Source organism: Benincasa hispida, chromosome 2 (assembly GCF_009727055.1).
Source record: "Benincasa hispida cultivar B227 chromosome 2, ASM972705v1, whole genome shotgun sequence".
Taxonomy (NCBI): domain Eukaryota; kingdom Viridiplantae; phylum Streptophyta; class Magnoliopsida; order Cucurbitales; family Cucurbitaceae; genus Benincasa; species Benincasa hispida.
In genome coordinates, this window is record NC_052350.1 from 2,982,215 (window position 1) to 3,032,775 (window position 50,561).

General features: G+C 34.2%; 3 protein-coding genes across 6 annotated transcripts; 2 read left to right on the forward strand and 1 right to left on the reverse strand.

Moving 5' to 3' along the window:
• Window positions 1-8,678: 8,678 nt before the first annotated feature.
• LOC120072335 lies at window positions 8,679-14,631 on the forward strand. The gene is made up of 6 exons (XM_039024805.1): window positions 8,679-8,982; window positions 9,114-9,245; window positions 11,228-11,382; window positions 12,765-12,854; window positions 13,191-13,349; window positions 14,224-14,631. The coding sequence occupies exons 2-6, from the start codon at window positions 9,116-9,118 to the stop codon at window positions 14,320-14,322; spliced, it is 633 nt and encodes a 210-aa protein (XP_038880733.1). The 5' UTR covers window positions 8,679-8,982; window positions 9,114-9,115; the 3' UTR covers window positions 14,323-14,631.
• Window positions 14,632-16,895: 2,264 nt separating this feature from the next.
• On the forward strand, window positions 16,896-27,335 carry LOC120071716. Of its 4 annotated transcripts, none has more exons than XM_039024096.1 (11): window positions 16,902-17,732; window positions 17,856-18,140; window positions 19,298-19,540; window positions 19,738-19,887; window positions 21,038-22,413; window positions 23,113-23,186; window positions 23,317-23,398; window positions 23,479-23,604; window positions 23,826-23,932; window positions 25,471-25,628; window positions 26,741-27,335. In XM_039024096.1, exons 1-11 carry the CDS (start codon window positions 17,292-17,294, stop codon window positions 26,987-26,989), a joined length of 3,291 nt encoding a protein of 1,096 aa, XP_038880024.1. In that variant the 5' UTR covers window positions 16,902-17,291; the 3' UTR covers window positions 26,990-27,335. The 4 variants fall into 4 exon arrangements, 3 of the variants coding, with proteins under 3 accessions (XP_038880024.1, XP_038880025.1, XP_038880026.1); XM_039024097.1 differs by having other exon boundaries at window positions 17,856-18,113; XM_039024098.1 differs by having other exon boundaries at window positions 17,592-17,732; window positions 17,835-18,140.
• Window positions 27,336-35,351: 8,016 nt separating this feature from the next.
• On the reverse strand, window positions 35,352-35,801 carry LOC120071168. The gene has a single exon (XM_039023275.1). The coding sequence runs from the start codon at window positions 35,799-35,801 to the stop codon at window positions 35,352-35,354; it is 450 nt and encodes a 149-aa protein (XP_038879203.1).
• Between the last annotated feature and the right edge of the window lie 14,760 nt (window positions 35,802-50,561).

Genomic DNA, 50,561 nt, shown 5'->3' on the forward strand with positions numbered 1-50,561 from the left:
GGTGCCAAAAACTTGATGCGTGCAATTATCATGCGTTATGATGTGAGTTTGTGGTGATGTGTGTTATGCAGTGATCATGTAAGTTTTCCTAACAAGACCCAAGTATAAGCCTTCTTAGGTTTTCTAGTAGGTCCAGGGTCGAACATAGGGACTACTAAGTAAATATGCGTCAGACTCTTCAATCTATTGCAGTGGTAAATAAATGAAGTGGGTAGTGTTTGAGTAAGATTTTTCCTATGCAACAGAGTTGAACTAGAGTTAATGAAAAGCGTAGAGTTACAATGAGTATGCGATGAAGGGGTTGAGAAGAAGTTTAGCTAACATTTCCTAAGATTGTGCACAAGTTATGCAATCATGCTACACACAAATAACAACACGTCATTTCTCAATGCAGAATGCCATAATTCCCATTTCTAGGACACATACAATGTGTATGCTAAACAGTCGATAGGACTTATGTCTAAGCCTCTACTTTTGTCTATGCGATGATGAATGATGCACACATAAAACAAGGTGACCGCATACAATCATTCCTATTTCTAGGGCGCATGTGATGTGTAAATAGCAATAGAACTTATGTCTAAGTTTCTATTTCTTGCTTATACGATTCTAATTTGACCTTCTCAAGCCTAGATTCTAATCTGACTCTTTCAAGCCTAAATTATATCTTCAGACTACTTTCTCAAGTGTGTCCAAATGATGAAGGATGCATACATAAGACAAGATGATCGCATAAAATGTAAAATCTTAAGTCATGTTGGCTAAGTACTTCTCAACCCATTCAGAAATTTAGCTACTCATACGAAGTATGGAAAGAGTGAACATAGATTGAATTGAGAATTCCATTTTCTGTGAATAAAGTACTGAATACAAAATAACAAATGGATTTGAGAGGTAAGAAGCCCGATGAGCAATGTCTTGCTTCCCGTGGCCTTTTACACTACTCTTTTCACTCAACCTCTGTTCTAGATGTGTATTTTTTCCCTCGCAAATGTTGGCCCTCTCTACTTTGTAATGGTTTCCGACAATCTCTCAATTGGTCTAGGAAGGATCTCTCGGCTTCCTCGTCTCCTTGCTCGTCTCCGTCCTCTAAGTATAAGTGTGTGAGAATGTACTAACTGATTAACCTTCTAAAACGCTGAAAAGAACTTAACCCCTTTTTACACTGGTGGCCTTCGATATTTATAGAGATCAAGGTGAAGCAGCCTTTCTTGCTAATGATTACAATGATGGGCGACATTAATTCCCCTGCTCTGATGCACCGATTAATGGTCACCGAAAGTTGAGTGTACTTGCTACAGTGTGGCTTCTAACGGCTTGTCAACTAAATTCGGATTCAACCGTTAGCAGTTTTCTGTCCTATCATGGTTTATTATGCTGTCACCTTGATGCCAGTCTTTATCCAGCCACCTTTTTAAGAAACTTCTCACGATCGCATACGATTGCATGACTTGCGATCGCAATCTTCAAGCCGCTGATGCCTTGTTCCTTTGGATCGTAATTTCACTTGCGCCATTGCATTGTTCCTGAAAAAAATAAGTAAATTAACTGCTTTTATGCGATGAGCGCTTGTGATCGCAAATCCTTTCAGTTTAGTGCTTTCAGACATGATATTGCTTATTTTGCCATCGCATTATCTTATTATTTTACTTATTTAAGCTATAATAACTTGTATTTCTACCAGTTATCACAACCCCAAATTTAAAACAATGCTTGTCCTCGAGCATAAACTAAAGATTTTCTTTAAAAAATCAACCGCCTTTACTCTACCTAGACTTCACAAGGTGCCTTATTCAAATTTCACGGACCAGTGCCTTCTTAATTTCTATTCTGATCTCTTCCTAAAATATTTCTAATCTTTGGGGACCACAAGTTTAACCTTAAAAAAAAACTTTACTCGTTTCTAGGACATCATATAATTTATTTCAAACTTTCTCCAACCGAGGTGTTCCAAGTGATTTTTACCCTTGCACGATTCATATATTCTTTTTGTGATCTTGCGATGATCCAAGNCTCCTTTGTAATGCTTTCCGACAATCTCTCAATTGGTCCAGGAAGGTTCTCTCGGCTTCCTCGTCTCCTTGCTCGTCTCCGTCCTCTAAGTATAAGTCTGTGAGAATGTACTAACTGATTAACCTTCTAAAACGCTGAAAAGAACTTAACCCCTTTTTACACTGGTGGCCTTCGGTATTTATAGAGCTCAAGGTGAAGCAGCTTTTCTTGCTAATGATTGCAATGATGGGCGGCATTAATTCCCCTGCTCTGATGTATCGATTAATGGTCACCAAAAGTTGAGTGTACTTGTTACAGTGTGGCTTCTAATGGCTTGTCAACTAAATTCGGATTCGATCGTTATCAGCTTTCCATCCCATCATGGTTTATTATGCTGTCACCTTAATGCTCACTCTTTATGCGGCCACCTTTTTAAGAAACTTCTCATGATCGCATTACTTGCGATCGCAATCTTTAAACGCGTTAACGCCTTGTTCCTTTGGATCGTAATTTCACTTGCGCCATCGCATTGTTCCTGCACAAAATAAGTAAATTAACTGCTTTTATGCTATGAGCGCTTGTGATCGCAATTCCTTTCAGTTTAGTGCTTTCGGAAAGGATATTGTTTATTTTTCCATCGCATTCTCTTATTGTTTTACTTATTTGAGCTATAATAACTTGTGTTTCTACCAGTTATCAATACACCCTTATACTATAACGCTTATAATATAAAGATGATGCATGATAATGCTCATTGCATGCAAAAATATAACTATTATATTTTCATGATGCATGTGTATGCTTTCATGTAATTTCTTAAAGATCTCTTACAGAAGAGTTCCATGAGCGCGTTCGAATCGCTCTAATCTCACAGTGACCGAAATACAACAATATACATTCAAACGCACAGTTATGTAAACAATTCTTAATTAATGGCATGCTATGAACAACAAAATAACAAGGGAAAGAGTGTCATACCAGTTGAAGACAATCTTCAATCTTCGGAACTCAACGCATCAAACACCTCCACGCGATCTACCAATGCCCAACAAAATCGTCAACTACAGCAGCACAAACACGAATGCTACGGGGACGACACTACCAAAAAAGAGCCTCGAGTATTCTCGAAGTGAAAACCCAAAGCGTGGCCTTTGGTGAATTTGGTAGAAGAAAGAGGAAGCACAAATCGTGTAGGCGATAGGCAAGTGGGAGGGAAAAACACGTTATCGCATAGAAAAATGCTTATCGTTTAGGAGAAGCTACACGATTGTGTAGGTTTTACTGAACGATCATTTAGAAAAAGGTATATGATCGTTTAGCAAACTCGGCACACTATACGATCATTTAGAGAAACTATGCGATCGTGTAGGAACTAGTGCGATCATTTAGGCGTGAGAAGGACGATCATTTAGGCGGAGAGTGCTATCGTATAGGCTCTCGATTCTTTTAAGCAATCGTTTTCTATTTCACTTACGCGCTCTTGCGAATTCTTTTAGATGACTACGATGGACGATTCAAAAATGAAACAATTTCATTTTTATTTCTTCGGTTACAATAACCAACACATTTTCACTAACACACGTCCAAACGTTATTTTTGGGTTAATTATCATATAATTAACCAACTAAAATAGTAATAAATATAATCATATTATATTTTTATCCTATAGTTTGATATCACATATCTACTATAGTATTTTCTCTTCTATTTGATATAAATCGTATTTATATCTAATTTCCTCCAAAATAATGTATCTCATACATTTAACCAATTTTATCATATATAATTAACCAGTCCAATTATATCATATATAATCGAACTTCCTCTTGTCAATTTGAACATTTCAAATTAACCCAAACGTTGGTTCTCGACTTTATCCAAGCTACTCAGGGGGCCTAACGGACCTCTGGCTCGAAGCTCCAACGGTCCGTGAATAGCTGACTAAACTTTTTAGCCACGAGATCCACCATCCGTTAACTGTCAGGCATTCTCATGAACAATACAACATAGTCCAACTATGTGTGAACACCTATCGGGCCAAGAGAAGGTGTGTGGCGCCACATCGTTCAAACCCTAAAATCAGCCCTTAAGGGAGCTATCTATCTACTTACCCCTGCCTCGGGGAATGAGTGAATTTCATCTTATGTAGCTGAGTTCCCAACTCCCAAATCTGATGAATCTCCAAAATGGTAGGTTTGAATCGGCAACCTGGCCAACTGCGACTGACCCATAAAATCAAAGAGGATCACCCATAATGGCAGGAGTTCCCAACTCACTCAGGATTGAGGTCATGTTACCTATGGTCATCCTAGTGAATGTGAAATCCTTGTCATGAACGGTGTTATATAACGAGACGTTAATTACTTCGTGGTCAGATCTTATACAAACTCTTTGTATAGGACGCTTCCGCACGCATGTCCCCAACACGAATTATCAGGATCAAACCATCTGTGACAAGTCACAACACTTGTGACCATTGCACAAAGCGGGCCGCATCTGTAGCGTTACGGATAAGGTTCCCTCCTATATCTATATACTACAACCATTTTGGTTATCACTCAAGACATAATCCACTGGTAATGTCACCACATACCATGCTTAAGTACACATACAGATAACCAAGGATTTAGGTTTATTGGTTTGTGGTAAGCAAATAAAAACAAGCAACTGAGCAAAATACAAAATGTGAAAGTAAATATCATATATATACAACACAAGCATTTTTTGTACAATTTGTTTACAAACTACAAGAAGACAAAGACTTTAGGGCATCAACCCCAACAATTTCTTCACGCTAGATTATAACACTTATAATACATTATGCAACGATAATTGCACAATCTAAGGTGGGTTTAAATCTATGTCAAACATTTTCCAATATAAATACCATACATCACATGTATAATAAAAACAATATGTTGATGAACCGGGTGAAATTGCCTCAAAATCCTTAAAAAAAAAACATGCTAACTGTTATAAAACAAAGGAGTCTCCAGTTCAAATAAGAGAACCGGGTCTTGAACCGTTCGGTCGAAGTCTCGCGTGTCTCTGTTGATCGTGTACCAAACTCCACACAATCGTCTGCACGAAAGAACAAACGCTTTGCTCAATTGTTTACCAAACGCTCCCAGAGCAAACGATGTGGTACCTTTTACTATGTGATGAAGCACGAGGTACGTGATCGTCTAGCGCGCTGTGCACAACACAAGACTTTTACGATCGTCTAAATGACTACGATGTGGCGAAGCACCATCATCTTAATGATCGTAGAGCAAGCGCCTTCGTATCGTATACCGTGTGATCGTGTAGTTAGTAACTATGTGATGAGGCATGCTAACTACACGATTGTTTAGCGCATGCCTTCTTCTAAACGATAAGATCATATGCTCCCACTAAGATCGTCTACCTCCAGCGTCTACGCAATCGGGCAACCAACGCTATGCAATAGAGTAAACAATTTACCCCATCGTTTAGTATTAGTTAAACGATCGTTTAGTAAATACTACATGATCGTATAGAAAATTTACACGATCGTTTAGTTAAATCCCAACGATCGTTTACCTAAGGCTATACGACACGACCAACTCTTGGTCTTCTTCTTCGCTGAGAACAACATCTTCATGCTTCGAAACTTCATCACGAATGACTTGACTAACTCAAACACTTTGAATTACAAACTCGATAACATGTTAATTATGCCCAAAAACACATGGGCCCTTACAAATTAACACTTTGTAATTTAAAGAAAGCTTTAAACAGAGGCAATTAAAACCCGTAATCATCCATCAATGCCATCCACAAATGCATTTAACAATTAAACATAAATGCAGAAAACCCACCACGAATGTAAAAGAAGTTCAAGACAGAAATGAATTTGGAATATCAAAATAACTTGGCTCTGATACCAATTGAAGGAACTCGGACATGAGGATTTCCATAAGCAGCGGAAGGATCATTCCAAATTTCAATCATATGTGAACATTGAAAATTATAGTACACAAACGGAAACAACAGGCTATGCGCAAAACATAAATTACAGCATGCTTACTACACCATCAAGGGAAGAATTCATATACCTTTGAAGACTCATCTTCAACATCCTTGTTCACGAATGTTCGAACAACCAATAACACTGCAACACTCGAATGCTCGTACACCACGAACTCTACATTGCACGATCACAGCGAACTCGAACACCGCGATCTCCAAGTCACGAACACCACGAACGACCTCCACAGAACCTCGATTGTGTCGAGTTGAGTATGACACCACCAAAAAGATTACCTTGGTATTCTCAATGTGAGAATCCAGAAGTGTGGCCTCTGTGTGGACTTGGCTAGAGGCAGAGACCAAAGGAAAACAATCGTGTAAACGATTGAACAAGTGGGAGATGTTAAAGCCTATCGTATAGAATGATGCTCAATCATTTAACAAAAGCTATGTGATCGTCTAGCAAAAGTTATGCGATCGTTTAGTTCATCGGCTAGCTGAGAGTCTATCGTATAGAAACTCTTCACAATTGTCTAGTTTCTTCAAACTGTCGTTTAGTAAATCTTATTTACTTGACAACCTTTTCGTGAGTAATTTCCGAGATTGGAATTCTAAAATCAATATTTTGCAAATCTTACTAAAATTAGGAAAACATTTTTCCTTTTATCTCACGGTTACCATGAAACCACCAATAACCTCCCACTCAATTGGTTATTAGAGAAAAAGAGATAATTATCCAATAATTAACATTATTATAAATATAAATGATAACCAACTTACTATACTATATTTATAACCTATAGTTTTAATATTTCATCTCATGAAACATATAAACCATAACTCTTCTTCTATTCCATGGTCCTTAATGTAAATCTCATTTACATTAACCCTCCACTAGATGTATCTCATACATCATACCTATCACATCATATATAATCGAATTACCTCTTGTCAATTTGAACATTTCAAATCAACACCAAGAATTGATCCTCAACTTGAATCCATTGAGCTGCCAAGGGGACCTTATGGACCCGTAGCTCGAAGCTCCAACGGTATGTGAATAACTGACTAAACTCTTTAGTCACGAGATTCACCATCCGTTAACTGCTAGGCACTCTACTAAAGACTGACAACTGAACTCTCCTTACTACAAATATATTATGTGTTCATCTTAATCAATCAATAGTGCGACAACCTTTCACAGATCGCTCGTAAGTATAGCTCGATCAATAACCGTTATGCCCCTGTAACTATATCTAACTCCTGCTAATAACCGTTATGCCTCTGTAGTTATATCTAACTTCTTAAGTACCAGTGATTCCTCTAATGAACATAAGTCATAGTCCTACTATGATTGAGTCCTCTCTTCCAAAGAGAAGTTGTGACCACTATATTCAAGCCCCGAAATCAGCTCTTAAAGGAGCAATCTATCTACTTACCCCTACTTCGGGGAAGGAGTGAATTCCATCTTGTGTAACTGAGTTTCCAACTCCCAAATTAGTCAAGTCCCCAAAAAGGTAGGTATGTTGAGTTGACAATCTGGCCACTCTCACCCATACTAATCAAAGAACTACCCTCAAAGGCAGGATTTTCCAAAACACTCAAGATTGAGGTCATTTCACCTATAGTCGTTTAGGTGAGATGTAAGTCTCCAGTATCAACAACGTTATATACAGAGACGAATCATCTCGTGGCCCGGTCTTATACAAACTCTTTGTATAGGACACCCTCGCTCACATGTTTCTACATGAATGGTCATGATCTACCATTTGTAGTACTTCTCAACACTTGCAAACCTCTACAAAACGGGTCGTATCCGTAGTGTCACCAGGATCAGGTATCCCACCTTAATCCTTATACTACAGACCTATTTAGGTAATCACTAAGGCATGATCCACTTGTATATCTCATATACACGCTTAAGTTTACATACGATAACCATGGAACTTTATTTATTGGATTTATTGGATATAAGTAAATGTCAGAATGAAATAACTTTTTTTTTTATTCATAACAATGTGTATATTACTAACTACGAGATTCCGGAGAATTAGGACACCAATCCCAACAATTTGAGCTTTCTCGATGAAATCCCAGACATAATTAACACTGAGATTCATATATTTGAGCTTTCTCGATGGAATTTCGGGCAGGCCGAGATTCTACATATATCCTAAATCTTACCTAATTTTTCGAAAATTTTGATATTTTCCAAAATTTAAAGACGTTAAATCAATTTGAAAAATCTATTTTGATAATTGGAAAACCTGTTTGAAAATTTGAAAATTCGTATAATTGTGAAAAAAATAATTTATACTAAAGATTTAAAAAATTATATAATAATTTAATATAATATTTAGTTAACATAACCAAATTTGATGAAAATTTGAAAATAATAAAATTAGAAAATTATTCCGCTAGATGTATTGAGAAGGTCCAAAACAATGGATAAATTATTTAAAGTTGACTTTTTAACTAGTATCGAGACGTCCCAAACCAATCTATGAGTTAGAAAAAATTTATTTTTTAACCAAATACCGAGAAGGTCCAAAATAATTGATGTTAGAAAAAAAAATATTTTTAAATGGTGAAGGAAATTTTTTTTTACGAGTTTTCGAAAGAAAAAAAGGCTAATTTTATAAAATAAAAACTACCTATTATTTTTTACAATTTCCCAAATCTACATCCTTGAGAGGGCGTTCGGCATTGAAGAGTTGGAGATTTTTCAAAATGAGATATGAATTAGGAAGACGATTTTAGATTTTTTTTACTCCACAGGCTAAGGTTGAGCTATGAACCAATCATCCGTTGCATCTTCATAACCGATTTCAGCCACTGCAACTTCGAAGCTTCACAATCTTCCTCTTCTTCCTCCTTCAATTGCTTTGATTCATTTCCTGGGTAATCTCTGTAATCTTAGAGCTTTCAGCTGTAATCACTCTTATTCTAATACGTGACAAGCGTTCCGGTTTGTCCTCATAAAATCGGCAATTGGCGCGGGTATGTTCGCTTTACTGCTTCATCTCATCCATGCCTCCTCCTCCATTGCGCTTCCATTTTTATGCTCGAAACTGTTTAGGTTCTTGTTACTTACTGATTTCTGGATGGTTTTCATGCGGTGAATGATGCAGGAATGGCTGTTTTTACTCATGGATGCTCCAATTCCAGAATTTTCTGTGAAAGGGAGGGGACCTTGTTTTTAGGTATTTCGGCTGCTCCAGTTTTGCCACAGAGGGCGAGAGTTTACGGACATTTTGCGAGAGGTTAGTCAATTTTAGGCGTCTTTTACTTGGAAGTTGTAATAGTTGTGGATTGTTTAGGATGAGATATTTCATTTACATAAACTTGTAAGTTCTTGCAATTTTGAAATGGTTAGTTTGCTTGTCTTTTGCATGGCATTGAATTGGAAATTTTGAGCTAAGTTGAATTTGCCTTGCACTATTTGCTAATTGTTTATAGTGGAAGTAAGAGTTCTACCTCTCTGCTGGTCGTCAGTTAAGCAATGTAAAGGAAGAGAGAGTCTCACAAGTTGTATTACTTTAGACACAAGTTGGTGGAAAAATAATAGTGAATAATGTAGATTGCTTGTTAATCTTTCCTCACAATGACAACTCCCAATAGACTTATAAATTCATTTTTGTTCGAGGGCCAATTGACATGTACGTTCAACAAAAACTTGTCCCCATGCAGAAGTGCCATATTTTTATGGACATGATTTTGAGAAACAGCTAACTAACTACATCTTTAACATGCATTCTAACAACTAATGTTTTTAAGTGAATATTCCCCTGGAACCACCCTGTAAAGTTGATTTATGCAAGAAGAATGTTGGTACATGCCATCCGGTTTTTAATATGAAAAAATAAGAGAGATTTGATGTAAATTACAAGCAAGAGAATATTTTCAGAAACAAAGACGGTCTTTCTTTTTCCTGTTTGACTTGGTGAGATAGTACTAAGTGAGCTCATGGTGGAACTATGGTCGAACCAAGTGAGAGCAATAATAGCAATAATATTCATCATGCCCTCACTTGGTTTTAACTCTCCTCTTTTTTAACAGCTATAATCTCTCATCACTTACTACCCATTTGAAATGCCTATGGCTCTCTGTACTTCTATAATTTCATTTCTTCAATGAAATGAAGGTATGTCTGTTTCTATTTTTTTCAAAAAAGGATCATGATGGATACCTTCAGAAATAACTAAAAGATGTACTAGATTATTAGCATTTCTTCCTCCACTTTTCTATCTTCATCATTTTCTGGGTTTATTATTTTCCACGTTGCCTAATTCCAAGACAATTTATTACTCCAACTGGTTTACATGTAAGAAAAAAAATAAAAAATTATAAAAAAATTTCCAGTTGGAAGCTACATAAGCAGCTATATCGTGAAAGACTTCAAAACCTTTACGGTGATAATTGAAAATCCTTCTTTCTGATACTTCTAATTTTTACACGTTATGCACCAATAAGTAACAAATGGATGAAGAGTAACTTATTGTGCATATCTATTGTGTTCAACTTTTCCACCAACAGAGTTCAATTATAGAATTTGGTTTTCTTTGGAATTTTCCTCATCCAAATATTGATAGGCATCTGTTAGGTTTTAGATAAGAGGCTGAAAGGTGTTGGGGTTGGGATTTGCAAGAAAGCTCTCCTATGTTTTCATATTGTCACACTCTTTTATCTTCTACCTATGAGGTTTCAAAAGCTGCAGTCCTTCCCAGGAAGTTTGTTAAAGCTCAAATTTCTCTTCATTTAAAGTGTTTTTACAAGGTTATATTTTATGCGATTTCTTTCTCCCAAAAATTATTTTACAGTTCTTATGTATTCTGGATAAGACTATAAAAGCTAGAAAGACAGCTGCAATATATTGCTTTCTACCTAAGTTTCTTCCCAATTTTGAATTTTTGACGACATCCTGCTTAAAAATGAGACGTGAAGGAGATACTGGCTCTTTCTTATGCAATGCCATGGGATAATAGAGAATTAGCATTGTGATTGAAGAGGGGCATTCTGACGGTTGGATGACCTTTTTAAGCCACAATTTTATTAGTCATATTTCTGGAGAGTTATAAATTATTCTTACCCCCAAACTGGATATTGATGTGTCTGGTGTAATTTTTTTAGATGAATAAAACCAGCGCTTTTGCAAGGTTACCTTCAAGTTGATTGTGACCAGTTAAGTTGATCTGCCATAAGAGTCCATTCATTTATCATATGGTTACTATATCTTTTTCTGCAGAAAGAGGAACTAGTCGACGGTTGTCAAAAAAGGAACAACTTGATTTCCCAAGGAAAGGATTCTTTGCCACAAGGAAAGTTGTCCTCACAGTCCCTAGGGACAGTAGCTCTTCAAACACAAGCACCAGCAAGGAAGATCCTACAAATCAATCTGAGGCAAGGAAACTGTCAGTCATGCTTTTTTTCTTTTTCTTTTTTTTTTTTTTCCCCTCCATTCCAATGAATTCTCTTTTTGTGATTTTATTGGGGCAGACATGTATGTGTTATCTTCCTCTTGCATAGATGGTGAATGTATTTATAGAATGCTTATCAGAGAAGATTTCAGCTGATTTACTGGACTTATAGGCAGTTTTTTTTTTTACCTGCAAGAGGGTCAGTATAATGATATTTCCATCTTGATTTTGGGGTTGGCGGGGGGGTGACATATTTTAATGGGAATCTTGTAGAATTTTTTATCATAGAAGGAGAAAGAGTACTTCCATAAATCTTGATGATAAAGGAGAGATTTTATTGCCTCATGGTAGGGGTGTTCAAAAAATCCGATAACCCGAAAAAATTGATCAACCCAACTCAACTCGCGCGGTGTGGGTTGGGTTATCAACTCATTTGGGTTGGGTTGGGTTCAAATAAATGAAAATTTTATGGGTTGGGTTGGTTCAGGGGTTCACCTAATATAACCCAAACCAACCCGAATTTATTATTACCTTTAAAATATGTTTTTTTATTACTTATAACACAATTATTTAAACATGTATTGATTTTAATTTTATTTAATTTCAATATTTTTTTAATAATTTATTTTCAACAATTCTTAGAAGTACTTTCTTTGCACTTTAGAAAGAAAATTTTCAGTGTTTAAATTGAAAGTGAGTTGTTAATCTTAATTATATATGAAGATTTTACATATTTACGTTGTGCTTCTTTTTGGAACAAAATTTGAAACAAATAACCCGATTAACCCGAACCAACTCAACCCAAATATTTCATGGTTGGGTTGGGTGGGTTCATTTTTTAATAAGGGTTATTTGGGTTGAAAAAATTTATAATCCGAACAATTGGGTTGGGTCTAAAAAGTCTTTCAACCCAATCTAACCCAACCCATGAACACCCTTACCTCATGGCAACGATAATATAATGGCTTAAGTTACATTTGTAGGTTTCCTCTGCACATGCTGTCCATGAACAAGTGAAGTAGCTTTTCCGTTATCATAGAGCAACATTCATTGAGGACTTAGACATAGATTAAATGAAAACGTTTTGAATCAATGGTAGATCAATCATCAAAGACACAGCTTCAGATGATTTTCTTTTTATGAGCTTATGTGCTTTACCTATGTATTATAAAATATTACTAACCAACTAAGATGGTCATGCTATGCCTATCGTCAGGGAATCAAAATGTTTGGTTTTTCATTTATCTCTATTTGAAATGTTTGGTTCCACATTAATCTGATTTAAACTTATAGCTAACAGTATCATTGAGGATTACCAGTAAATGCAAATAAGTTCTGTTTCTGATCCTTTTTTTTCCCCTGCAGCGAACACCTTTTGGTTACACGAGGAAAGATGTTTTATTAATTGGTTTAGGTGTCACAGTTCTTGGATTTGGATTGAAAACTGGATTAGAGGTAAGATATTTCACTTTTCCTTTAATAACTAATCCTTCCTCCCACAAGTGATCATTTGTTTATGTATTTATACAATTCCAAGGTGGGACTTTCTCCGCCTCTCATATATACTTTATTAATTTTCTGGCTATTCGATCATAATATGAGCTGAGGAGAAAAAACTTTGCAGTTTGCTCTTTTATTCTCCCCCCCCCCCCCCCCCCCCTAAACCTGTTAATCCAAAAAAGTACATCAACTACCTTTAGCATTGTACTTTTTGTTGTGTGAAATTCATGCTGTTCACTCTTGTTTGTCTAATGTGCAATGGCTTTTTTCCCGTCCTGGTGTCTTGTGCAGTATGCTGGGTATGATCCTATGCAAGCAGGTAACGTCGTTCAGCTTGTTCTGGTTTTGGGTTTAACTCTAGGATGGATTTCCACGTACATGTTCAGAGTTTCAAGCAAGGATATGACATATGCTCAACAACTACGTGACTATGAAGACAAAGTCATGCAGGTATAACGTGCTATAACATAATGAAGGTTTTTAAGGAGTAGCCCCTATTCAAAATTATCAAAATCATCATGTTTGAGAGTGATTTAAGAGCACGTTTGAGAAAAGTTAAAACCATTCGTTGAATACTTTTGACACAAGTGCCGGTAAGTCTTGGATTAGTAAGAGTGTGGAAGAACCAAACATTAAAATGAGGTTAAAAAATCTTTTTGGTCCTTGAACTTTCATACAATTTAGTTCATGAACTTTAATTGGTAACGATTTAGTCTTTGTATTCAAATATGTAACAATTTAATCTTTATACTTTGAAATTTATAACAATTTAGTACCTATAAAAAAATTATCATGGGTTGGTCTAGTAGTAAAAAAGGAGACATAGTCTCAACAAATGGTTAAGAGATCAATGGTTTAATCCATGGTGGCCACCTACTTATAAATTAGTTTTCTACGAGTTTCCTTGTAGGGTCAAGCGAGTTGTCTCGTGAGATTAGTCGAAGTGTGCATAAGCTGGTCTGGACACTCCTGGATATATCATCAAATTTAAGTGTCATTTTTAGTACGTAATAACCCCTTTTATATATTTTTTATAAAAAAATTGATCTCGGATTAGTTTATTGATCTACGTGTATAAAATAATTTATTAAAGCCAACAAAAGTTTTCACGTTAGGGACTAAATTGTTACAAAATTATTAAATATAAGGACTAAATTATTACTTATTAAAGTTCAGAGATCAAAAGTATTTGTTAACCTTAAAATGATTTGTCACACGATTAAAGTTCTCTTTTGCTCTTGAACGAAGTTTGTCATGGCAATTTTGTTTCCTTTAATTTCCAATAACTTTCGTACCATCCTCCCTATCAATGTTCTGTTTGTAGAAACGCCTTGAAAGCCTTACAGAAGCAGAGCTCATAGCATTGCTCGAACAAGTCGAAGAAGAAAAGAGCCAATCAGCTAGTGGCGAACAGGTTAATTGAAGTCATTTCTATACCTATTTATTAGATGTCTCGGACTAGAAATTGAGGAGCAGAGCTTTGTGCATATGGTATTCTAATGGGGCAGTGTAGAATTAGTTTCTGTTGTTTAAATAATGCACATTTTCGATAGCTGTAAGAAAATATAGAACATTGTACTCTATTCTCTCAGGGCATTGAATCAGAACTACCTGATGATGAATCTTCTTTCTATAACAGTTATAAGGAACTGAAATTGTAATATAGAGATGTAAAACATTGAGAATAAGGATTAAATCTTTAGCATATGTAAGTTTAAAAGCTTGGGAACTATATTTACACAATATTTTAGTACAAAAACACAGTTGATTGACCTTTGAAAATTTGAGTCCTTACTCCTTATATTTCATTAAGTTGAATACTATGAAAATTGGATGGCTTAAAGGGAACTGGAGATTGGTGGTGTTCGTGGTTGGTTCGGGTTGAGTTTAAGGATTTTTTAGATTAAATCTAATTGTTCAGATAGTAAATTTCTTCAACCTAAATAGTCTTTATTAGAAAAATGAATCCAACTCAACTATCAAATATTTGGGTTCGGTTGGTTCAAGTTACTCGGGTCATTTATTTAAATTTTTATTTTAAAAAGAAGTAAAATGTCAATATGTAAAAATAATCATATTGAAATTTTTTCCCAAGGTACTAAAAAACTATTTTTAGGAGTTATTGAAGAATAAATTATCCAAAAAATAATTTAATTAAATGAATCTAAAATAAATAAATAAATATATATATATAATTGTATCGTAAGTATACAAAAATATATATTTTAAAGTTAGTGATAATTTCGGGTTGGTGCAAGTTATTTAAGTGAACTCATGAACCAATTCAATCATAAAGTTTTCATTTATTTGAACTCAATCTAATCTAAACTACACGAGTTGGATTGAATTGATTGATTTTTTTGAGTTGTCGGATTTTTTAAACATCTCAACAGAGATTAGAACGAGAGAGAAAAAAAAAACTCAACTTGGGTACAAATGAGCCGTTGACTTTGGTTTAATTGGTTATATCCAAAGAAAACAAAAAGTTCCATTGGTTGGTGGAAGAAATAGGCTATGTTAGCAAGTTGAGATTTTTTTTCACTCATTTTTTTTTAAATTTAAAAAAATATTAATATGATGACCATGATTAATGGATAAAACTTTATGAAACAGTTTCCAGAGGAGACAGAGAGGAAAGGAGTTGGGGAAAAGGAGTCATATTATTTATGTTTACAATGACCATTATTAATGATGTTTTAACTTGGAGTGAGACTTCAATTTGGTTTTCAAAACACATCATTTTTTTTTCTTTTTAAGTTCAAAGGATTTTGAGATAATAATTGATGAATGTTGTTCTCAGTTATATATTTAGTTTAAATGTTTACGTATATATTTTCATGATATTACTTTCCTATTCAACTTGTGTTGTGAGAGTGGAAAGATTTGAACTTATGACTTTTTTTTTTAATCAAAAGTGTATATCTTAATCAGTTGAATTATACTTAAACGCATATTTTTCACCATTCTCTATATATTTTCAAATTAATTAGTTTTAAATACATTTTATTAATTAGGCTAAGAGTAATACTTGAGTATGACTCATACTACACTCATTTTTATGCATTCGCTTTTATCACTAAGGAAAAAATATATATAATTTAGAAAAAGAAAAATTTGTCACGTGACAACTTGATTGGACACTTTAGTAGACAATAGACATGGATGTAGTCTGCCAAAGTATTTTTCTTATACTAATGCCATAGTTTTAATGGGTGTTTTCAAATTTAGAAAACTGGATAAACTATTTATAATTATATCAAGATATCAATATCTATCCAAGATAGACCGTGATAGAAATCTAGATAGATGTCTATCCAATCTATCACTATCTATTATTAATATACTATAACATTTTATTATACTTAAAAATATTTCTTAACAGTTTACCATTTAAAATAATTACCCTAATTTTGATAGCTACAATTTCCCACCCTCTTATTTGTATTATGATTTTTCCTTTTCAAAAGTATTGTTTCAAAGCTTATCCTCTAAGACAATAATTGATAGAATTTTACTAATACTGTTCCCAACGACCATCATTAATAAATTTATATTAGTAAAAGTTTCGAATAAATATCTATAGTAAAATCTAACTATTAATAATCATTAACGAGAACTGGAGCTCAATTATTACTCCTGTAAAAAAAAAAATAATAATAAAAATAATAAAAAACCTGAATTATTATCATCATTAAATTTTCTCCGTATAATGACAAAAAATGTTTCTCTCAAGTCTCACGTAACGACCTGGTCCGGACGATTCTTCTCCGCTAAGGATTTTCATATAAACGGTTCAACTATGGAAACTAACCGGCCCGATTGAACCGTATTCGCTTCCCTTCTGGGTACCTTGGCCTTCACGCCCAGTGCATGTCCGCCACGTGTCCAATTTTACAACGTCATTATGAATTACTTTTGTTTTTTTTCTTTTCTTTTCTAAATTACACCCGGACATTCTTTTTATGGTTCAATAGGAACAAAATCTAACCCTCCCCTGAATAAAAATGAAAACGGAAAAAAAAAAAAATGGAGAAAATTACCGATCCGATGCTCACACCTGTCGTCTTCTTCGGGGGAATTGAATTTATTATTTTTGTTTGTGTTATATGTTTTTCTCTTTTCTTTTATTTTTCTCTCGATCTCGCTGTCGAGATGCCATGGCCGTTTCACTCTCTAACATTTTATCTATGCAAAACTTACTCGGATGAATCTCCCGCTGTTTCTTCCATGTTTTTGTCTTCAGTAATTTCTATCTCTAGATTTGTTTGTTTTTCGAATTTCTTAGTTTCCAATTCGTTCCCTTCATTTCGGAATACGAACGTCGTCTATGGTTGCTACATGGAATTTAGTTCGTATCAATTATGATAGACGAACCCTAATTTGGCCATTGAGATGGCAATTGTGACAGGGGATCGATATTTGGAGAAGCTGGTGAAGTTTGTGGAGGAACGGGCCGATCCTCTTATTGAAGGAACTTTGGTGTTGAAGCTAAATCCAGCGGGATTGCACTACGTGCAGTCGAGGTTGGAGGCCTTACATGAACTCGAAAGTCTTTTAACCGGAGCTCCAGTTGACTACCTTCGAGCATATGTCTCCGACCTTGGCGACCACCGCGCGCTTGAGCAGCTCCGACGAATTCTGAGGCTGCTCACATCTTTAAAGGTCGTTTCGGTGCTTCCGCAGCCGTTGCGAGATCCGACACCGCTGTCTCTGTTGCCGTTTGGAAGTTTGAAGGTTTTGGAGCTCAGAGGGTGCGATTTGTCGACCTCCGCGGCAAGAGGGTTGCTGGAGTTGAGACAGACCTTAGAGAAGATTATTTGTCACAATTCTACGGTATGTATCGAACTAATTGCTGAGTAAAAGATTGAGGATATGTATTTGTAATGGTACTTTTATCTCCTTGTCTTATGAAGTTGATTGAGATTCTTAATACAGATGTTTTCTTAAAATATATAGGACGCTCTGCGGCATGTGTTTGCAAGTAGGATTGTTGAGGTTAAGAACTCTCCGCAATGGAACCGACTGTCGTTTGTTTCATGCGCGTGCAATGGCTTAGTTCTCATGGATGAGTCTTTGCAACTTCTACCTGCTGTTGAAACCCTTGATCTGAGCCGAAATAAGTTTGCAAAAGTGGACAATCTCCGCAAGTGTGTGAAACTGAAACATTTGGATCTTGGTTTTAATCATCTAAGGACTGTTGCCTCTTTTACTGAGGTATGTACTTCAAATAGTCCTATCAAGGTATTTTCTTGGCCATCGTGTGTTCTTTCTTTATAATGTTTGGGAAGAAGTTGCTGCTTTTAAAAAATAATAATTATTGGGTGCAGATTAGTTCTATATTGCCATGCGTCGTTTCTATATATGATTTTCGACTGTTCTCTATTGTCTGGGGGTTCCTTGTTTTCTGTACCATTGTATCATATTTCGTTCGTGTATAGATTCTTTTGTTTTAAGACAGCAGAAAGTAGGAAATGTTACCTCCATAAAAAAATGAAAGGAACTTTGTTATGTTCCTTGCTGCTAAATGTATACTTTTCTTTTATATAGTGACAACATGATTTTCTCTAGGTGGTATTCATTAAGTATACCTTGAGCTATAACATAAGTTAATGTATATGGAGAATGAAGTTATTTTGATGGTTCTAAATAATCAAATTTATGAAATAACTTCAAAATCTTTCATGAAAAGAAACATTCTTGCCTGATTTAACAATTATAGTCAAAGAACTTGCCACTATACTGCGGTCACTCGTTGTTATTTGTAGTTCATAAGAGCAGGATTTTTTTTTCCTAGAAGTATACTACCTTACTGATGTTTGTTAAACTTTCTTATGGGTTGTGAAGATAGAGAAAAGCTGGTATTCATTTAATTCTTTTTGAGTGCTAGTAGTATCTAACTTGTCGGATGATTATTCTGAGATTTGAACCCAATGTCTATATTTCAAGCGTCATGTTGTGGTTGGCTTGAATAAATGAATCTATTGTATTCATGGTAAGGTAAAAAGATTACTGTAAAATTCCATCTCCAACGTGTTCAGAATCATTTTTGTATGTTTTAATGTCTTTGAATTATCTCATTATAGCATTTGGTGAATATTTCTGGTTTTAATTCTTTGTATTATGGCCTTACATTGGGTTTATCGGTTTGTTTTAATTTTCAATGGATTTTCACCCCCCAATATGTAGTGTTAATTAATTAGTTATTGATTTGTTGGGGGGATCTTGGTTTGCTTTCAACCTCAAATGCAAAAAGTTACCACTATTTTTATTCAGAACCAAGGTGGTGCTCTACTTTGAAACTGTGGAGCTCGAGACATACTTTTTTTCTTTTTTTTGCTTCAAGTTGTTGTTTTAGGTGTAGTTTCAGACCCATACACGAATATTGTTGAAAAATGCAGGTTCCATCGCATATAACTAAACTTGTTTTGAGGAACAATGCTCTAACTACATTGCGTGGGATTGAGAATTTGAAGTCACTTGAAGGACTTGACGTGTCCTACAATATAATTTCCAATTTTTCAGAGCTGGAGTTCCTTGTGGATATTACATCTTTACAGAATTTATGGCTAGAGGGCAATCCTTTATGTTGTGCACGGTGGTATAGAGCACATGTGTTCAGCCTTTTCTCTCATCCAGATAATGTTTGTTTTCATTTTCCCTTCTCAATAATTTATTTTTCTACTTTTTCTTTCATTTTTCATTTCTTTAAGAAATTTTATTGTTATTAATTTTTAAGATTTTAATTTAGAGAAGTACGAGAGAAGTCCATTGCATGAAACCAAAAATGTTAGTAATTTCGCCATGTTAGTGCGGTCTTATTTCTTTTGTTTATGGTTAGCTGAAGTTAGATGACAAGGGAATCTGTAAAGAAGAATATTGGAAGAGGAAATTTATCATTGCTAGCAGGCAAAAGCGTCCAGCTGGTTTTGGTTTTTATTCCCCAGCAAAAGATGGTGCTCAAGGAGAGGGGAGTATAAACAATAAAAAGGTAGGTTTTTGTTATTGACAGGTAGACCATTGTATGTTGCTTTAAAATCAGAGTGCTAAGGGCATAAGTTCTCTACTAAGTGAGATTATCTTAACTATGGTCTACCCTTACACAAATGCTTATAGAAGTTGCATTAAAATATATATTAATAAGAGAACAAAATATAGCATGTTGAGAATATTATTTTAGGCATAAATTGTTCTTGAAAGTTTGTTTTATTTAATTGCTTGGTCTTTGAAAAGTATCTGTGACATCAATTTAGTGGCAGTTGGTTGTGTAAGAATAATATACATTCTGGTTTATTGGATTGTATAGTGTAAACAAGCATTTTGTCTAAAAAAAACATTTTCTATAATGTTTTGGGATTTTGGACAAATAGAGTAATTAAAATTCATTGTGCTCGCCCCTGAATAGTAGATTTAGATTTTTTTGTTTATTACCCTTTGTCCAGAGGGGTTATCAAGTAAGTTTTTGAGTCAATCAGTGATTTAAGATAGTATCAGAGCAGGGTCCTATGTTGAATCCCTTCCAATGTTATTTATTCCCCTATTTATATAGATTTTAATTTGTTGGGTCTTCTACATATTTCGAACCCACAAGTGAGTGGGAGTATTGGATGATATAACATTAATTTTACCTTCACCCATTAGCTTAAGCTTTTGGATCATCGGTGATTTAAGAAATTAAATTCTCAGTTTAACTTGAAAGTTATATATATAAAAAAAACTACTAAATTGTAGGTTAAGTACGGTCATAGATATCAAGGCTAAGAATTTGTGTGTTTCACATCACAATACCATGGGGATGGAATTGAAATACCAGATTCTTATTTTTTTTTAAAAAAAAAAACCATGGGGATGGCCTTTTCATAATTGAGAAAAATAATTGTTTATAGAGTGATCCTTATTTACAATTCAGCGGTGTACATAATGCCATTTTTGGAAACTGATGATCAGTTATATTCATACTGTAACGTTCATTTTTTCCCCCTATTTCATTGTAATTGGATTTAAACCTGAATTTATTCTTTTTCAGTGTTCAATTTAATCTTTGAACTTTTAGGACCATATGGTCTTCCTTTGATAAATGCCTTATGTTGTTAAGGATCCATTATCTAAGTAATAATAAAAATTGTTCACTGTTTTTGCAGAGAACAATTTCTCGAATTGCTTCTATTCAGAGTGAAGAAGAGAGTACGTATTTCTGTTCTGACCAGGAGTCTGTATCATGTGATAATGAGACTTATGGCAGAGAGGAAGCAGCATTATCAGATAATGAAGTTGAAGTTGTTGATTTAATGAAGAAAATTGAATTTATGAAGAAAGAGCGATCTACACTTTGGTTGCGGGAGTTTGAGGATTGGTTGGATCACGCTCCTCCAAATACTGTTAATGGCAATATCAACCGGGCTATTTTGCGGCCTGGAAAAGAAAAATATATGAAAAGTAGAAAAATTACACAGCATGTTGGGGAGAGCTCAAGATACAAATCAGAGTCTATTCAGGCATCGGGAGATGAAAGTAGTACAAATTTTGTGGAGTCGGATAATTCCTTTGTAGACATGCCTAGTGGTTTGATGGCCTCCCACTACTTTGGCCTGGATGGTTCACTAGGGAATGATGTCGTGGTTCCCCGATCTAGAACACAAAGATTGGATCTCAAAAACGGTCACCTTAGTTCTTCATTTGAAAGCCCTTCCACTCATATGAAAAGCTTTTATCCTTTGTATAATAGGTCTCATGGAGGTGAACCAAAGGTTGAAGATGCTAGTATGTCACCATTGAATGCCATAGATGGCATATCTGAGTCTCACTCATCCTCAGCATTCCATGGATCACCACCCCATTATCAAGAGGATATTCTTCACCGTCGACATAATTTAATGGAAGAGATTTTACAATTATCTGCAGAGTCATATTCAGTTCCTTCCTCTGACAGCTATTCCAGCAATAGTGAGGATGATATCTTTCCCTTTGGACCAATAATGCCAGAAATTATTGAACCTACAAATGGTAAGTCTTTGTGTGGAAGTGCTGAAGGTCAGTTGTCAATACATCATAGCAAAGACGTTACTTCTAAACAGTGCCATGAACTTCATCAGGTTGGAGAAAATGGCCCGTGCCCTTTTGATTCATCTATTAATCAAACATTTAGCATGCCGAACTCTGTTTGTCAAGGTTACAGTGTGCAGTTGCCAATCAATGTTCCTGCTGATACTCATGCCTATGGAACCAATCACTCTGTCCAATGTGAGCTTAATAGTCAGCAGAGGAATAGAGAAAGCAAGAAAAAAAAGAAAAAAAGAGTTGTTTCATTGTCAGGACATACCGGAGTTGGAATACCAGACAGCTACAAATGGACAAGTTCTGATCCGAGTGTTTTTGGAGCTGATATGGAAATTGAACTAGAAAATGAAAATTTTATTGAAAACTATTTCAATTTAAATATTGCAGACTCCAGAATTCATGAAACTTGTCAGCAGTATCTCAAATGCATTTGTATACTTGATTCTAAGCTAGTCTACAGGTAGGCTATTGTTTAATTCTTTTGGAAAATTTTAGTTTCAGGACCCATTCCTTATTCTCCTCTTTAATTCATTTGATTTTATTTAAATAGAAGTGTAAATTACAGACGATCTCTTTCTTTATGTATGGTTATAATAATAGGATTCTCTTTGATTTACCACCATCGAGTGAGGAAGAGTGGAAGAAAAAAGACATGGGAACAGTGTCAGTGTTATTTCAAGATTATATTTAAGGCACCTCACAGTTGGGCAGTGTGATTTTCTGTCAGATGGTTAAATCATGGCCACTGGGGTATAGTTTCTCTGCAAATAGTTTCAGTCTACCATTTTCTAATGGTTCATATCTAAATGCCAGTGAGAGCATAATGATTGTATTAATGATGACTTTCTCCAAAGTTGGACCAATTGGTTAGCGAATAATTAACTTACATTATTTTCTAAAACATTCACCTACGACTCTTGCACTTTGTTGCAATGAGGTTCAACATGTGTGATTCTGGAAATAGGGGGAAATAATGATTGACATACTTAAACTGAGGAGTCTTCTTTAGTATGATGTTAAATTATCACTAATTCTATGTTAATTTAACCATTCAGATTAGCTTCTATGTAAATTGAAGCCATCTGTGATAATAAATTATTGATTGTATTATTTGTCCTTAGTATCGTTTGATTGACATTGTTTATGTTCAAAATTGCAGAAAAGTTGTCCTTTTACTGAGTAGTAGAAACAAGTTGTATATACTAATTGTTCGGGCTGCTGGAGATGGTTCAGGTTGGCTTTTAGTTCATTGTATTTATATTTCAATTTCTTCATATTGGTTATTCGGGGAGCCTTTTGAGTTTTTTTTATTTGCTTCTTTATTGTTCTAGCTGATTGCTAACCACAGTTTTCTGCCTCATAGGAGCCATGCTCATTTTATCGGATTGTTTCAGTGTTGAAGATATTAAAGAAATCTTTGTTGGCCTAGGACTTCAGGTTGTGAGGTTAGTGAAATTTTGAGAAATTCAGCGATTGTGGGTAAGATCACATCAGTTGAAACATTTTTTTTTTTTAATTGATACAGGGTTTGCTTGGAGAGAGGTGTAAAATATTTGTTTGTTACTGGATGCATTGAGAAATCAAGACATTTACTTTGTATGCTGCAAGTATCTGGCATTGGAACTCCTAGTGACAAGAGTGTCTTAAGAAGGTAATATTGCCATGCCTTGTAACTACTTTATTCTGTATGGACATGCATTCTTATATTTAATATGCTTGAGCATGGATCTCTGAGGGCACAACACATCAGTCTTATGTGCCTTTGAGTTGTTATTCATAAACCCACGTGTATGGTTTTTCACATTTGCCACTTTTGCATCTGTACTTCCATCTTTACTTTGGTATACTCATGATTTAATATTTATATGGCAGTTTGGAGCAGGTTCAGGTTGAATTATTTGAAAAACAAATATGTGGAGGTGCAAAAGCCAACTTACTTCAATATTCTATGGTGCTCTTTTCTTGCAGTGAGATTCAAGGTTAGCTCATGCTCACTCACGCGTCTTTGTTCACTCTCGTGGTACACTTGATGTAAATGTATAGTGAATCATGCTAATTATACTTTAAAAAGTACAAGGACCTTGAGAGTAGCAGAAAATAAATGACAAATTATAGCTTGCAATATCTTTACTAATTTGTGAAAAGCTTTTCATAGGATTCTATTGCGCTGCAAAAGTAGTGTCCATGGATTTTCATCTCTTACCTCATAGATTTTTTAAAAGCTTCTCCCGAGGTTGTTTAGCAATGCAAAAGTAGTGTTCACAAGCTTTGGTATTTTACCTCCAACCATCATGCTTGAAAATCATAAATATTTCTAATCTAAATAAGAAAGATGGTAACCTTCTATTAGAAAAAGAATTAAATAGTTAATGGCCTGTTTTATAGAGTTGTTTAGTATCTTTTGAGAGAATATAAGTGTTATCGATGGAACTCGATTGTTTGAGCTATCTCTTTACTTGAGCTTTATTGCTTCTTAACAAGGAGAATGTACATCAATAGAAAATTGGACAAGAATTATAACCTTTTTTTCTAACACCAACATCCTATATAATAGTCGTAGGGAACAACAAGGGCCTATTTGGTAGAGAATCTGAATTCTGTTTTATGTTTCATATTCATTGGGTTCAGCAAATATGTAATTGGCAGACAACCCAAATTCTGTTTTCGAAAACTATTTTTGGATTATGTGATCCAAATAGTGTAAATTCTAAAAACAATATTTTTATGTTTTCATTGCATCCAGATTCTGAATTTAAAATTTTAAAATGCAGAATTATATTAAATATTTGAAAACAGAAAATGCAACTTTGTTTTCAATTTATGTTTTCAAGTTCTTTACCAAACATACCCTAATTTTTCAGAAAGGCCTCCTTATTTTTTTTTTCTTGAAATGCTTCCCAAGGAACGATGAATTGCCATTAGAGAAGTAGTTTGCTGTGGAAGAGAAAGTTTTCTATCCTTTTTGACACTAGGAAAATGTATATATCTTTCTACCTTTGGTTTCAAAATAGCCTCAATATTTTCCTTTTTTGGAAAAAAGAATCTCTCAACAAATACCCTTTTTGCATCTAGTTTTGATTTAGTTTTTGTTTTGTTCTACATTTTAAAATATTACTCTTTTATCCCTGAGTTTTGGGTTTAGTTTTTATTTAGTCTCTAAGTTTCAAAATGTTACATTCTTATCTCAGAATATTGAGTTAAATCTTTATTAGATACTTAGGTACCATGATATTGCACTTGTACCCTTGAGTTAACCGATGTTCACTTTCGGTTCCTAACATAATGGGACCTTGGTAGCTTTAATGGAATGCCGACTTGGATGCTGATGGGTCTATTTCATATTAGTTTATATTATTTATATGTTACGTAGTAAAGATAATTAGTTTTATAATATTTCAATAAGTGATGGATGGTTTTTGCAGTTACTTGTTTGAGTAGATAGAAATATCTTTTTTTTTTCTTTTTTATGTTTTAACAAAAGTATCTTGTGATATCAAAGAGTTCTTTTGATATGCAGGAGAATTGTGGTATCCTCGATCCTTGTTTATCTTTGAAGGGCATTTACTTGTGTGCATCGAGGACTTGACGCAATTCGGTTCTTTCTCAATAGAAGGACCATTACCTCCATACTTTGCCCTTGACTCATGTTGCTTGATTGCCGACATACTTGAGATGGTAATTTTCTGTTATTGATTACCTGCAGCTTGCTTTATATTGAACGTGCATCCCTGTTTTGGTGATTAGACATGTCTTTAGATACTTGGCTCGGGAGGATCTAGGACATGTTTAGAATGACTTTCTAAGTGTTAGAAAAAATGTTGTGTCAAAAAAGTGTTTTTTAAGCATTTAGATAGTCATTCCAAACAGACTCTTAGTACGTAGCCGAATATAATTGGCTTGAGTTGTAGGATGCACAAATTTGGGGGAAAGGAAAGAGATTTCATGGCTAGGATTTGGCTAGAACTGTAGTTGAGGAGTGAAAAGCAGGCCTGTACTTGTATTTAGAATCTAGTCTTTGTCCATTGAACTTCAAATCAGGCTATCGGCTCACGTTTTGTATAATTTTTATGTCTAGAATGGGTTGACATGATTTTAAACAAGTAGTTTTAAGTTTAGGATAGTTGTTGTCACAACCTTTTGTAAATTTCAGAAAATAATTTGATAAGACCTAGGCAGAAATGGGCTTCTTATCTTTTATCTTATCACATCCATACTATCTTGTTAATTTACAAGTTTAGTCTGTGACCTTTTAGCTTTGTGTTTATTTGATCTCTAAACTTACAAAAGTATCTAAGATGTCCTTGAACTTTCTAACTTTGTTTTCAATAGGTCTTTAAACTTTAAAAAATGTCTCGTAGGTCCTTAAACTTCTAATTTTGTGTCCAATTGATCTCTGAATTTTCAATTTGTGTTAAATAAGTCTGTCTTATTCAATTTAAAATTCATGGACATACTTGACACAAAAACTGAAAGTTCCCCTCATTGGGCATAAAATTCAACTTTGTAAAATCAATTAATTTTCAAAAATTCTGAATACATCAAGGACCTAGTGGACATAATATTGAAAGTTGAAAGACTTATTAAAGTTTTATGAGGTTTAGGGATCTATTAAACAACTTTTAAAGTTCAAGGACTAAATAGACACAAACTTTGAAGGCAGAGGGACCAAAATTGTAATTTAAAATGTTCCTCTTGTACATTCTCAAAATCATTTAAATATAGAAAAAAAATTCATTATGCGTCTTAATGCTCTCGTAAGATGTTATTAAATATGATCCTTGTCATAGGTTGTTGAAGTGAAGGGGGCGTTGTGTGTGACCTTATCTTCAGAACTTGCATCGTCCGTGTTCTCCTTGATCCCCAAATCCGACGAGAAGGTTGTCACTATCGAGAAGAAGGAGATTTCATCACCGTGTTCTTCGAAATGGAGGTTAAAATGGTTTTGTAAAGAGAATCTACTTAACTTCATTGCACTGGCGAAGGCAATCCACCTCGGAAGTAAGGGGTCTTCTTTGCCTGTAAGATATGTATCATGATTGGGGAGGCTGCAGAAAAAGGTACATAGGCAATGGTTCATCATGTTTTTAGGTTCTGATTCAATTCATTCTTTTATTGGCTCTAGTTTGTTGAGTGCATTTTTTTTAGTTTATTTATCTTTGGATTACTAAATATTCTACCATGTAAATATGTTGTACAGTGTATAACAATTAACTAGGAAGTCAAAATTCTTTATTTCTTTTATTTCCAGTGTGTCTTCTTTTTCTATTAGATGCAAAGAGGGAAGGGTTTGAGTTGTCCTATAAGACAAAGTTCAATTTAATGTCTTGTAGAACTGTGATTTTTTAGAAAATGAAGAATAAGTCATGGATGTGTTAGACACAAGTTTTGTAATGTTGCCCATCGATCCTTTGGCTTGATCATTGATCTTTGTCCTATTTTCTTTCTTTAACTTTTTTCGGTTGTAGCTTTTCTTTAAATTCCTTGTCTTTTCCTTTTCCACCTCACTCTTATGGACTTTGTTTCTTGAACATTTCCTTTTCATATTATTAGTGATAAGTGGTTTCTAGTTCAAGAAATTTATTACCCCTCTGAAAAACGAAATTTATTACACACACACAAATTGTTTTTTTTTTTTTTTTTTGGGATAAGAATTATACACAAATGATAAGTTTGAAGATTTTGTTCTCGACACTTTTAAAACTTGCGTGACCTATTAAATACAAATTTGAAGTTTTGAGACTTAACACCCACAATAATTTTATCGATATATGTTCATTTAGATTAATAGAAGTGGGTAAACATAGTATTATTTGGACTTCATTCGGTAATTATTTGGTTTTTAGAATTAAATCTATTTTGTCTACATTTCTTACGATAATTTGCATTTTTCTTTAATAATACGGTTGAATTCTTAGCTAAATTCAAAAAAAAAAAAATAACCTTTTAAAAATTTTTTTTTTAGTTTTTAAAATTTGACATGGTTTTTTAAATTATTGGTGAAAAGTAGATAACAAAGAAATAAAGTTGGGGGTAGAAATAGTGTTCATAGATTAAATTAAATCACAAAATGATAAAATGGGTTTTAGATTTTAGATTTTCTTAGGATAGACTTACCCATATATATGTATTGAGTGGGATTAAACGTGGTATTATTATCCGTCCACTCATAGAAATGCCTTAGGTTCATTATAGTTGGGATGAGCTGGTTTGAACCTTCGGGTGAGGTTCAATTAGGGTTTTCTTCTGTCCTAGCCCCTTTCTTAATGGGTATTTGATACCTGGACGTTGATAAGGGATTAGATTTCATATATCTTTTATATATGCAATCCAAATCTAGAATCTTATGTCTAATAATTATATTTTACTTTAGAGTAATTGCTTTGAATATAATTTTCAGTGTAATTGCTTTGAATATGATTTTTAGTGATCATAACTAAGTGCGTAACATTTTCAAAAAAAATTGTAAATATAGCAAATTCTATCAATTATACGGTATTTACTAATAGACTTCTACCAACAGTATGGTCTATCATCGATATGATGGACTATCCAAATTTTGCTATATCTACAATTTTTTATCGTGCTATATTTATTAATATTTCAAGCTTATTGCTATATTTGTAATTACTCTTTTACTTTACTTTTTTAGCTTTCTTTTTATCTTGGTCTTGTATCGGTTTGGTTTCTATATTCTTAGCTTTTGTTTGAATCAGTTTTTGCCTCTTCATTGTAGTTTATATTTATTTCAACACTGCGCTTTATATCAATATCAATAACTTGTATTTGAAGGGTTTTTATTAATGGCATGCGGACCTTTTGAAAGTATAAGTGATTTTAAAAGTATATGCACGATAGTCTGTGATGGTATAATGAACAAAATCTTATATTTATTGAAATTGACATAATTAAAAGTACGTAAATTACATAGCAGAATTACAAATTTCATTGACCTATAGAGACATTTCAAAAATATAGATATAGCACAAAAATGAAAGTATATATTTTAGAAGGTAGATATATCGACATCTTGCATATGGTGAATGGTCCCAAAGTAGAATACAGCGATATGAGACTACAAATTAGAATTTATTGATTGTCCATAATGTTAGTAGTTTATTTTTTTTTCAATTAATAAATTTAACGATACGAGTGAACATATAACATGATTTTTTTAACCTGACAAGTTATATTCTAATCAGTATAATGCTAGGTCAATTTTGCAATAGCTCAATCATTTTTTTTTACTGGTTAATTAATATATATAATTTTTGAAGATGTCAGAGTTTGAATTTTCTCATGTTCACAGTTTAAATTAAAAAAGAATTGTACAAATATAATGATATTTAGTTAATTCGTTCAAAAATTATGGTATATGCGACTTGGTATTGATGGCAATATACATATATATTTCCTTGTTGTAACTCTTTGTAAATTGGAGGACCTTTTCAAATTCGATGCAGCAACTTTCCATTATTTTCTTGTGTCACATATAATATATTATATTATATTATATACGACGGTTGGATTTTTGTGTTGTTGGTCAACGGATTTGAGTTTCAGCTTGTTTGCCCTTCTAGAAGGAGACTTTTTCTTTTCAAACTTTTCTTTTTTAAAAAAAGTTCTTGTTACGTAGCTATCTTTTACTACTATAATATTGAAAGTAGAGCATACGTGGATTCTTAGTGAGACATCAAACATGACAAAAAAATTTCAACCTTAAAATTCACATATATTTAGCAAACTCATAAACAATTAAATTATTCATCTTTAAAAAGAATTGTAATTAAGGGGCAGAGCTTGAGGGAGGGAGGGGGCAAAAAAAAAAAAAAAGGTTGAAGCAACTTAAGTCTTATTCATAAATAATCGTGAGACGATTCTCTTACATGTGTCGTTTTGGTATTAACATCACTATATATTTAAAATAAATTAAATGGTAAGAAAGAATAAAAAAGGAAGCCCATGTCTTGTGAAATTTCACATCGAGTGTGATGTCTTCTATGTTTTCGTCTCAACACGGATCATTCATATATTAGACATGCGAGCGGGGATATTTTATATAAAGGAGTCTGTATAAGATCGGACCACAAAATGTTTAGTCTCGTTGTATAACGTCGTTCATAATTGAAACTTTCATTTCACAATGATGACCATAGGTAACATGACCTTAATCCTGAGTGAGTTGTGAATTTCTGCCTATGAGGACGGTCCTTTGATTTGCATGGGTGAGAGTGGTTAGATCGTCGATTCAACAAGCTTACTACTTTGAGGATTTGTCTGATTGGGGATCTATTGTTTATTAGAGGAATCAGTGGTACTTAAAAAGTTAGATGTAACTATAGGGGCAAAATGGTAATTTGGTTCAGCTTTACTTACGAGCGATTTGTGAAGCGTCATCATATTGTTGATTGGTTATATCCAATGGACACAGAAATATATCTGTAGTACAAAGAGTGCAGCTGTCGGTCTTTATTGGAGTGCGCAGCAGTTAACGGATGGTGGATAATGAGTTTAGTCCATTATTCACGTACTGTTGGAGCTTCAAGCTACAGGTCCATAAGATCCCTTTGGTAACTCAATGGATTTAAGTTGAGAATTCGTTTTTGGGTTAATTTGAAATGTTCAAATTAATAAGAGGGAATTTGATTAGTTAAATTGATTCAATAATATATGATATAATTGATATAATGTATTTGATACATTATTGTTTGATTGGAGGAACTAATATTTGAATATGATTCAAATATAATTTATACGGATTAGATTCATAGACTCATAGTTCTTAAATTTAATATAAATATGATTTATATTAAATGTCATAAAACAGAAAAAGAATTATGGTTTAGATATTGCATATGATGCAATATTAAAACTATAGATTATAAATATAATATGATAAGTTAGTTGTCATATTTATTTATATTTGTTAATTATTTGATAATTAAAAATCTTTTTCACAATAACATCCCTTAGTGGGTAGTTATACAATTTTATGGCAAAGTGGAATAAAGATGAAAAATTGGTTTTCCAATTATTCTACAAAATATGTCTTATATTATTAGCAATCAAATTTACTAGACGATAGATTCAGAGATTAAACGATCAAGTATCTAGTCTATGCGATAAATTTCATCTTCTACATGATAGTTCATTCGTTTACTCGATCGTCTTCCTCTTTCACTCTAAATCTTCCCTCAAATCAAAAGTAAGTTAGAGCCCACCACTCCTAGATTCTCACACCAAGAATACTAAGGTAATCTTGTGGTTGTGTCCTTTTTTTTTCGATGATCGAGTTGTTGCTCGTTGTTGTTCGAGGGAGCCCGAGTTGCTCGTTGCGTTTGTGTTTGATCGAGGGATACACTTGAAGAAATGTTCTTTAAAGGTAAAGTCTCTCATCCTTTGTATTTAATTCAAAGCATGTTGTAATTTATGAGTTAATACATAATCTGTTTAGTATGACCGTAAATGCATGAGTTCTTTCACAATGGAATTTGGACGATTCGCTTCTGCTCATAGGTCCTCTCTACTTAGAGCTCCTTCACTTGTATGCTAAAATTGTAAAGTCCATACGAGGATATCGTTTCACTCGTTGGATAGTTAAATGAGCAAAGCAAACTGCACATGACTTGTATCTTTGATTGGTTCGTCTTCGTAGAACGAACAAAAGAGGATAAGCTTTATTGTTGAGAGGGAAACAATGCAGATCACCTTCTTTTTTAGTCTAGGAAATAATAACAAAATCAAACTCACTTCCATCTGTCAAAGCATCCACTTTCAAGGGGTTGGGCTAGGTTTTCAAATAAAATAATAGCTCATTAATCTATTCAAGTAAGAAATAAGAAAGTTTAGATAATTGTGTAATTTGACCTATCTATTTAGTGTATATGTGTAGAAAGCCATTAATCTTAAGTTACTTGAAATGCCTATAGTTTTCATCTACCTTATTATCCTCCATCAAAGAGCTTAGAATAAAAAAAATAATAAAACAAAAAACAAAACAAAGGCAAAAACAACAATGGTCTTATGTTTTAGCTTGTTGGCTCATGAATGGAGCTTAATTTTTGTCGAGAGTAGTCGAAGGCAAGGTCAGAGTCCACTCCCAAGTCCATAGGGTATTAGGAAGAGTCATAGAAGAGCAAGTATCCCAAAAGGAGAAATGTTAATGCCTCAGGGTTTGGACCGGCTAGTCGAATCAATAAATATATAGCAATTGAGACATAACCGAATCGGACCCAAACTAGCACCATGTAACTTCAAGTGCACAAAACGTCCTTAACATCGTCACCGTGACATGTAACCAAAGGCATTTGTTAGAGGATAAATTTTTAAGTTGTCTCATTCGACCACCTCAAAAAAGAGAGTAAGTAATCTTTAAAGGAGAGTCCATATCTTATTTCTTTTGTGTTTAGCCAAATTAGTCACTCCTTGTACTAGGAGTGATTATTGAAATCGTTAAAACCGAACGAATGTTAAACCGAATCGAAACCGAATTAATATGGTTCGACTCGGTTTAAAATCTGAAAATCGATTTGAAATCGAACCGAACTGCTTATATATATATATATATATAATTCATTTTCCTCCAAAGGTTTCCTTTCTTCTTTCTTCTTCCTCGCGCCTCGCCTCACTCTCCTCTCTATTACTTTCTTCTTCCTTGAGATCAAACAGTGGCTATCACGTCTTTCGCCTCACTTTCCTTGAACACGAAGGAGTAAGGTTACACCTTTCCACTCGGCGCTCGCTCTTCTTCCTTGATTTCCGATACCCCCATGCCGCCATTAAGGCCCTAGCACATCGTCGCTGCTGACTTCCCTTACGCCGATTTTCCAACCTCCGACGGCTTCATTTTGTCAGATTTTTCGATTCTTAGCATTCATTTCTCTTGATTCCACTTCTTCCTTTCGCTGATCTGTTCTTGATTCACATCCTCTTCTAAACCTGTTAAATTGCTTCTACGGAATGTGCGATTCAATGGCGTTAGTTAGGAACCGAGAGATTTATTTCTTCAGAAATGCCTCATTTTTGTTTGATCTCGAAACGAACAGAGCAAGAAAGAACCGTGAAACCAAATCGAATCATATCGAAAATACACATCTTAAAATTTGTGGTTTGGTTTGAGCTCCAAATCAAATATCGAATCTTGAACATCTACTTTGTACCAACTTATATATCGGAATGTTGTAGATTCAATACTACACCGATGCGAGTATCTTTTACACGAGTCTAAAAACTCAAGAGTATTTCGAGACTGGGTTAGGAAAATCCGCACAATTTTATTTGTTTATATTGATTTATGGAAGATTTTTAAAATGCAATTATAGTAAAATGATTTAAAAAATTGTGAATTCTTTTTATTGCATTTTTTGTTTTTAAAAACTACGTTTGTTTTCTCCCAATTTTTTACTCATGATTGTCATATTTTTAGGTAAACATTTGAATTCTTAGTTGATTTCTAAAAACAAAAGTAAGTTCTTGAGTACTGTTTTTATTTCTAACGTTCGGCAAATTTAACTTTGATTTTGAAAACACTTCTAAAATGTACAACAAAATATAGAAATTGATAAATGAAAATGGTATTTATAGACTTAATATTCAAAAACAAAAAACAAAAACCAAATAATTAACGAACATGGCCTCATCTTTTTTATATATAACAGATCTCGATAGAGATTTGAGCCTATGAGGTGAGAAGGTATCACCTTATCTTATTAATATGAATTTCATTTGTGATGAAGAGTAATTTGAATTAAAAATTAAAGGGCAAATATTATTTATACCCTTAAATTTCTGGGTTGTATCAATTTAAACTTTGAACTAATAATTGTATCAAATTATCAATTTAAATCCTTAATTTTCGTAAGTGTATCAGTTTACACCATCTTCCAGATTTTGTTCGATTAATATTTTGTGAAGCTTATGATTTGAGTTAATTAAACTCCTAAATTTTCATAAACTATCATTTTTACCTTTCACTACGACTACCTTTGAAAATCATTGATGCATAGATTCTCAAATGTATGTGACTTCTTCAAACGTCAATTTATCAAAATGGACAATTAGAATAAATGCATGGATGGTTCTCAAAGGAAATTCTAACTAAAAATCTACATTGATTTTTTTATGAAAGTTTAGGGTTTTAATTGATACAATTACAAATATCACTGAGGTTTTCTCGGAACATAATAGATAAATTATTACACTTACAAAAAGTTCAGTATTTAATTCTATACAATTATTAGTTCATGGTTTAAAATTTATATAACTCTTATGGGCTATTTGGGGTGCTGAATTGATTATTATAGTTCATAATTATTACATTCTATGTTTGCGGATACTATTTTAACATGGGTTATAATTATATGAATTACAAATGATGAGAAAAGATGGTTTAAAAAAAAAAAAGAGAGAGAGAGAAGATGGTTATAGAATAGTAAACATAGTAGACAATAAGCGTTTTCAAATAGTTTTTTTCGTAGATAAGTGATTTCACCCAATTGGAGATGTCTATCTAATCTGTAACACAAGGGCCCGCTCAAAGGTGGGGAATTCTCGCCTAGATAAGGAATGAGAAAGGGGGTGGAGAGAATTTTTTTTCAAATTGGCTAAATATAGATTAACTCTAAAGACGAAAAGTAGGTATTTATTGAAGAATCGAGGTTTAAAGTGTGTATATCTTGAAACGTAGGGACCAAATTGAAGCAAAACTCAAATGTCAAAGGGAAAGTTGTGACATTTTAAAACCTAGGGACTAATTGAAACTAAACTAAAAAAAACTTAAGAACTAAATGTATATGAAGTAAATAAAAACTAGATCCAAACTCTAGAGACCAAAAAAGTTTTTTTTTTTAATTTAAAAAAAAACATATAAAAAGAAAATTTTCTACATGAATTCCCTCCTTAATCGTCTGAAGAATTTTATGGGGATAAGAAATGAAATTGATAGTGAGATGGGGATGGAAAAGCCATCTCCGGCCCTGCATCTCTACATCCAACTCATGGTAAGTTAAGTTGGAAGCCCAAATATCCATTAAAGGTATAAAATGATATTTTCCCATACCTAAATTGATTAATCTTAAAATTTTCAAGATCTAGAGAATAGATTTATAAAATAGTACAACTAAATTTAAAAGAAAGAAGCTAAGTGGGAGCCAAGTCAAATGGCAAGGGCAACCAAGTTTTGTTTTGAAAAGATTATTAATAATTAAGTATACATCGAATAAGAGTAATTTTTTTTGTATTTACAAACACAAAATGCACGTTTAGAATTGTTATAACAGTTTGCACGTTCGTATTGCTAAACATTTTCCAAATCACATGAAAAATATTGAGTTAAATTAAACGTACATGGAAACAAAAGAAGAAGAAAGAAATGTAACATTTTTCTTTGTTATGATAAAATATTTACTCGTGTCTTTGAGAAGAACTTCTCCAAAACCCGGTCTGATTGAACCGGCCCCACATTTCCTCTTCTAACTTCTTCAAATCTTCGACATCTGCCACGTCATTCGGCCTTTTGTGGGCCTCTACACTCTCCATTGGTGGCGGCCCCACCGATCCATCTGTGAAATCCATAGAAACCGCCTTTCGTTGCTGAATCAGACACTTCTTCTTCATTTTACGGTGTCGTTTTCTTCTGTTCATCGCCTTCCGGCAAAGCCCCGCCGGCATCCGGTACACGGCAAAGATCACGATGTTCATCACCGTCCATGGACAACAACAGCAAATCGCCGTACATTCCGCCGCTGAACCACCGGCTACCTCCGCGAACTGCCGTCTCTCTTGCGGCGCATCGATTTTCTCGTCCGATTCGTGACGCATAGCCGGAGATCGGAGGAGCACCTTCCGAGTCATGAGGGAGGTAAAAAGAAAAAAAATCCGAATGGAGCGAAGACGAGAAATGCAATCCGATTGGGCTAAAGGGAACGGCAAGATCCCATAGCAGAGAAGGAGAATGGTTAGGGTTTGGGAAATTCAAAGGATTTCGCAACGCATTTGGGAAGAAAATAGAGTGCCACCGGTGGCGGCGGTGGAGATGAAATTGCGTGCAGATGAAAGGTGGAAGGAAGAAGAGGAGATAAAAGAAGAAATTATTCAGTTGAGAAAAGGAAGATGTGTAATCGCCATGGAAACAGCGAAGAAGACGGGGGAAAATGGATGGATTGTTAAAGAGAGAGATAGAACAAGAAAAAGAGGAAAGATCGGGAAAAACGCGTAGTAATTTCATTTCTTCCATTGACAGCCATTGTTATCTTTATGAGGAAGCACAAAACATTGAATGGAAGAAGAAACAAACAAACAAATTCGGATTTTACTAACAAAAGAAAAAAACTCCTCTTATTTTCATCATTTTATCAACTAAGACTCATCTTTTTTCCTAAAAAAATAATTAGTTACATCCCAATAGCACCTATATTTATATTTATCCATTATCATCATGGAAGATAGAATTTTTGAATTAAGATGAGTATTATTGTTTTTTTTTTTTTGAATTAAAATATTATTTTAGTTTCTATACTTTAGTCTTTGTACTCTCATTTGTTCTCATTTGTCTAATTTTGGTCCATGTACTCTTAGCAAATCTTAAATTTAGTTGTCCATGCTTGTTTATTGTTGTTTTTCTTATAAAAAAAAATAATAACTTTTCATAGTCTATTATATTTATACTATAAATTCTGAAACTTTCACATATTTTATTTTCTTTGCATGAAATTTATTTATTATGATTGTTTTCAAATATAGAAAAATGAGTCAATTTAATTTGTTTATAGATATAGTAAAATGTTATTGTATATGACACTGATACTAGCCAAATTTATTAGTTGCATTGTTTCTTCCTCTACTTACTTTATTCTAGCCTCTTTTTTTTTTCTTTTTTTAGTATAATTCAATTTCAATTTATGATCTCTTAACAAATGTATGGTGTATTAGCTAATTGGGTTATGTTTAAATTATTGGGTTTTGCTCTATTTCAATCTCTATATTCTTATGTTTAAGTTATACTTTAATAATAGTTTTTATATTTTTGCATTTTGAAAAAAAAATGGTATACGTATGGAATAGTTCAAAAGTTATTATCATTGTTCTATTTAAAAAATAGTAATAAAAAAAAAAATGCCGCTGTGTCGGCGATTTGGAGTTTTTTTATTTGTATTTTTTTATGATCAATTTGGAGTAATTTGAAAGAAGCTAAATTTGTACAGGTTGGAGAATATAGGGACAAAAAGGGTAACCATTTTAGTTTTTCTTGTTTTTATAATGTTTTAGTTTACTTCTTCTATATATTTTTAGTGTTACTCTCACTTATTTGCCCGTTTTAACCTTTTTAGTTTTCTTGCTTTTTTATGTCAAAATATATACATAGTTCAATCAAACATTCATTTTCTTAGAATTACACATGCATCAAACTAAACAAATTAATTAGGAGCTTGTCCATGTATATAGATTAGTTTGTTATTGTTTAGTCTGAATTTCAATTGAGTAGAGTGGATTATTATAGACCACTTACTATTTGAGTTTCTAATTATAATAGTTAGAATATAATCCACAATAAATTACAATATTACTATTTCAGATTTATGATGTTTATTATTCCTATCTATCCTCTCTCATTCTCATTAAAATCTATACTTCAAATACAAACTATTATAATCCACATACAATTATAACTAGCTTAGCGCCTCAAACATCTTCTTAGACTCGTTTTACATGTTTTTTATTTGATGTGAGTATAATAGAGGTAAAGGATTCGACCATAAAATTTTTTTCGTTAAAATATATTGCATGTCATTTTTTATATGCTTGTTTTAACAATGTGGAGAGGAAACTTCAAATGAAACAAATAGAAGCCAAGGATGATTTATGATAACATATTCTGCACCAAAAATTTCAATGTTGAATTTTCTACTTTATTTGATTTGATTTTTTTTACATTGATTCGATATTTTGATTCATAGCGAGAAAAAAAAAAGCATAATGCTTTTGTTTAGTGATGGACAATCACACAATAAAATTGAGATTACTCATGTTGATTGGCCTCAAATTCCATGGTTATAGATGCTTTTATCGACTTTTTGATGCATTGATTTAACTCGAGTTAGATTTGGAGATTCTTGAGTTTGTAAAGTTAGAGCACATATTTGCTATGAGATTCGTTTTTATAAGCTATGAATTTATTGATCTATATATTATTAAAAATGATAATTTGAAATCTTCTCAATATTCTCAAATATATTATTGTAAGTTCAAATTATATAAAATTTTGAACTTTTAACCCACACACCTTTTTAACCATAGGTTAAAATTTTCAAATGATATACTTTTTCTTTTAAATACTTCAAACAATAAATTTGCTGAAATTAAAATTACATGTCACACAGGCAATATGAATACAATACTATTTTTTATATATATAATTCAAACAAAAAAATTTCTCATATGATCACTAGTTACTTAAAGTGATAACGAGTATTACATAATGAAATTTGCTATAATTAGATATATGAAAAGGATTCAACAACGACAATAATAGTATATCAACGAATGTTCTATACGTAGATTTCAACCTTCCACCTTAAAAAATGTATATATCAACTTTAATTATATTCATCTCAACTTGTAGCGAAAAGTTATCATTGGATAATTTCTCCTCTAATATAAGGATAATGATTAAGTGTAGCGTAAACTGCAAGCAATCTTATGTATCTTTTTTTCATACATAGTATAAAAAAACAAAAACATAATCCTTTTTTAAAAAAAGAAAAGTTACCACATAACAAATCCAATGGTCATGCACACAATTTTGGAATCATACTCTAACTTTGTACACCATTTAATTTTCCTTTTATTTATTATTATTATTATAAAGTTAAAATACAATTTCAATCCTCATGTTTTAGAACTTGCTCAATTTCAGTTTTGTATTTTCAAACGTCGAATTTAAGTAATTATACTTTCAATAAACTTTGAATTTAATAATTACTTGTAGTTTATTGTTGATTTTTTCGAAATCATTTTATTATCCATTCGCACTAATACGATAATTTGAAAAGGAAAAAAAAAGCAGAGATTAAATATAAGATTTATTAAAAAGAGTGAAACTAAAGTTAGATATTTAAAAATACATAGAATAAATTAAACAAATTATAGGAGCAAATGGTAATTCATACATTATTATTTTATTTAATTCAGGAAAACGAAAAAAGAAAAGTACATACACTGGACAGTTCAAAATTTAAAATCCCTCAAATGGTCTAAAAACTAAAACTATTGAATCCTTGCAACAAAACCTAACCGTCCATCGTCTAATCTTATACTCGTCTTCCACTTTCCCTCTCTTTTCGAAGATCTCTCATTTTCAAATCGTTCGATTCACTACTCCGCTCTGCTCTGTTTTTTCCCTCTCCAATGTCTTTTTATTGGAGAATAACTATATCTTGCTAATAAATTTATTGAAAATGTAATTTCTGGTCTTGTATTATTAGTAAGATACATTAGTGCATCAATTGTACTAAGATATGGTACTTCAAGACTAAGAAGTTCTTCATTATCATCTCGAGGTCGAAATATATCTTTCTTCATATCTAGTGAACGAACTTCCATTGGAATGTTCTATGGATGTGTTTTGTCCATATATAACATTTTCAAAAAAAATTTCTAGTATAAGTTAACTGATGAACAAATATCTCATCGGCTAAATACTCAAATTTTAAGCCAAGACAAAATTTTGTTTTTCTGAAACCTTTCATCTCAAATTCTTTCTTAAGGTATTCTATTGTCATTTAAAGCTCTCTGTGATTTCTTTATAAAAATACATAGACATATTGGATTGTTTTGATATCTTTCTTTCAACAAATATCCACCTAGGTGATTGTACCACATTCGTCCTAATTGTTTTAATCCATATAATGATCTCTGAAACTTTATTGAATACAATTCCCGGGAATTTGATTTATGTGTTTCAAGTACCTTAAATCTTTCTGGGATTCTCATATAAATATTATCATCAAGAAATCCATATAAATATGTTATGACTACATCCATAAGATGCATGTCCAGATTTTCATACACAATCAGATTAATTAAATATCTTGATGTAATTGCATCCACCACTGGAGAATACGTCTTCTCGTAATCAAAACCAGGTCTTTGTGAAAAATCTTGTGTAACTAGTCTTACTTTATATCTTGTGACCTCATTATTTTCATTTATTTTTCTCACAAATACTCATTTGTATTCCACAGTTTTGACACCTTTTAGTGTTCGAATTATTGGTGAGTTTAATTCTGCCTCGATTACTTCCTACTACTCAAGCCAATCTTTTCTATGTCGACATTCTTTAACAGATCTTGGTTCAGGTTCCTCATTTTTCATATATAATATCAAGAGCAACAGTATACGCAAAAATGTTGTTAATAACTACAATAGTTCGATTCCATCTTTTTCCTTTCATGACATAGTTTATTGAAATCTCATTATTATTTTTAGGTATTTCACCTTCCTCACTAGTCATGTAAATGATTTGTGAAGGATCTCTTACCGAAGAGTTCCATGAGCACGTTCGGATCACTCCGATCTCACCCACGATATACATTCCCAAGCACAGTTATGCAAATAAATATTAATTAACGACATGATTTTAACAAAAATAAATGAGGGGGAGAGTTGCCATACCAGTTGAAGACGTTCTTCAAACTTCGGAACTCAATGCAACAGAAACCTCTACCCGATCAACCAACGCCCAAACAACCGCACAAACACGAACGCCGCTAGGATGACACCACCAGAAAAGAGCCCCAGGTATTCTCGGAGAGAGAATCGAAAGCGTGGTCTTTGGTGAATTTGGTAGAAGAAAGAGGAAGAATAGATCATGTAGGCGATAAGCAAGTGAGAGGGAAAAGACGCTATCGTATAGCAAGGTGCTTATCGTTTATGAGAAACTACACGATCGTGTAAGTTTTACTGAATGATCGTTTAGCAAACTCAACACACTATACGATCGTTTAGGGAAGCTATACGATTGTGTAAGAACTAGTGTGTGATCGTTTAGGCGCAGAGCGACTATCGTATATGCTATCGAAATACTTAAACGATCGTTTACAATTTCACCAACGCGCGCTTCTATCTTTTTCCAAACGACTGGTTCAAAATGAAACCAATTTCATTTTTATTTATTGGTTACAATAACCGCGCTACCCCACTAACGCACATCCGAACGTTATTTTTGGGTTAATTATCATATAATTAACCATCTAAAATATAATAAATATAATCATATTATATTTTTAACCTATAGTTTGATATCACATATCTACTATAGTATTTTCTCCTCTACTTGATATCAATCATATTTATATCTAATTTCTTCCAAAATAATGTATCTGATATATTTAGCCAATTATATCATATATAATTAACCAGTCCAACTATATCATATATAATCGAACTTCCTCTTGTCAATTTGAATATTTCAAATTAACCCAAACACTGATTCTTAACTTTATCCAAGCTACCTAGGGGACCTAATGGACCCGTGGTTCAAAGCTTCAACGGTCCATGAATAGCTGACTAAACTCTTAAGCTACGAGATCCACCATCTTTTAACTGTCAGGCATTCCACTAAAGACCAACAGCTGAACTCTTCTTACCACAGATATATTTCTGTGTCCATTGGATATAACCAATCATGAGTATAATGACCCTTCATAGATGCTTGTAAATACAACTGGGTCAAATTACCGTTTTGCCCCTGTAGTTACATCTCACTCCTTAAGTACCACTGATTCCTCTAATCAACAATACAACATAGTCCAACTGTGTGTGAACACCTCTCGGGCCAAGAGAAGGTGTGTGGCGCCACATCATTCAATCTCTGGAATCAACTCTTAAAGGAGCTATCTATCTACTTACCCCTGCCTCGGGGAAGGAGTGAATTCCATCTTGTGTAGCTGAGTTCCCAACTCCTAGATCAGACTCTCAAAATGGTAGGTTTAAATCGACGACTTGGCCACTCGCACCCATACAAATCAAAAGACCGCCCTCAATGGCTGGAGTTCCCAACTCACTAAGGATTGAGGTCATGTTGCCTATGGTCATCCTAGTGAAGTGAAGTCTCTGTCATGAACGACATTGTATAACGAGATGTTAACACTTCGTGGTCAGATCTTATACAAACTCTTTGTATAGGACGCCCCCGCTCGCATGTCCCCAACACGAATGATTAGGATCAGACCATCTGTGACAAGTTACAACACTTATGACCATTCCACAAAGTGGGTCGCATCCATAATGTTACTAAGATAAGGTTTCTCCCCTATATCCATATACTACAGACCATTTTGGTTATCACTCAAGACATGATCCACTTGTATGTCACCACATACATGCTTGAGTCACATATAGATAACCAGGGATTTTAGGTTCATTGGTTTGTAGTAAAGCAAATAAAACAAGCAACTGAGCAAAAATACAAGATGTGAAGTAAATATCATATATTAACAACACAAGCGTTCATACAAATTGTTTACAAACTATAAGACACGAGACTTTAAGGTATCAACCCCAACAATCTCTCACTTATCTTAAAGCAAAGTGGGGTGTACAATAAACTAGGGCATAAAAGCCCAGTACAAGAAAATCTCCCATTTGCCCTAGTCCAGCCGCGGGCGATCCTATAGACCCATGCTCCGTAGGTAACCTTCAAACACTGTAGCCATGAGAACTTTCGTAAACAGGTCAGCAACATTATGCTCCGAAGCAATCTTTGTGACGATCACGTCCCCTCGATGCACTATCTTGCGGATCAGATGATACTTCCGCTCTATGTGTTTGCCGCGCCTGTGACTCCTCGGCTTCTTGGAGTTCGCCACTGCCCCACGATTATCACAATAGAGGGTAATGAGCCTAGATATATCTGGAACAACTTCCAGTTCTGTCAAGAACTTCCTAAGCCAGACATACTGGATGAACTCTCATCAACAACTCTTGTTGATGTAATAGGTTCTTCAATAACTCTTGTTGAAGTTTCAGTAGTTTCATTGGAAAGCTCACGCAACACGACTTTGCTTCGTGGACTGTGCTCTCTTATATGATCCTCCTCCAGGAAAGTAATGTTTGTTAAAACAAACACCCCATTTTTCGTCGGATCATAAAATTAACCCCCTCATGTACCTTTGGGGTAGCCTACAAAGAGGCATAACCTCGACCGTGGTTCCAACTTCTTGGGATTAGCCTTAAGCACATGTACAGGGCAACCCCAAATGCGGAAGTGACGTAAACTAGCTTTACGCCCGTTCCACAACTCCATAGGTGTTCTTGCAACACTCTTGGAGGGAACACAGTTGAGTATGTATACTGCAGTCTCCATTGTGAAACCCCAAAACGAGTCCGGTAAGGAAGCGTAACTCATCATCGAGCGAACCATGTCTAACAAGGTCCTATTTCTCCTCTCTGCTACACCATTTTGTTGAGGTGTACCCAGCATTGAAAGTTAGGAAACGATTCCATGTTCTATAAAATAGTCCTAGAATGCCAAGTCCAAAAACTTTCCACCTCGATCCGATCGAAGTGCTTTAATCCGTCTATCCAATACGTTTTCAACTCAGCCTTGAATTCTTTGAACTTTTCAAAGGATTCAGACTTCCGTTGCATAAGATAAACATACCGGTCTTGGCCTTAGCCTTGGCTATTTTCTTCTCTTTCAGATATTGAAGACAGTTCCTCTTCCAGTGTCCATCTTGGTTGCAGTGGAAACACTTTCCCTTAGCAACTTATGGACGCCTCCTTGGGGTGACAGGTGGTGGGTTACCAGGTGACTTCCCTTTTCCCTTACCACCCTTCTTCTTTTTCCCCTTTGCAGAGTTAGAAGCAGAAGGTGCAGACTTCTTCTTGATGTCGAACCTCTATGGAATGTCTTGGAGGATGAAGCAACATTTGCCTCACCCTTCTGCCTCTCCTTACTTTTTAGTAAAGATTGGTATGTCTGCAACTCGTTGAGGAGAGTTATAAGGTTATATTTCACTTTGTTAAGAATCACATTGCTAACAAAGTACAGGAAGCTCTCTGACAAAGAATGCAATATTATGCTAACCTAACTGCCCTCATCGATGGTAGACCCATTCAACTCCGCTACATTAAAATAGACCATCATGTTAAGATATATTCACGAACAGAGGTGGCTTCTTCCATTTTGGAGTTGAATATGTATTTAAAAGCCTCATGCATAAGCTGTTCAGATGGTTATCCAAACATCCCCCACAGAGACTCCATGATCTCATGCACTGAGACCATAGGTTCATGTTTCTTGGCCAAGACTTCAGAAAGACTTGCCAAGATATAGGCTTGGGCCTTCTTATTCGCCCTTGTCCATCGCTCGTATGCCTCTCGAACATTTCGAGCAGCATTAGGAGCTGGAATATGAGGACAAGCTTCCATGAGAGTGAACATGAGATCCTCGATGATCAGGATCGTCGTGATCATGTGTTTCCATGTTGCGAAATTATCGCCAGTAAGTTTTTCAACGCTTAATAATACCAATATGGTTGTTGCTATTTTGAAAAAATTGCTGAAAATATGAACAAAACTTTATTAGATTTTTGCTAAACCACTTTGAAAACCGAATCAGATTTGCAAAACAGTTTCAAGTACCATAAGTTATAGACTTCTATTTTGCAATGATGCCCATTGAGGCAGGATAAACGTCACCGGTGGGGTGATCAGTTGCCCCTTCGTTGGGATGAGACATTCTCAACCATTAGGCAGAACTAACTCTTGGAACTGAACCTAGCAATCACCATTTTTCAGTCCGAATCGCTAACTTTTAACTATTCCGCGTAAGTGTAACCCCTCGCTTTCGGTGCCAGAGTCCCACCCTAATGAGCCCACCGTAGGGAAGAAGTAGAATTAGGACAAGAGATTAAGTTACCTTATCCTCTTACAGGAGATTCAAATAAAGAAACGCGCAAAACTGCCATCCTTTAGGGGACATTTCCTTAGGGTGTTATCTGCAATGCGATGCACAGTAACTTTTATTCAACCTAAGAGGGAGACGAGAGATATGCTGTCACACTTCCGCTCTCACTTACTATGAACATTCTCTCCAGCCACCTTGATATTGGCCTACCCAAACACCATCCATAGGGAACATGCCAAAGTGCCGCGAGGCCAAGGTAGATCTCACAGTGTGGACTATTTAGGAGAAACATGAAAGGTTAAGTGAAACATCTTACGTCCCAAGTATCTCACAGAATGTTCTACCCTGGGGTTTCATTAACCTAGACAATCCGGCTATTGATTTTAGTCTAAGTCGTCTTTTTAAACTCAGCTCATAAAACAACATTTGTCTATGAAATATGACAAGTTTCAGATAGTCACATTTTAAATACTTTAATGGACAGTCCTTAACTTGCAAGCATGCATCAAATCTATTAATTCACCTTTCCAGGTAAGTTCCAGGTAGGGTTGTTACGTTTCCGTCAACTTTAAATACTCCAACCTAGACAGAACCCCCTTATCACAAAAGCGTCCCTTATAGATAAATTTGCTACACTTTAACCTTTTATAACCAATTTAATCCTATTAAACTGATTAAAAGATTAAAGCCTTTAGGTTGCTAATCGTATTAGAACCGTGATCTTAGTCTATGTGATCCAAGTTTATAACACTTTAAAACCGTGAATTAAACCTAAGTGAGCATGCATGTCTTTTCTTATTTTCTTTTAGTTCTAATTTCTCCTTAACTTTTAAAAGAAAACAACTAAAATCATTGTGCACAACGAGCGTTTATAACAATTATAAAGTAACCTATGTATCATGCTTAATGCAATTTTCGATCATTACTATATATAACTTTTATATAACGCGTAACAACCAAGAAAAACATTTATCATTCACCCTTTACTAATAACAATTATAATATAAAGATGGTGCATGTCAATGTTATTTATGCATGCATAAATTTAACTCTTATATTATATGATTATGTTCTTACATAATTAAAATCATGCTTCTCTAAATTATAACAATTATAATAAAGAGATGATGCATGACCATTGCATAACCTAAGGTGGGATTTACTATATGTTCATACCATATGACATATAAAAAACATACATCGCATGTAATAAATAAAGGATTAATGGCGGGATGGCCTTTACAAAAAAAGTCGGAATGAAAAAAACTTATCTATTACATTTTTCATCGAGCAAACCGGTTCACAGGCAAATCGAGACTGAACTGTCAGGAGAATTCCATCGTGTAGTAAACGCCGTAGGTAGACGATCGTCCAGCGCGCACTAGACGATAGAAGCATAATTAAACGATCGCGTAGACGACAATGAGGCTGTGAAGCCTGATCGTCTATGCAATCGCGTGACGAAAGGTAAACGATTTACCTTGCGTTACTAAGCGATCGTTAGTCAGTTACTAAGCGATGAAGCTGTTGACCTAAACGATCGTCCAATGCGTGCGCGCGTTAAACGATACGTGAACATCTCATCGTCTACACGACCCGATACTCCGGCGATCGCGTACTCGATCGTCAATCGATATGATAACTCTTGATCGCATACCCCATCGTTTAACCGATGCGTTCAACAACGATCGCGTACTTTATCGTCTTACGATGCGATCAACACGATCACATACCACATCTTCTGCACGCATGTGATCAATCCTTGATCATCTCCTCCTCGAAGAACTGCAACGCTTGCACAGATCTACTTCTTTTGAACGACTCAAAACTTCAAACAAACTTTGAATACAGACTCGATAACGATTATTTATGCCCAAAAAGCAGGGCCTTTACAAACAACCACAAATGTAAAAAGATGTAAGCCAAACCGAGGCTAATCATCCACGAAAACATCCATTAATCCGTACATCCACAAACAAATTTAACCATTAAACAGTGTAGAAATGCACCCACCAAGAACGTAAATGTCATTTTGTTACAACAAATGAAATCGGAGTATCAAACCTTGACTTTAATACCAATTGAAGGATCTCTTACCGAAGAGTTCCATGAGCACGTTCAGGTTGCTCCGATCGCACCGTGATCAAAATACACTATATACTTTCCCAAGCATGGTTATGCAAACAAATATTAATTAACGACATGCTTTTAACAAAAATAAACGAGGAGAGAGTTGTCATACTAGTTGAAGAAGTTCTTCAAACTTATAACTCAATGCAGCGGAAATCTCTACCCGATTAACCAACGCCCGAACGAACTGCACGAACACGAACGCCGCAGGGATGACACCGCCAGAAAAGAGCCTAGGTATTCTCGGAGTGAGAACCCAAAGCGTGGTCTTTGGTGAATTTGGTAGAGGAAGGAGGAAGAACAGATCATGTAGGCGATAAGCAAGTAGGAGGGAAAAGACGCTATCGTATAGCAAGGTGCTTATCGTTTAGGAGAAACTACACGATCGTGTAGGTTTTACTGAACAATCGTTTAGGAAATGGTATACGATCGTTTAGCAAACTCGGCACATTATACGATCGTTTAGGGAAGCTATTCGATCGTGTAGGAACTAGTGTGTGATCATTTAGGCACGAGGTGGACGATCGTTTAGGCGTATAGTGACTATCGTATAGGCTCTCGAAATACTTAAGCGATCGTTTACAATTTCACCAACGCGCACTTCTATCTTTCTGGACGACTGATTCAAAATGAAATCAATTTCATTTGGGTTAATTATGATATAATTAACCAACTAAAGTATTAATAAATATAATCATATTATATTTTTAACATATAGTTTGATATCACATATCTACTGTAATATTTTCTCCTCTACTTAATATAAATCATATTTATATCTAATTTCTTCCAAAATAATGAATCTCATACATTTAGCCAATTATATTATATATAATTAACCAGTCTAATTATATCATATATAATCGAACTTCCTCTTGTCAATTTGAACATTTCAAATTAACCCAAACATTGATTCTCAAATTTATCCAAGCTACCCAGGGGACTTAATGAACCTGTGGCGCGAAGCTCTAACGGTTCGTGAATAGCTGACTAAACTCTTTAGCCACGAGATCCACCATCCGTTAACTGTCAGACATTCCACTAAAGACCAACAGTTGAACTCACCATAGATATATTTATGTGTCCATCGGATATAACCAATCATGAGTACGATGACCCTTTACAGATGCTCGTAAGTACCATTGGCCAAATTACCGTTTTGTCGTTGTAGTTACATCTTACTCCTTAAGTACCATTGATTCCTCTAATGAACAATACAACATAGTTCAACTATGTGTGAACACTTCTCAAGGCCAAGAGAAGGTGTGTGGCGCCACATCGTTCAAGCCCCAAAATCAACCCTTAAGAGAGTTATCTATCTACTTACCCCTGTCTCGAGGAATGGGTGAATTCCATCTTGTGTAGCCGAGTTTCCAATTTCCAAATCAGAAAAATCCCCAAAATGGTAGATTTGAATCGGCGACCTGGCCACTCGTACCCATACAAATCAAATGACCGCTCTTAATGGTTGGAGTTCCCAACTCACTTAGGATTGAGGTCATATTACCTATGGTCATCCTAGTGAAGTGAAGTCTCTGTCATGAACGACGTTATATAACGAGACATTAACACTTCGTGGTCAGGTCTTATACAAACTATTTGTATAAGACGCCCCCGCTTGCATGTCCCAACACGAATGATCAGGATCAGACCATCTGTGACAAGTCACAACACTTGTGACCATTCCACAAAGCGGGCCGCATTCGTAGCGTTACCAAGATAAGGTTTCCCTCCTATATCCATATACTACAGACCATTTTGGTTATCACTCAAGACATGATCCACTCATATGTCACCACATACATGCTTGAGTATTTACATCATATATTAACAACAAGCGTTCGTACAAATTGTTTACAAACTATAGGATACGAGACTTTAGGGCATCAACCCCAACAATTTGTTCATGGGTATTTACATCCTTAACCAAGTATTTTTTACTATTATTTATTTTTCGTTTTTGAGGATGTTTATCTTTGGAACCTACTGGTCTACCACGGTTCTGACGTGTTCTAGATTCATTAGTGACAACTTGCTAAGTTGGGATATCAATTTTTGATGGAACATTTGCAGCTGGTATATGTGATCTAGTTACTTTCTTTGCATCTATAAATGCATTTAATAATTGATTTGCTATATTTTGCAAATGAATTGTTTTATAAACTTCAAAATCACACTGATATGTACAAGAATCTAAATGAGGTAATAACGATGCATTTCAAATAATTTCTTTTTCCAACTTCTTGAATTCCTCCCCCTAATGTTGAAAAATTATCTCACTAAAATGATAATTTAACAAATCGTGTTGTAAATACATCACTCGTTAGAGAGTCAAGATATTTTATAATTGATGGAAAATTATATCCAACATATATTCCTAATCTCCTTTGGGGACCCATCTTAGTGCGTTATGGTTGAGCAATTGGAACATATACTGCACATCCAGAAATTCTCAAACGGAAAATATTTGGCTCGTGACCATAATTGACTAGATTAACTAGAGAACAATGCATTGTCAATTGTAAATTTTGTTCCTCTAGGCAAAATAATATTTTTTTTTCCAATACCCTCAATCAAGTTTGCATAACCATATACTGTATTTACTTTTACTTCTAGCATTGTCAATTTAAAAAAGTATTTTTTGCTTGTAAGTATTGTATGTGTAATTGCACTGTCTGCCAGACATGGATCTTCTTTGCTCATTTTTTAATCACCCAACATATAAAAATAATCGGTGTTTCTTCATTAGAAGAAGATAATTACAATAAGAAAAACAACATTTGGAATACAAAAGTTAACATTTACTAAGAGGAAAAAAAAACATAAAGATGAATAGAAAAAACAACAACATTAAGTCTAGATATTTTCAAAGTCAAAAGAAACACTTGTTGTTTCATTAATTTTGATAATTTTCTCTTCAGGAGATTAAAAAAAGTATTCATATCCAAAATTTTCATATGATATGGATCAAATATATCATTATTCTGATATGCAAAATTTGCTTCCACATTTTTCTCTTTTTCCTTCAGGGATGTTTGATAAAGATCAACTAAGTGTTTTGAGGTACGACAGATGTGTGACTAATGCTCAGTCATTCCACATCGGAAACATTTATTTTCAACACTTTTTAAACTCTTATCTTGTGGAACTTTTCCTTTTTGATAATCATTTTGTGTCGTTCTTTTGAAATTTGAATGATTAGAACGACCATTACAAAAATAATAATTATTTATTCCTTTGCCATGGTCACTGCCTCGACCTCGACCATGACCTCAACCACGATTATTATTAAATTTCACATAATTCATTTCAGGAAATGGTTTCGTTCCGGTTGGTCGAGATTCATAATTTTTCATCAATAACTCATTATTTTATTCGACCACAAGAAGACATGAAATTATTTTAGAATATTGTTTAAAACCTTTCTGTCGATATTGCTGCTGTAGGAGCATATTCGATACATGAAATGTCGAAAATGTCTTCTCTGACATATCAACATTAATAATTTTCTCTCCGCATAACAACAATTTCGAATTGATTTTAAATATACAAAATTGTTATTGCTTACTGATTTA

What these genes read in the sequence shown, in the direction of transcription:
- LOC120072335 (XM_039024805.1), top strand. Translation starts at nt 9,116, where the DNA reads ATGGCTGTTTTTACTCATGGATGCTCCAATTCCAGAATTTTCTGTGAA. An exon ending in ATCCTACAAATCAATCTGAG is followed by an intron (nt 11,383 to 12,764) that starts GCAAGGAAACTG and finishes TTTCCCCTGCAG; the next exon opens with CGAACACCTTTTGGTTACAC. An exon ending in ATGAAGACAAAGTCATGCAG is followed by an intron (nt 13,350 to 14,223) that starts GTATAACGTGCT and finishes TTCTGTTTGTAG; the next exon opens with AAACGCCTTGAAAGCCTTAC.
- LOC120071716 (XM_039024096.1), top strand. Translation starts at nt 17,292, where the DNA reads ATGGCAATTGTGACAGGGGATCGATATTTGGAGAAGCTGGTGAAGTTT. An exon ending in TTATTTGTCACAATTCTACG is followed by an intron (nt 17,733 to 17,855) that starts GTATGTATCGAA and finishes TAAAATATATAG; the next exon opens with GACGCTCTGCGGCATGTGTT. An exon ending in TTCTTGCAGTGAGATTCAAG is followed by an intron (nt 23,933 to 25,470) that starts GTTAGCTCATGC and finishes TTTGATATGCAG; the next exon opens with GAGAATTGTGGTATCCTCGA.
- LOC120071168 (XM_039023275.1), bottom strand. Translation starts at nt 35,801, where the DNA reads ATGACTCGGAAGGTGCTCCTCCGATCTCCGGCTATGCGTCACGAATCG.